We start from the raw sequence: 69,270 nt of genomic DNA on the forward strand, positions 1-69,270 counted from the left end.
TGAATTGTGAAGATCCATCCTGGCTTTAAGGCACAGGGAGAAGGGAGCAGGCAGCTGGGTCTGGGCAAGGCATGCAGTAAAGGTGTCTCCTGGAAAGCATGCCAGCTCTCCAGCAGCCACCCCCTTGGACTGGGGCTGAGCACAGCAACGGGAGCCTGAGGGATCCTGGACTGGACTGTGGTGCCTGCAGTCAGACCCCTGCTGTAGAGAGATGAACCATGAACTGAGGAGCCCATGCTGGGCTCACTTGGAGCATTTACTGTTTGCTGCTGTCAGGCCTTGGGACATCATCCCACAGGTGATTAATTACTGCTCATCTCCTTGCAGCCTGTGAGAGTGGATGTAGGGGAGACCTGCCATCTCTACATCGTGTTTGACCCAGCTTATGAACTGGATTTTAAGAGCTGGAAAGAAGAGAAGGTTCTGAAGATAGACATGGTCAGAGGCCATCCTTTTGTGGAGCATATCAGCCTTCAGGGAGAAGTGCACTTCCCAAATCTCCAAATGCAGCCCAGCTCCCTGGAGTTTGGCTGCATCAGGGTTGGCACTGAAGAAGTGCGTTTCCTGGAGATGAGCAACTGCAGCCCACTGCCCGTCCAGTACCACTGGTCATTCCAGTCCGACAGCGAGGTGACCAGGTTTAGGTATGTGCACTTTGCCCTCCCCCTCAAGCTCTTCTTGCTGGAGTCCTGTTTGTACTTGGCAAAGAACAAAGTTGTTTGCCTGGGGTCTGACAAATGACACTGAGCAGCTGTGTGCTCAGGCTGGATGCTCAGGGAATAGGTTTTCCACCAGTTTGATGCTGCATAGCCCCCAGAGTGGTTTCCTTTGGGAAGGAAAGCTGGGGTGAAAGCTGCTTTCTCAGACCTCTGTGGCCTGAGGCCATGTCCACCTTGATGAAGGGCTCCTAGTCCCAGCTTCCACAGTGCTGCTGGAGGCCTTTCTGGCCCCTCTGCTTTGGGATGGGTCCTCTCTGCAGGAGCTGCTCTCTGCTCCTTGCCTTCCTCCCTTGCATTGTGCTGGAGGATGCCCAGAAGGTCCCAAGACCAGAGAAAGAGCCACTTAGCACCAGGGCTGATGCTGAACATCTTGTTACCTTCCCTTTCCTTCTTTGCTGAGACAACTCCTTTAGTGCCAGGATGATTTCTTTCCCAGGGGTCGGCTTTCAGTGGACACCTTGGAGTCTTCACTTCTGTTTTTTGTGACACTTATTACTCATTTTGACTTTTCCACCCTGCAACATGTCCCTTATGGGTTCTGAATTGCTTGACAGCAGGGCTTGTTCATCACATCATTTCCTATCCCTGCCTTCCAGAGAGTTTCTATTTTAGAGTGAAAAATGTCATTGTCTGGGCGCCATGGTCCTGGGAAGTTGCCTCAAACCATTCATTAAAACTAAAGACAGTGGAGTACATGATTAGGGATCTCTTGGGGGTTATGATGAGAGAGCCAGAAATGAAACCCAGCCTTAGATAACAAGCTACAAAGCTGAAGACAGTGATTCTTTGGGGAGCAGGTCATTACAGGCCCTTGTCTGGGAATGGAGCATCCAGGTGGTGTTTGACTGTGGGGAGCCCTTGCAGCTCAGCAGGGTGACAGGCAGGCACGGTTTGACTGTGTCCCTCACGTGGCATTAGAAACACAAGCAGAGTTACCCTGAGCACCTGCTTCAATTAAAAGTGGGGAATATGACCTGAGTCACCTGGGAGGGTTGGAAAATGTCAACCAACTCCCCACCAGTGTCAGGGAAGCATTCCTGATGAATCCCTGGTGGAGCTGCAGAGTTTCTGGCATTGGGCACTGGGCGGGCTGTGCTGGCTCATCAGTGGCTGGCTCTGCCCCTCGGTGCCTCAGATCTCACCTTTTTGCTTGCCTTCTCTGTCTTTTCCACTCCCACTGTGCTTTTTGCATCCCCACAAGATGTAAATCCCTGTCCTCTGCAGTTCCTCAAGGGAAGCAGTTGCAGCTGCTGCAGCACCTCAGTGTCATCCCTGGGCTGCCTTTAGAACAGATCTGCTCCAGCTTGGATTGGGAAGGGCTGGATCAAGCCATTTCTCAGTTCAGCATTCCAGCAGCCACCCAGGGGCTGCATCCTGACCATGAGCTGCTCGTGCAGCTGTTCCTCCCTCCCCTGCAGATCCCTGTTCATAGTGTGAAAAGTGTATATTATATGGCTCTATGCAGATATTTACCATATGTATTTTGATGTATTGATTAGTAGTGCTGTATTAACATTTTTAATAATAGATGTACTCTTGTAATTAAAAGGTAACTTTTGTAGTTACAATAAGAACTTTGTTAGTGGGGTTTTTTTTTTAGAAAGAAATGAGGCACTCGCACCAGATAGCAGCCACAGGACACCTAAATCTTTCAGAGAAAAGAATTTATTGCCTTCTTACCAGAAGAAATGAACTTCTTCTGCCTTTAAGGCGCTGTTAGGATTAGAAAGAAGAAGTTGATGAAGACCAGACAGAGTCCTGTGTTTGAATGGAATTTATGCATCATGTATGAGGTGTATGAATATGCAACAGGCTATTGCTTTTAAGGGTTAATCCATTGTTAACGGGTGTCCGTTTTCGGGCTTGTGCTGCCCAAAAAAAGGTACCCAGACGTCTGTAACTCTTTGTATTTGTTGTCTCAAATTGTCCTAATTCAAATTGTCCAAATTATTATTACTCTAATTGTATGACTATTTTACAACCATTTTATTACTAATAAACTTTTAAAATTTTGAAAACAAGTGATTGGCGTTTTTCACAATAGTTATCTTATTTTCCAGACATGAGCTCTGCCCACCTAAATTCAAACCCCAACCACCAAAGGGGAGGAATACCAATTTGGAGTCCCCAGCATCTCGATGGAGACACTTCAAGGTGAGACAGGAGGAGGGAGCCAGAATGCTGAAAGAAGTGGATGATTTTAGCCAGTCTTTAAGAGACAAGGTCGATTTTCTTGTACATCTACTGCTTGTGTTGCCTCCCCAGCCTGCCACCACCAAGTCATGCTCGTGCTGACCTCCCTTTTTGCTGCCCTGCTGTCCTGTGCCCTGACAGTGGCCTGGGCAGCAGGGCCAGTGGCTGGACATGGGCTCTGTGGGAGGGAGAAATAGGAGAGTTTTCCTTGGAGAAGCTCACTCAGATCCTACAGACCTGTGTTGAGTGTGGGATTTTTTGCCTTCCCAATGTAAGATGAGGCTGGGATGATCCCGATCTCCATGGAGCCTCTTCCCAAGGCAGCCAGACTCCTGTTTGCAGGGCTCTGCTTTCACCCAGAGCTGCTATTGCACTGCTGGCCCTGAAGCTGTCTTACAAACTGAGACTTTGCAAAGTGGCTGTCTCTTCCTCCTAGCATTGAAAATGGCTTGTTTTTCAGGTGCAAGCAGCACAAATTCCTGAATACCCTCGCCTCCAAGTGGGGTTTGAGGGAGTCACTTGCTCCGTGGATGAACCGCAGACTTCCCTCGAAGCGCAGGAGGTAAGAGGGAATGTGTCTCACTTGCACACTGTCAGTGTGGCAAGCAGGGCTGCAGCTCCCAGTGCCACTGGTGGCCCTCAGCATTGGCCACAGAGGGGCCTCCCATCCCTGCAGGCCCATCACAAAGTGCTGCTGGAGCAGCTGGTAGTTGGAGAGGCTGTGCAGGACACCTTACTGTAGGGCTGCCCAAGGACACTTTGCAGCACCTATGGAGGGCACTGCTCTCCCTGGAACTCCTCAGGTGGCCCATAGGAAATTTTTGCAGGAGCTTTTGCTGTAGCACCTTGAGAAAGCAGCATTTAAATCAGAGAGAGGGGAAGAGCCACAGGAGTCAGATGAGCTGGGCTGGAGTCCTTTGCTCAGCTCCAAGAGCTCTCACTCTGAGTCTCCTCCTTTTCTAAAAGCAGTAAGAAATGCTTTTTAAAGGCAAGTTGTGCATCAGAGAGAATTTCTACTGCCAGGAGACATCCCAGTTCACTTTCCTGTAATGTACTAATTAATGCATTGATCTGTGAGTATGGGAGAAGATTTTCCCCATGGTCCCTCCACTGGTCAGTGGCAGGGATGCAGGATGAGATGAGGGTGATTCTGGCAGTGTTTGGGGAATAGGCCCCTCCAGGTACAGCTGCACTTTGCTCCAAGATGCTCTTCTGCATCCATTGCCATGCTCAACAGCTCAATCTCTCCTGTCTTCCATCCAGGCTTTCAGTATCCTGCCAGTGTCAGGTGTGCTGCAGCCAGGAGAGAGCCAGCAGGTCTCCTTCACCTTCTGTGGCCACCTCAACACCATCGCCGATGTCACGGCGCTGTGCCACGTGGAGGGAGGCCCCACCTACGAGGTGCTGGTGACCGGGGAGATCTCACATCTCAGCTACCTCGTGAGGCCCCAGGAGATCAACCGTGGCTTACAGGTACCACACACATCCCTGGCACAGCTCCTTGCCTTGGCACCACGGCCAGCGGGTTCCTGCCCACTCGCTCCAGGGCTCCCTGCCCTTCCCAGCCCCTTTGTTGGCTCTGGGGCTTGGAAGTCCAACCTTTGAGGGACACATCTGGCATCCAAGCTGCTGTAAAATGGCCATCTCCAACCCTCTCCACAATGCTGGGAATGCCTCTTTTTCAGGGTACCTAACACTGCCTCCTGGGGCAGGCAGGGGCCCAGTGGGGATGCTCTGAGGGGTGTGTCCCAGAGACATCCCTCTGCTGGTCCACTCCTAAAGCCTGACCTCCAAGGAGATGCTCTTGTCTAAAGCTCTTGCTTAATCCACACAATGATCAAGGAAAGAAGTTGGGCTTCCAGTCACTACAGTTGGAGAGACTGTCCCAGAATAATCCCCACTTCACTCTCTTCCAGTCAAAAGCCCACAGATATTCCCAGCTGCTGGCTCTGTCTGTGTTGCCCTGGGTGACTCCCATGTTGCATCCATGTTGCTTGCCAGTACTTGCATGCAGGTGCCTTTTCTCCTGGAATGCCTCAGTGCTGTCTCTGTTTCTCCTGGCTGTTGGTGACCCCTCAGAGGGCAGAGGAGGGCCTGTGTCCCCTGGTTCATTTATTGCTGGCCCTCACGTGGTTGTTACCACAGCTCTGTGTGCTGCCAGAGCTCCCTGGTGCTGTGCAGGTGCCCTGTGCCTGGGCATTCCCCGGGTTCCCAAGTGCCCCTATCTCCTCCCTGGTCCCTGCTCCCATGATGTGTCGGCTTTCAAACCCAGGAGGGAGAAAGGAGATTCTCAGCAGCAGGCCCACGTCTGTAACTTCCCTCTCCTGTGCCTTCTTTCCAGCTGTTTAATGAAATTCGTCGCAGCAATGTCACCCTGGTGAACACTGGCAAGATTGAATTCAACTGGGTGCTAAACCCTAGCCCTGCAGACCAGCATCTGCCTGGTGTGTTTCTGGTCAACCCCACCACTGTAAGTAGCACAAGTGACTGAGCCCAGCCCTGTGTCAGGTGGCCCAGGAGAGTGTGAAAGGAAAAAAGAAAGGGGGGAGGTGGGAAAGGGGAAAAAAATCAGAGGGGAAAAGCCCAAACCCAGCCATGAGAGAGACAGGGCTGTAAGCAATTTCTGCTGGGGCCAGAGAAGGTCAAACAAGTGCTCTCCTGACAGACTCCCCCAGGGCCTTGGCTGGTGGGTGGCTCTGCTGTCAGAGGCGACACCGGCGGGAGGCACAGGTGTGTGGGTCACTGTCCTGTCCTGCTGTAAGGGGAGCAGAGGAGAATTCTTTTTGATAGATTTCTCAGATGAAAATAAGGCACAAACGCAGCAAGTGTTGTATCTGAAAACTGTTTGTTGATAAAGAAAGGGCATGGTCCCGACCAGAGGGGGGACAGAAAAGAGAGAAAATGAGAAATGGAGAGAGCAACGGAGTACAGGGACAAAGCGTCACCGCTAGAGCCCTGAGGCGCTGTGTCAGCTCCTGCTCAGCAGATGGAGCGTGTGCTGCCAATCGTACCGGAGTGCGTGCCCGCCGCGGCGTGAGGGGCTGGATCGGCCGGCAGCGGGGCCGGGCTGGATCGGCCGGCATCGGGGCCCAGGCTGGATCGGCCGGCATCGGGGCCCGGCTCCATGGGCCGGCAGCGGGGCCGGGCTGGATCGGCCGGCATCGGGGCCCAGGCTGGATCGGCCGGCATCGGGGCCCGGCTCCATCGGCCGGCATCGGGGCCCGGGCTGGATCGGCCGGAGCGGGGCCGGGCTGGATCGGCCGGCAGCGGGGCCGGGCTCGATCGGCCGGCAGCGGGGCCCGGGCTGGATCGGCCGGCAGCGGGGCCCGGCTCCATGGGCCGGCAGCGGGGCCCGGCTCCATCGGCCGGCACCGGGCCCGGCTCCATCGGCCGGCAGCAGGGCTGGCTGTCCCACGGGCTGCGGCCGGGCCGGGCTCAGCAGCCGCGGTTTGTCCCGGTCGGGACACGGCGGCTGCTCCCTCGGGGAAGCAGAGGAGCACTGGGTTGCCGTGGCGAGCGGGGAAGCGGCAACAGCAGCGTAGACAGACAGGGAAGAAGCGGCTCTGCAGGGAGCCGGACCCTCCGGGTGCTCCCAGCCCAACAAAATAACTAAATCGGCAGGGAAAAACTGTCAGTGTTAACTGCTATTATATGCTGAGATTTCTCCCATAACTCAGCCCGTCTAGGACTTTTTTGCTCAGACGGGCAAAATTTTCCCGGGCTTCGGGGTCTGTCTGTCTTTCTCCAAGGGGGAAATCTCTTGCAGCCCCCCAGACACAGAGCCTGTCTGCATTTCCTCCTAACAACCTCCTTTACATATGGGATGTGTTAAGGCTCCCAGCACGTCTACAGCCCCTCTAGTAACTTTTCACCCCATGTCAGAAAGTGGATTTATAACATATGTTGAGGCATAACTAAAATTTTAATTGGTTGCTCACAGTCACTCTGGGAACCCCGATGGCTGAGATCTCAGGCAGTGCTGGCACTGGAGCGTTTCTGAGGGTCACCTTACCCAGGCTGTGTGATCACACATCCCTTAGTAGGCTTGCTGCTCCCTGCCTCCTCCAGCTTTGTTGCTGTGCAGCGCCTTTGTGGGGCAGTGAGGGGGCCAGGGAGCAGCGGGGCTGGAAGAGCAGGGATAAAAATCTGCAGCATCCCACCACTGTCCAAGCTTCTCAGTCCTGTCTGGATGTCTTTGAGCCAAAGCAGCCCTCCTGCAGTGGGAAGAGGAAGCCGATTGGCTTTCCCATTTCTTCCTGCCTGTCTCCTACAAGGGATGAGAGGAGCTGCTGGCCCTGCTCAGTGCAGGGATTTCCCTTCCACAGTGGCAGCAGAAGAGCCTTTTTTTGATGATGCGGGCTCTTGCTGGCAGAGGGCAAACCCCTTCAGCAGCAGAGCTGTGCTCACATCAGGCAGTGCTAGGGCTGCAGTCTTATGAGCCCCGAGGAGAACACACTGCACCCCAGGATCAGAGGCTCAAACTTTTGGTCACAAGGAAGGTAGAAGGTGTGAGTAACAAAGCCTGCTCCTCAGTTAAAATTTAAAGAAAATTTAATAAGAGACAACAGGGGACCAAGTCAATAAAGTAGAAGTAACAGCGCTGGGTGCTTGACTTGGGTACTTAGCCACAACCAGAGGCACACACCAGTCAACACAGCAACAGCCCTTGTATACTCCGGGTATTGCATCAGCCTAATGCATATTTACAAATGGTTATACATTCTCAAACATTTTAACATAGTTCCTCCTCTGTCCCGCCTTTTTGGAGTATGTGCAGTTGTCCTAGTCCTGGTCATTTGTAACTTTTCAACACATTCAACAGGTTTCCATTCCTTCATTGGTTAAATGTTAATATTGCAACAACTCTTCACCAACATTAGTAACACAACACAACATTCTCATTAAAAGAACTCTAAACTTTAGCAAAACTTCTTTTACAAAAGTCATCATTATAAAACATATAGTATTTACTCTAACAATTGTGAAAGCCAATACTGTAATATATTTATCATGAAGGTGATGTGGTCTGATGGTTTCTTCTAGATGAGAACCTGTCCCCCGAGCCATCCCCCATCAAACACTCTGATGCATTCCCTCCCTCTTCTCCCGTCCCTGCAGGGTTCCCTTGCACCTGGCAAGAAGCGACTGCTGAAATTTTCTTACATGCCAGGATTACCAGGAGCCTTCAGCAGGACTTACCAGCTTAAAGTGGGTGACCTGGAACCAGAAAATATCTGCCTGAAAGGAGAAGCGTCCTTTCCCATGATCAGTCTGGACCTGCCCTGGAACATCAGAGGTGGGCACTGCCTGTCTGCCCCCAGGAAGGGCCCCTCTGGTTTTGTTCCCTACCGTGTGCCCATAGGGCAGCTCATGGCAACCTCCACCGAGCCTGGAGGGTTGCAGGACTCCCAGATCAAGTCAAGCCCCCTGGTTGCTTCATGAGTCTTGAGCAGAGGATCCCATGTGGACTTTGTCCCAGGAACCAACCTGCAGAGCCTGCCAGCTCATCTGGCAGGGTCCTGAAGGACGATGGCTAGAGAGAAAGGCTTGGGAAAGCTGTAAGAGAGGCTGGCAGGGCTTCTGGCAGGGTTGGATCTGTGTGACATTGCAGGGGATGAGATTCAGAGAGGAGCAGCAGCATCCACTTTCCATAGATGGCTTGAGGGATTTCTTTCTGGAAGAAACCAGTGTTGGGAGGCGGGGACTTCCCAGCTTAAATGGGACTGGCACTTTGCTCACCCTTCTCTTTGTGGATGCTTTCTTCCTTCAGGAAATGAAAAATATGAGAAGATACTGAAACAGCTCATAAAACCCCTGCAACAAGACAATCAGAGGAATAAATCAGTTGTTCTGAAGAAGACTCAGAGCCTGAAGACCAAGACTTTGAAGTCTCAGACCCTGAAAACTCAGTCCACTAACAGTCAGACCTTGAAGACTCAGAACCCAAAGACTCGGGACCTGCAGCCCAGCGTGCTTGCCTCTGGCACTGTAGTAAGAACAGCTGCAGCCCCGTTTGGCACAGGCCACCCTCTCCATGTCACCTGAGCCCCTTGCAGCCCACAGCAGCTTCCTGGTGCCCTGATGACACTTGGGACCTCCCTGCCCACTGACAACCTTGTGTCACCTCAGCATTGCCCCTAGGGCTGCCACGCTGGTCATGGTCTCCTCTGGGGCTGCAGCAGCTTCCTGGCTGCCCCAGGGAGAGATGCTGAAGGCCATGCTCCAGGGATGGAGTTGATGGTGCTTTGAAGGAGATGCAGGTCATTGCTGGGGAGTTCATTGTTCCCAACCCTTGCCCTGCCAGATTTACAGACCTTAACAGCAGCTGCCAGATTGTGTTCTGGGGCTGTGCTGGAGGTGCTCATCTCCACGAGGCACCAGCTTGGTGCCAGTTCCCTTTCGAGACAGCTTCTGTCCAAGCTGCCTTGGTACAGGCTGGGGGCAGGCAAGTATCTGGAGCTCTGGAAGGTTCCTGGCTTGTCTGTCTGCCTGGCCAGATCAGCTTTGCTAACAGTGTCTGGGCAGGCAAAGATGCTGGAGTTACTTCCCTGGAGATGAGGTCCTGGCTAAGAGAGCAGGAGGTGTCACAGGCACTGAGCAGCCAGACAGGAGGACCCCACACCCCCTCCCAACAAGAGTGGGCTGGGATCCTTTCTCAGGTGCAAGCTGGGCTTTGGGAAGGACCTTTGCTAACCAGCCACTGTCTTCCCTTTCTTCAGTCAGACACTCAGCTGCAGATAAAGATGATCAGGATGCTGATAGAGAAGGCTGCTTTGGAGCTGCAGCAAAGGCTCACATCCCATCCCCTGAAGAGCAGGTTCCCTGACAAGGAGCTGTGCCAGAGTCTTGTCAAGTGAGTAGGGACGCCCACCCCATGTCCAGGTGCCCCTGGGTGGGAACACCCAGCCATGTCCCCTTCTCCTGAGAGCTCCCTGTGTCTGCAGAGCTGGGAACAGCCTGGACTCCAGAAAGGCTCTGGTCCTGGTGGCTGTGACACGCTGCATGTGAGCAGCGGAGTGTCCTCCCTTCCCCAGCACCACGCTGAGCTTTGCACTGCTCAGCTCCCCACAGGTGTGGGGTTCTGTCCCTAGAGCTGGGGGACCCAGTGCAGACCTTCTAGCCCTTCCAGACAGCATAGATTCTGTCCCTGCTGCCTAGCTCTGAAAGAGACAACTCCCAGCTGAGGTCTTGCTTCCAACTAACAGCTGGGCAGCTGTGACACTGAACAAAAGGAGAAGGGAACTGCACGTGTCAGCAAACCCTTTAAAACCTAACATCAGATGATTTGGATCCTGGTGGGGTGGCAGGGCTTATCTAGGTGACTTGGCCTGTCCCTTTGCACCATCATGATGCAGCACAAGCACGGGAGCTTCAATTCAGGAAGGAGATGCTCTGCAGAGCAGCTCATGTGGTCTGGTTGCAGAGCAATGAAGATTTCCTGTGCAGGCAAACCTTATTCCTAGAGTCCAAAGCAATTTCAGGCTCAGGCTGTACACCAGGCTAGGCAGTTCCACTGAGAGCAGTGGAGGCCCAGTGGACTCACCTAGACTGGCTTTTCATGGCAGATGAGCTGTGGCCAGTGTCCATTTTAAACTAATTTTATTTTCAGGTACCATTAGTAGCTGATCAAACCTAGGACCTGCACTCCTCCTGACTTCACAGAGTTATTGCCAGGTGGTGAAGCTATAGGTTTCATGGGCTTGAGCTGAGTTTTGACAGCAGTGAATAGAGAAATAGCCACTTTATTTGTATTCTCCATCCACTTGGATGTGTAGCCAGGCTGTGGTTTAAGGACTGTCCTTATTCCTTGCAGAGTTGAGCTGCCCCAGTATGTCCTGGACATGGGCCCTGTCCTTAAGGGTTACACTGAGTCACACTCTCTGAAGATCACCAATCCTGGGCAGATCCATGTGTCCTTCCAGGTTGATGTATCTGTCCTGCAGGACACAGGTAAGCAGTGCTGGAGACACTTCCTGTGCCCTTGAAGGAGGTGTCTCAGACAAATTAGCTTAAGCCCCTGAACCTGGGGAGGTTTCTGAGCTTTTTCTTCTCAGTGCCCCTGCTGGGAGCTGTAGAGGCAGAACTCTCCTGGCCAGCCATGCCCAGGGACCTGGCCTGCCTGTGACTGCCCTAACGCTTCAGTGCAGGGGCCAATGGTGACCATCACCCTGGTCACCTCAGCATCTTCCACCCTCGGCTCCCACAAGCAGCAAGTTTCTTTGGACACTCTGTGGGCTTGTTTTGCCAACCAGTGGGGTCTGCTGTATTTTGGAAGTGCTTTGTTTGGAGTTCACACAGGTTCCCAGCACCTGTATTCAGCCTTTACTGAGGAAGCAGCCTGTGAGATCCTCTGGTGGATCAAAAGAGGTTTCCAAAAGAGGCCTTGAGGCAAGGCTGCCCTTCCATCACACAGTGGCTCACTGTGTCTGAAGGGTGTTCAGGTGCAATCTTAAGATTTTGTCCAGGTCACAGCACAGCATGGGGCTTTTGCCACACCTCTCAGCCAGGACACCTGTAAGGCCTAAATGCTTGTACACATTTTGTGTTTTGTGTGTATCTCAGCGGCTTTGTGTTCATCTGTTCAAGGTTTCAGCGTGGGCCTGGACCAGGTGATTTGCCTGCCCCCCAACAACAGCGTGGACTTCGACGTGCACTTTGAAAGTGCCCACAAGCCATATGGTGACGTGGAAGTGGTGCTGCCCATAGAGGTACCACAGCTCTTGGGGCAGGCAGCAGGCTGGGCAGAGCAGCAGATGTCACCTGCACTGTCACATTGCTCTGCTGAATTCTCTGTCCTTCTCCAGGTGACAAAAGGCCCTATGTACAGCATCCGCATCCGTGCCACTGTGTTGGAACTGTCACTCACCCTCTCCAAGAACAGATTGCAGTTCTCTGACATCGTTGCTGGGGACTGCCAGGTTGAGACCATCCAACTCTACAACCAGTTCCCAGAATCCTGCAAATGGTTCATTGCTTCCAACAAGCCTGCTCTGAGGGTAAAGCACAGGCGACATTGAACACAGAACTTGGTTGGGTTTTCTTTGTGACTCTTGCCCTTTCTGCTCTGTGGCTGCTTGAGCACTTGGGTCTACAGTGTGTTTGAGGAAACTTCTGAGGGTCTAGATCAAGGCTGGTTTGCCTTAACCTGTTCCATTAGCTGATGCTTTGCTTTGCTGCCATCTTCACCCATTCCTCCTCCTCCTCTGAGGACACTAGTTCCCTATCTGCCTGCCCTGTCTACAGGGCTTCCCTCCAGCTCTGGGCTTTGGGGCCACACTTGGTTTGGCTGTGGGTGCTCTCAGCACCGTGTCAGTGTCTCAGAACACGAGGAGACCTCACATTATTGATTTCTGTGCCCAGAATAGTCACGTCAAATTCATGACACCCGCCATATGTCAGAAGCTGCAGGCACTGGTGGATGAGCCCTGTCCCTTTCACGTGACGCCCTCCAATGGAATCCTTTGTGCAGGAAGGTGGCAGAATCTGCAAATCCAGTTTGCACCTGAGGAGGAGGTGAGATTGGCGGGTGTCAGCCCAGGAGGCCTGTCAGGGCTATCTGGAAATGAGGGCCTGGTACAGAGAGTGTGGTAGGAGCTCTGCCTTCACAGGGAGCTTTCTGCAAACCCCGTACTCAGCGTGGCTCAGTTCACCCCACAGAGCACTCCCGTGAGATGTGCTTTGAAATGCCCACAGGGAGCTTGCACAGAGAGCACCAGGGCTCTGAGGCTGCCTCTTGGCACATGGGGGGGTGTGCCCAACTCCCCTCAGCCTGCCCTTTGCCTGGCTGTATTTGCAGCTGTGACACTCAGTGCAGAGCAGCTGCCCACTCACAGAGGATAATCCTGGAATGGCCCATCCTGCTGCAGGACTGCCAGACCAAACAGCCACCACCCACCTTCCTGGGCACGGCAGGACAGTCACCTGTAGTGGGGTGCTGCCAGCAGTCCCTGGGGCTCTGGCCTGCCTGCACATTCCTGTGCAGCTGGGGATTCAGCTCAAAGGACAAAGCATTCCCAAAAGTGGTTTGCCTGTGGCTGCTGGGTCTTGGAAAATGGCAGTGTGTACCAGCATGGACACAAGTGCTTCTGTGCCCACACACACTCCCAGGGATCTTTTAATTGCTCAAGAAATGTAACCATCTTGTGTCTGGCTTGGACCAGAGCCAAACACTAAGCAGAGAAGATGACCCTTATTTCTGGCCAGCAAGAGCTCATTTGCCTCTCTCCTGGAGCTGGTGTTTGCCTGATGCAGCAGTGCCAGGACTGTGTCTGGACACTGTAACCCTGAGGGCCTTTCCCATGAGCACTGCACTCCTGCATGACTAGGTGAAAATGTCTGACAGGCCATTGTACATCCATCTGATACCCAGTTACAGTGCACACCAGCATTCATCCCAGTTACTCAGACCCAGACTACTACAGATGCTCTAGTCCCTAGCATAAGTAAATATCTGGTTTCCATTCACCTTGGAGGGACTGATAACACCAAGCATTGCTGTATTTGGGGTCCTGTCATCTGAGACTTCGTGGATGAGTTTTCTGCACTTTCCTCTTTTCAGAGGTCTTACAAGAATGAGCTGGAGCTTATCATTTGTGGGAGCAGCAATCGCTTAAAGCTGCACCTCTCAGGACAAGGTCTGGAGCCACGGTTGGAGTTCAGGCCCCCAGCACTAAAGATGGGAGGGATGCCGGTGGACAGCGATGGGGTGGAGGCCACAGTGGTGGTGAAGAACCCATGCAACTTCCCCACTGAGTCTTACTTAATGGATTTTCATGAGCATCTCCTTGAGAAGGAGAAGGTGAGAAGTCTGGTCTCCATTCAGCATTCCCAGGCTTGTGCCAGGGGGATGGAGGCAATCCCCAGGGCAAAGCCAGCTCTGCTGACATGCTGTGGGAGGACCTAAACTAAATAGTTTGTGTTGTTGGGAGGAAGGGAGGAGACAGAAAATGGGTTTGTTGAATCTTTGTGATGAAAGGCAAGAAAAGGAATCTTGTGTATGGCTTCTCTTCCCTCCACACACAGATCCTGCGGTCTGAGTACCAGAAGAGATTTTTTCTGCCTCCACGTGCTGCAGCTGCGACACTGTTCCGAGAGGTGCTGCAGAATCATGGAGCACAGTGGAGGCCAAAGGCTCAAGAGGCAGAGCTCAAGGCCAGGGCTGAGGCTGAGGCCAAGGCCATGGGCAAGGCAGCAGCAGGTCAGAAAAACAGTGAGGGTTTGGTGGTGTCTGTTTTGCCTGTGGTCACAGCAGGGACTCCAGCCCATACACCCTGAACTCTCTGTCACCTTGCTCTCCAGGGAAAGCCCGTGCTTTTAGCAGCTGCCTGTTCCCCAGCTTGGTGGAGGAACTCTTGGCTGAAGGGCTGTGGCATCCTCTTCCAATCCTGAGTGCAGCCAAAGCAAGCTCCTATCTGCCTGCCATAGACTGGGGAAATAATCAGGATATTTCCTTGTGTCCCTTAGCCACAAAGACTAGGGCTGGATGAGTTCCTCAGCCAATAGGACCAGGCCTAATATCACTGGCTCTTTTATATTTGCACCTTCCTAGCAGCAAAAGAACAATCTCATCTTGCTTTCACCGAGTCTCCTTTCCTGGGATCTGAGGGGATGGGGACTTTACTGCTCAGCCATAGTTTGGGGGATTTTCTGAATTGTGGAGCAGGGATATGAGCTCCCCAATATCTCCTGGGATGATAGGCTGCATCAGGAAAAGCTGTGAATCCTTGCAGCTGCCCCAGAGCACCCAGCTCTGCTTGCAGTCACTCATGGTTTCTCCTCTGGTTTGTGCTAAAGATCTGCAATGGGAAAAAGCTCTGCCGAGGAACACAGAACGTATCTTGCAAAGAGATGAGGATGAGTATTATGCCCTCCTTGAGAAGAAGAAAGCAGAAATGGATAAAATAATACTGGGAAGCAAGCACATACGGAGGAAAAAGTGAGTAAGCCTTCCATGGGTTACTGCTCTTCCATGGGTTATCATCCCTGGAGGGCTTCCCTGCTCCAAGGACTCTGAGCTCAGAGGTGCTGCAGAGCAAAGGCCAGAAGCAGCACAGGGATGGCCACTCTGAGCTCCCTGGCTCCCAAGAGAGGAAGGACCTTCTTCTGTTGAGACAGAAGATCTTCTTCTCTATTTGAGTGGTGAGCCCTCCTGCCTTAGATGCTGCCTGCAGGGAGCTGGGCTCTGGGCTTGCCTTGGCACTGCCTCTAGAGGTGTCTTTAGGTCCATGGTGTTGAGTTGCACCTTCTTCATCATGTCCCTTCACCAAAACAGTGGGACTGTGGTATGGGCAGGTGTGGGGCACAGAGCAAACCTTGCTTTGGGTCCTGGTCCTGCCACAGCATTGCAAGTCCTTGCAATGCTGATCTGCCAGGGTGCTCCTTATGGTGGGACAGCACACATGAAAGCTCATGTCCTTTAGGCTCCCCTTCAGCTGCAGCAGTAGGCAAGCCCAGGAGAAGCTCTGCTCCAGCAAGGCAGCCCAGCTCAGGACACATAGGCAAAGTGTGGAGCTGAGAGTGGAGGCTGGTTAAAGCAAGGCTGTGCATCAGGACTTCCTTCAGCCCAGGCTGAATTTGATTTCATGGAGAGGAGACAGATGAGGCTGCTTCAGATGGTTTTCATGGCAGACAGCACTGGTTTGCTTGGTCACAGCTGGGTTCCAGCAGCAAATCTGGCTGACAAGAGCCTGTCTTGCAGGAGAGGAGTTCCTGCAGCCTTTGCTTTCTGACTGATAGGATTATTGTCATTAAGGAGCAGGCTGTACCCTGAGGGGTGCTGAGTGAGCTGAGTAAGAATTGTAGGAGAGATAAGCAGATGTTAGCCATCTGTGCTCTGCTTTAAACTGGGAAATTAAGAGACAAAGAGCGTTTTCAGGCATCAGCACAGAGAGCTGGTGGATCAGCCTTTGGCAGGGGCTGGAGGGGTCTGGCTGTGCCTTAAGAGGGAGCTTGCACAGCCAAGACCTTATGATGGCATGGTTCAGGTTTGGCTGGTCCTGGAAGTCCCCTTCCACCAATGCCCTCACTTGGGATGTTCCCAGCCTCTGTGGGTTGAGGAAAATTTACGGAAATGGTCTGGTGGTTCTGCCTGGCCTCAGGGTCAAGGAATGAAGTGCAGGGCAGCCAGGACTGGTGAGCTCAAGTTTCTGGTGGTGACTCTCAGCGATGTTTTCTGTTTTGTTTGCTGAAGTTTGCTGAAGCGGCTGATTCAAATGCGTCAGCGGGAGGCAAAAGCCTTAGAGGAGGAGGAGAGGCAGAAGGAGGAAGAAAGGCAGAAGGAGGAAGAGAGGCGGAAGGAGGACAAGAAGGGTGTCTCTGTGGGTATCCAACCTCCAAAACCAGAGAAGGGGGAAACCAAACCCCCAGAGAAGGAGGAAACCAAATCACCAGAGGGGAAGGAAACCAAGGCCCCAGAGAAGGAAAACAAAGCCCCAGAGAAGAAAAACAAACCTCCAGAAAAGAAGGAAACCAAAATACCAGAGAAGAAAAACAAACCTCCAGAAAAGAAGGAAACCAAAATACCAGAGAAGAAGGAAACCAAAATTCCAAAGAAGGAAACCAAAATCCCAGAGAAGGAGGAAAGCAAAATCCTAAAGAAGGAAACCAAACCCCCAGAGAAGAAAAACAAACGTCCAGAAAAGGAACCCAAATCCCCAGAGTGGAAGGAATCCAAAATCCCAGTGAAGGAAACCAAAGCTCCAAAGAAGGGGGAAGTAAAAGCCCCAGAGAAGGGGGAACCCCCCAAAGCCCAAAAGACAGGTGAAACCAAGACCTCAAAGAAGGGTGAAAGCAAAGCCCGAGAGAAGGGGGGAACCAAAGCCCCAAAGAAGGGGGGAACCAAAGTCCCAAATATGGGGGGAACCAAAATCTCAGAGGACACAGCTGAGATAGAGAACTTGCTCCTGAGGATTCAGACGTATGAGTCATTGCAGCAGAATTTCTCCTACTGGAACAGGGTTCAGGGTACCCTGCGGTCACCTGTTATCCAAAAGAGAAACAAGTCCCAGTATGCAGCTCAAAACAAAGGTCAGAAGACCAATAAGCCTCAGGAGAAGGTGAAGAAGCCTGAACAAAAAATGTAGAGACCAAAGGAATCTTTAATCGTCTCAGCTGGAGGTGCACAGTTGCAGAGGGGGCAGTCAGATGATGATGTTCCACAATGACTGGGTATCATCTGTGTTGACAGGGAGGTTACCACTTCTGGGGACTCAGTTTCTTCACGCAGGGAAAGACCATTCTTTATTCACTCTACTTAGTTTATACAGTTTCAGACTTTGTGTGCAACTTTAATTAGTTAATAGATTTCTTTTTTATTACTCTATTGATTAATAAAATATATTTTAATTGTACATCAAATCTCTCTGTTGTATTGTTTAACTGTTCTCTTCACTGATTCTCATGAGACAAATCCCTTGTTGTTGCAGGTGCATTTGTTTTTCACCCTCAGAATAGATTGTTAACAAACTTTCATTCTCAAAATAGCTTCATATGGGAACTTGTAACTGCTTAGCTGCACTTAGAAGAGATGAAAGGCCAAACTTTCTCTGGAGAAAGAGGTTCTTGTTTATTAAAATAGCTACAAGGAATGGAGTGCCCAGGATAAGCCCAGGTACCCACACAGCAAGCCGAAAACAACAGTCTGCTAACCCCAAGTGCACTGGGTTCTCCCCACCAAACAAGTATCCAAAAAGAAGAAGAACCCCAACCCAACCAAACTTCCCCCATTTATAGCCCCCTTCGAGTCCAGGATCGGTCCATTTTGGATATGCATGATGATTGGTCCATTTCCAGGCTTCGCACTGAGCTTTAACGCCGTTCATTCTGGACCAATTGTTTCTGCAGGGCTTCAAATGATTGGTCAGATCTTTCATCCAGTCCCTCACTTTGCCCCGCCAGACCACCCTTGCACCAAACCCTGGACCCTTCTAGAACATTCCAACAAGCCCCCCCCCTCTTAACATAATACAATTAATATAACATAATTAATACAATATAATTGAACTGTACCCTAATTTAACTTAAATTTTACCTATAACGAGAACAAGGCCTGATTTCATAAGGCCTTTCTTTTATAATTCTTCTGTCTATGACATCTCCCACTTTCCGTTCATTTAAAAAAGGCTTCTATGTTCTGATGTTGAAACAGCACATTCTTTTGAGGCTATTATCTCATGAAGGTTATCACTGGTTATCTATTAGATATGGGATAAGATACATAAAAGACCAATTACAATCAACAAAACTTAGCAAATTCTATCAAGTCATTTACACAGGGCTCCACAGCATGAGAAAAGAAAAGAATAATGTCCAATGTCTCTTAGGGAAATGGAAATAAAAAACTATTGTTTTAAAATCCAGTTACTTGAGAACTATGAGGAAGTCCATAAGCATAAGATACATAAGCAGCTAGAGAACAAAAGGAGGATCCTGAAATGACACATCTTGTAGATAATTACACCAAAAGATGGTAAAGCATATGAAAAGCTGGCTATAAAAACAGTAATACAAACATTTATGTAGTTATGACAGCAAAAATGTATCAAAGGAAAACAGTGAACAGCTCACTAGTAAAATTGATGATACCTCAGATTAAATAACACTCAAACCGGATATAAATAAATTTGGACAGTGATAGAGCTTAACAAGATGAACTTAATAAAACTCCACCCTAGAAGGATTTCAAATTAATAAACATAATTTTATTATCACCTTAGTAGAACAAAAAGCACACTCAAGAGAACTCAAAGTTAATTACTATTAATATTGAACATAACTGGAACCATAAAAAACTGGAATAGAACGTGGTTCAAACTTAGGAATACTGAAACTTAACAGAAATAAAGTCGACCAAAATTAACTTTATAAATCTTAGCCTTATACAATTTAACAGTATGTAACTGAGCATTACAATATTGGGCCTTATTTTAACAGAATTAAAATCAACATCCTTAAAAGTTACAGATATGACGTGATGTAACATAGTCTAAGGTTATTAATACAAAAAGACAACTAAAACGTGAATAATCCATAAATGAAAAAACAGCATGATGGTGTACTGGAGGGATTAAAGTTGTAACAAGCATATTAGAATTCTAAGTAAATCAGTTATGAGAAAAACTCATGGGAACTCCAAATTCCATGGAAACAGAAATTCAGTAAGACTTTTTAAAGTGCAGGGTTACTGAAAAATAAATATAATGTGCAATTTAGCATATTGCTGAACAACCCAACAGCTTTTTGTGACTGTATCTGGCATCATTTTATATGGCAAATTTGTTAGCATTCTTGTTAAAAATATCAGACCATGTTAAAATTCGATAGGTAAGAAGGCGTTGCATTTACTACTTTTCAATCTCTCCAGTAACTGTAAAACTATATAAAACAATCAGAATTTAGTCAGAAAACGAAATAAACTTTAAAAAACGTTTTCAAGGCACACAAACACAGTAGGTAAGGCTCCATCAAGCAGAAGTAATCAAGCAGCTCTGCGCCAGAGCAGGGGTCTATGGTGCTCACAGGGAAGAGGGAAAGCACTGCAAAAAGGGAAACTATGGGGAGAAGAGAGGACATTTAAACTACAATGACATAACTACACATCAATAAAGCTTCTCTTAATATTCACACAACAGTCATCCCTTAATTGTGAGGGCCAATCCTCTCATTATCCATGGATCCCAGCAGGGCCCTGTGGCCGTGAATCCAGCCTGCCCTGGGCTCGCCTGGCTTGGCCACCACAGCCCCCCCGGGGCCGCTGCACCTCTGCTCCCCCAAAACACCTACGGGGAAAAGAGCAGGGGAAAAGCAGCAATATGAAACAAACTCTAAAACCAGCACACAAAAGATAAACACAGAAAAGGCACAAGCTGCATTTTATTTCATCTTCTGCCAACAAAGTCACTGACTGAGAGTTGCATTTCCAAGGCAAAGATCTGCCTTTTGAGAAACTTCAAAAACATAGAAATATCTTTTTTACTAGATGCGTACAAGGCCAGGCATCATTGGAGGCACAGCTTTTGTCACAACTCTGCTTCCTTTTTAACTGAAAAAGAATTAAGCAGTGTGGTCATAAGTCTGGCATCTCAGCCAGAATGGCCAGGTATTAGAGGGAAGAAGTCAGCCTATAAAATCTGATTATTTTTCCTCTTCCATTGGTCTGTCAATAATGTTAATCGGAATGTATCTCTACATGTTAACATGAAGGTGTTTGTATTTACATAAGCAGTAATATATCTATAAAGACTTTTGTATTCTCTTCAAGGACAAGAAAATTTGAACGAATAATCCTTTCCTAATAGAGAGGTCCAGTTTAACTTTTCACTGATGATGTTAAACCCAAGGGTGGTTCATGTAATGCTGTCTTTACACGTCGCTGTCTTCATGCACAACAGCCCATCTTTATTCTTCACAGCTCGCATTTATATGGTTTTCTAAAGGCATTGTCTTTCATTTTAATTGGTTGGTAATTTACTGCAGTTCGGTTCATTGGTTAGTAGTTGCTAAAGTACATCTTAGTGAAAACCTTTCCTCCCATTAACGTCTCCTGGATAGAAGATGTGGGTAGAAGTCTTTCTTCTCACAGGTGCAAATTCCTTTCTCACAGGAACTTGTCAGGCTAGCTGTTAGCTGTACTTAGCTGAAGCAGCAGGCCCGAGCCATAATTTTACAAGGGTAACAAGGCTTTTATTTTATATGGCTTTACAATATTGTATGTAACAATGTTGTATGCAACTTTGACATATGATTATTTCAATCTTAAAGAATAATCTTAAATTTCTTTTAGGTGAATTTTGACCTTTGTAATTTTTGTGTATGATAGATTTAGAGTTAAAATCTGTTTTGAATCATTCCTTCATAGAATCATAGAATCATAGAATCATCAAGGTTGGGAAAGCTCCCTGAGACCATGGAGTCCCAGCTGTGCCCGATGCCCACCTTGTCCCCAGCCCAGAGCCCTGAGTGCCACCTCCAGCCCTTCCTGGGCCACCTGCAGGGATGGGCACTCCAAAGCTCCCTGGGCAGCCCCTGCCAAGGCCTGAGCAGCCTTTCCATGGGCAAATTCCTGCTGGTGCCCACCCTGAGCCCAGCCTGAGGCCGTTCCCTCTGCTCCTGTCCCTGTTCCTGGGAGCACAGCCCGACCCTCCGGCTGTCCCCTCCTGGCAGGGAGTTGTGCAGAGCCACAAGGGCCCCCTGAGCCTCCTTTGCTCCAGGCTGAGCCCCTTCCCAGCTCCCTCAGCCCCTGCTGGGGCTCCAGCCAGGGTAGCATCCTAGTGCTATACAAAGAGCAGGGTATAGACCTGCCAAAGGTGTCTTTATCACCACATTTTAAACTTTCATAAATACAGAAAGACTCTGCAGAAAGCACTAAAGTCAAGTCAGCAGCCAAAGTGCCAATGTCCTGCGCACAGCAGCGCGGCCCGGCCCGGCCCCAGGCTCGGTGCCGCGGTTGCCCGGTAACCGCGCCCGGGCCCTCAGCGTCTGTGACGGCGCCGCGGCCTCAGCGCCCGCAGCCGCCCTGATGCTCATTCGCACCCGGTGCGCTCAGCCTGCGGCACTCGGCCACTGCCAGCGGAGTTGTTCGCGGAACAGTGCTGTCTGTGAGCGACAACACGCAAAACATTGCTCTGCGAGGGACTCCTAAACTTGCAGAACCTTGGTTTCTGCCAGAGAGTCCTGAATTTCGTTTGAAGGTAAAGATTGACTCAAGTTGTACTTTCTGGTTTTGTCACATCTGTGCTCTGAAAGAGAATGCCAAAGGGAAATAAAGGATGGGATAATGCCAGTCTTCAGTGCGGTGGCATGTACAGCTGAGGGGATGAACAATACATGGTCTGCTGATGGTGCTTTTTTCTCACTGAGGAAATGCAACATTTCCTAAATATACTAGTCTATACATTTTTTCCTATAGTATGTATTTAAACTACTTATAGGTGAATGAGTTATGTTCAAGTTTCAGTGGGTTGTTATGAATCTGGTTATTAAAATTATTAAGGAGATGCCCCTGGATTAAGGTGCAAAACGAGACCATGTGCCAAAGTCAATAGTTTGGATTTTATGGAACAGTAAATGTGAGGAAGAGAGAGGGAGAAAGAAATAGAAAAGGGGGGGGGGGGGGGGGAAGGGAGCTGGGAAGGAGGGAATAGAGTGACAGAGACAGATTTAGTAGAAAATATCACCATTCCATGGATCCCATCCCATTCAGTCCTCTTCTGGTCTTCTTTGTGGTGAGGTCTCACAAAATCTGAGACTCCAATGGATTAATGCAGATTTGGCAAGGTGGGACTGCCCAGGTACCTCCCTGGGATGGGGCAAGTTTGGCTCTGTCTCTTATACTACTCTCAAATAATATAAAATCTTTAGCACCAGTATGTCCTTTGAGTCTGCCATGAATTGGGTTGTGGATTTTCAGATCTGTTGTGTTTCTCTGCATGCCATGCAGTCATCTGGTGCAAGGCCTCAGGAATGGCTCTGGGGGCACTTTGGAGGTCTTTGCTGGGTTATGACACCCCCTCAGCTGCCCCTCATGGGAATGTCCCCTGGATGTGGCCTTCTGGGGCTGGGGGGTTTTAGAGCTGAGCCAGTTTGTCTGAGGGAGGATGGGTGTCCACTGCCCCTTACCAGAGGTTGTGTTTCACCCCCAAAATTTCCTCCTTCCCCCTCTGTTGATGGGAAGTTTGTGTGCAAACCTGGCCTCAGCAGACGAGTCTGTGGCTATGACTCCCCCAGCCTGAAGGCAGAGAGAGCTGATTTTCAGGACAGCTGCTGGATTTGACTTTAGTGGGGATATATTTTTCTCCCTCAGCCTTGTTCACTTCTCCCCAGACCTGAGCTAACAGGACAATAGTGTCACATTTATTTTGCCTCAAGTTCCCTTAGGCAGCTTAACTCCCAGTGCCAAGTTCCAGTCAGGAGGCATTTTCAGGGAAGGGTGCATTTGGGGGGGTCTCAGCTTCTTTATTCAATTCTGTCACAATGGGCAAAAAGTCCTTTATAGCAATATTTAAGGCATTAGCCATAACATTCTAGTCTCTCACAAGTCCTGTGAGGAGCAGCTGAGAGAGCAGAGGTCATTTAGCCTAAAGAAGAGAAAGTCCATTCAAGATGTTTTTAAATAATATTTAAGCTACAGTTTTGTTTGTTCTAAGCATTATTAATGTTCAGCATTTTAGCTCCAGGTTTCAGTACAATCAATCTTTAAATTGCCAAGGTACCCATATAGTTGCAATAAAGTCCAACTTGAGGCCTAACAACACTAGCTACTTCTGCCTAATGAGCACTTAGCTGCTTTCAAATCATATAAAACCTTTAGCACCAGTACATCCCTTGAGTCTGCCATGAATTGGGTTCTGGATTTTCAGAGTTCCCTTGTTGTTCCTTCCAGTTCTGTTGAGGCGTTGTCACTCCTCTGTGACATCATCCCTTCTCAATGGCTTCTGGAGTGCCAAAGACACCAACACCTCGTATTTTGCTCAGGGAAAGACTGAAGGCTGATTCTGTGAGTAGCCCCTGGGGCTGTGTTAAGGCTGGAAACTGCCCTGCTGTCCCTGCTCTCCCTGCCCCTGTTGTCCAGCAATGCTCTGAAGCTGCAGAGCCCCTCCCCAGCCCTTTGTGCCGTGCTCCTGTTGCTGGGGCTGTCCTGGTGCAGTAGGGAACACTGTGGGATGTGTCAGGGACAGCCCAGCGCCTTGCCTGGCTGTGCCAGCAGAGCCAAGTGAAACCAATGTACAGCTGAAGCCCTGAGCATGGGCTTCTTTCATTCCCCTTTGCCACAGCCATTCCTTCTGTCAGGCTGGGCACTCACCTGTGCTGCTCTGACCATCCTGCCCTTGGGCACCTGGGCACGTGAGGGGGAAAGCTCAAACTCTGCCCAAAGCCTTGAGAGCCACGGCTGGTCCCAGCTGGAAGAGCTCCCAAGGCAGCTGTTCTCTCCCAGCTCCTGGGTGGGCACAGATGCAGCCCTGCAGGCAGCGCTGGATGGAGCCAGGGCCACAAAGGTCCCTTGCTGTCTGCAGCTCACTTGGCTGAAGATGCCCCACTGCTGAGGCTCTGCCAAGGAGATCCCTCTGTTTTCTTCTGTCCAGGGCTCTGTCAGCCCAGACAGAGAAAACCAATGCTAATTGACAGAGTGAGCTAAAACTTGGACACATTCCTGTGCACCTCACTCTTGGTACAGCTTTTCTTGCTTGCTTCCCTTGGACTCAGCCAGCAGTGCTATCTCCTGGCTGTGAGTTTTGAGTGTTGTGCAGAGATGGAGTTTGGGCAGTTCTGAGAGCTCCTCCCCACTCTCTGAAAGGTCACTGCCTCAATCCAGGGAAAAGTAAGAGGAAACAAATGCCCAAAGGGCAGAAATCCCCAACCATGTCCCATCAAATCACAGAGAGACTCATGGGACACAGCCATGTGGCTGGAGTATGTGTATTCCACTCTGTATTATTAACTCATTGGTGCTAAGTATTTCCGCAGGAAACTTCCAGGGCTTCCAGAACTGTGCTAGTGGCTGTGATCACAAATCATTCATCAGTAGTAAGTGAACAAGAAAAGCCTCCATGAGCAAGAGCATTTCTGAGACTCTTGCTGTTTTTTTGCCTTCCAGCTGACTCCCTCTGCCTTCCAGAAGGAGATGTCTCTCAGCACCAAGCAGAGGCTGGCCAGAGCTAAGAAGCTGAGTCTGCCTCAGGTTGTCCAGCCTCAAGACAAGCCTGGGACCTCCCATCACAAGGTAGCCTTTCCCTGCCCTTGCTGTTTGATGTGATAATTGAGGAGGATGCCAGAAGAGCAGCTTGGCTTGAGCCTGCTCAGCCTGGTCCAGGAGCTTTTGGTCAGCCCAGGGCAGAGGTGGAGGAGCCACTGTTTGCCCAGTGTGGGCTGGGCAGATGTGCTCACCCGGAGTCTGCACTTCACTGGGGATCAGAGCAGAATCTTCCTCCCAGCAGCTGAACCTGTCTCTGCTCTCTCTGGCCTCTCCCTGCAGTTCTCAGCAGCTGTCCCAGAGCAGCGCTCGTTTCAGCCTTGCCCACCAGAGGTGGTGTTTCAGAACTACAGCCCCGGTGAGGTCTGTGAAGTGCCGCTGGTTCTGAGGAACAGGGACAAGGTGAGTGCTGGGACTGGAGGTTTAACACTGTGCTGGAAGAGGAGAGCAGAGAAGGGTGGTTAAGGATGGCACCAGGGCATGTCCACCTGTGCCATCACAAGTGGCAAAACCATCATTCCATGTCTGTCCTGCAGGTTCCTCACTTGGTGAAGGTCACCTTGAAGAGCTCACCTTATTTCCAGCTGGTGGGCCCCAATGACGCGTGCCGCAAGGTGCCACCGGGCCTCTACACCACTGTCCGCATCCTCTTCACCCCTGGGCAGAAAAAGGTCAGTCTCGAGGGCCCAAGAGGTTGCTGTTTTCAGTGGAAACTGGACCTGAAAGGCTGGATTCAGGGCATCTGGCCTGACTTTTGAGGACTTGTTCTGGTTTCAGAGGATCTAGAACTGAGAGATACTCTTTGCCCATGCTAAAGATGGAGATAAAGGCTCTGTGCTGAGACAGTTTCTTTTGCCACAGGATTATTTCCACCAGCTCCTCTGCACCACTGAAAGTGAAGAGTTCATTGTACCAGTTTGGGCCATTGGTGCTCGAGCCATCCTGGACTTTCCTGACCAGCTGGACTTCTCCACCTGTCCGGTCAAGTACAGCACCCAGAAGACTCTGCTGGTTCACAATGTTGGAAACCGGCCTGCTTGTTACGAGCTCAGCACCCAGAGGTGAGGCAGCTCATCTGTCCTTGTGCAAAGGATATCTGTCACCTTAGGGTGATGGTAGAGTTGGGAAAGAGCAGCAAAAGGAACCAGAGCATCAGAGCTGCTGCCCTGCAGCCCTGGCTGGAAGTGAGCAGGATGGATGGCAACGTGTTTTGCTTTCAGTGTTCTTAGCAGGATGCAGCCTTTGAGCTTTCTCTGTCTCAGATTTCCTGGAGGGTGCTGGAACATGTTGGTAGCTGGCTTGCACCCTCCTGAGCACAAGCAGCTTCTGAAATGCTTACTCACAACTGTCAGCCAAATAGACCCATTCTCTGGGAGGCCACAGGCACATGGCTTTCCAGTGGTCCCTGCATCAGATGCCCAACATGAGCTGTGCTGTGGGCAGCCTGTGCTGTTCCTGCCAGTCTCAGAAGACAATCACTGTTTCTCCTGTTGGCTGAACTGGAGAGGGTAATGCATTTTTGACACCGTACCTGCAAGGAAACCAGTTCAGTTGGCTGGTGGTGTGTTGAGGGTTGTGTGATCCCAGAGGTCTTGGTGTAGGAGCTGAGGTCAGGAATGCAGCACAGACCTGCTGTCTAACCTCAGGCAGCTGAGTGGCTTTGATTTTTTTTTTCTCTGGCAAAACAGAGGTCAAAAGGCAAATTGACTTTTCTGCTGTGAAACAGGAGGGTCCAAGAGGAGTTTCCACCAAAGCCTGTCAGAGCTATTGGCAGCTCCAATCCAGGCTCCTCAGATGCTGCTCAAACAGGCTGCTGCTTTGGACTGGGCAAACGTGTAGGCAGGAACTTGTAAATCCATGCACGGTTTTTCTCTGGGATTTCCAGATCTTGTTTTGTCACCACCAAAATAAATCCTCAATAACGTCTGGTATCCCTTTACAATGTGCTTGCCAGCAGTTCTGTTGAGTGCTACAGAGCATGTTGGATCCTGCTTGATAGGGATTTAAAGAGTTTCTGAACTTCAGGAATTAAATCTTGAAGTAGATGAAATAGAGCCTAGATGCAGTGACAGAGGGAAAGATGGAGCTTGTGAGCTGCTGACTCTGGACAGAATTTTTCAGCACAGAGCTGGAGCTGCTGTAACCTAACAGACTGAATTTATTAGAACAGTTAATGCTGTTAGACGTCAGCATTAACTGACCATCACTTGAAAGTAATAGATGTTAAGATGAGATCATATTTGGGTTTCTTCCTGCAGTAAGTGTTAGTGGACACATGAGGCAATTCAATTAGCAGTAATTTTTCTGTCTTCCTTGGTGAGGGAGGCAGCTTTTAATGAGATCAATTCTCCCAAAATCAAATCATTTAATAATGGCATTTAAGACACCAGTGGACAAAAGAACGTTTGGCTGAAGCAGATAACTGTACCATGGGACTTGAAACAGATTGCAGCCTCCTTGCATACAGCATCTACCAAAAGTGCAGGTGAATGGTGCTTTGAGAGACTTGGTCACAAAATTGCCAGCTTTGCTCACTGGTCAGCTCTGTTTCTAAATTATGTTAGGAGTACTTGGTCCTTGGTATCCATGGCCATAACTTTTGCCCAGCTCTGTCAGTAAGGGGAGCTGATATCTGATGAGAGTAAGCAAGATGCAAATGACCCTTGAGCCTCATTGCAGAGAGCTGGATACAGAGTATGGGGGAGATGAGGTCATTTCATCCCACAGGATCTTGTGAGGACTGGATCTCCTCACACTAGAGTCAGTGGCTGTTTCTGACCCTGTCTGTTCTGTCTTCTGCTGACTGTGGTTGGTTTGCTCTTTGCTTGCACAAGTGAGCAGAACTGGACTGCAAAAGGGTTAACGTCCCCAAATCTCCACCAAGAGTCCTACTGTCTCTGTGTTGCAGCCCTTTCTCTGTCACTCCGGCCATGGGAACTCTGGATGTTGGTGATGCCGTGGAGGTGGCAGTGGAATTTCAGCCACTGAAGACTGGTGACCATTCCAGGTCCCTTGTTGTGCACTATGACACAGGTGAGTGCTGGGCAGTGCACAGGGCACTCTGTGCATCCCTCAGAGCAGAGCCTGTTCTAAGCAGAAAGGCTGGTGTGGCCGTGGGTTTCAAGAGGGAGATGATGATACTTTTCATAGGGTTCATTTTCTAGTCATCTGGTTTGTAGTCATGTAGTTTGTCATCTTGATCCTTGTAGAGCTCCATGTAAATGCCATTTCTAGAGAGCATGTCTGGTATTTGTTGTTTGCATCTCGCCTGGGTAACGCTCACCTGCAACAGGAATGGTGAGCTTGAAGTCTGAGCCCAGATGCATCCCAGGAGCTGGCTGGGAATAATGAAGCTTTGAAAGCTCTGGAAATGAGGGAGCCTTGGTAGGGGTCTGTTCTAGAGGGTGAAATGCTGGCAGGTTGTCAGGACAGCGTCATGCTGTGCACATGCAGCTCTCAGCTTGTGATCCATGGACTGATCCATGGAACTGCTCGTTCAGCTAAAAGCTGTGACACTTTCTTCTGCTGCCTGTGGTGTGCTCTGTTCCTTGTGCTTCCATCAGCCAGTGAGGTGAGAAAAGACTCCCCTCTGCTTTGTTCCAGGTGAAGACACCCACACAAGCCTTCATGCCAGAGCTGTGGATGCCCACATCGAGCTGGACAGGAATACTGTGACCCTGGAGAAGACGTACATCACCATGTCAAACAGCGCAACTGTGGTCATCCACAACCGCAGCGACATCACAGCCCGCTTCCAGTGGAAGGCTGTGGATACTGAGGAACAGGAGGAGCAGCTGAGGCTGAGGTGGGTTTGAAAGATCCATTTCAGAGACATTCCTTGCCCAAGGGTAAAACTAACATATGGCTTCAGGAGGTACTGGTGCTTTTAAATGGCTTTGGGTAAGTAAACCAGCCCATCTCTCCTGCCTCCCCCAAGCAGTTGTGTATCAGGAAAAGCTGCCTGAGGTGGCTGGTGGATTCTCCCTCAGCTGTGGCAGAGGCTTTGAGCCAGAAGGCTCTGTTGAGGGCTGCTGGCTTTGGAAAGCTCTCCTGAGCTTGCAAGTGTGGAGGGAACAAGTGACCCTCTGATCCATTTGGGACCCCATGGCTCAGGGTCAGCCCTTTGCTGTGGAGCTGCTCCTGCACTTCCACTTCTCTCTGCAAAGACGTGGCTTATTAAACAACCTGCTGGGTTTGTCTTTCCTATGCCTGCAGGCAGTATCACAGGATATACCAGCAGCAAAGGCACAAGTTGTATAGTTTTCTGAAGGAGCGTGAAGTGGGCATCACTTGCCGAGAACGCCTTGCTCTTCTCAACCACACCTTCCAGAGTGAGATAGCAAAGATCAGAGGAGATCCCATGCTGTTAGATGATGACATTTTCTCCCTTGAGCCAAAGGTAAATGATGGCTGAGAACCTCCCTTCCTGCTTCTCTCCTTCCTCTTGCTCCTCATCCCTGAGTAAGGTCACTTGACTGATCCCTGCCTCAGCTGGCTTTGTGTGCCAAGAGAGAAGTCATTGGGATTCTGGTGAGGTCAGAGAGCTGGTTGCAAAAAGCATTTCTGCCCTGTGGGCTCCTGGCAGGCAGCAGGAGCCTGACTAAAGCTTCCAAACTCTGTTCTCAGTGTTATTGATGAGTGTTACTCACTCCTTGCTTGTCACTGATGCTCTAGATAACAGCTTACAGGACTGTGGTTGAAAACAAGAATTGTGGTGTCTGAAGATAAAGGTTTTGCTGTGTCCTTCTGCTTTAGGAGGGTGAGATCATGCCGAAGTGCTCGGCTGAGATCAGCGTGTTCTTCACGCCCCAGGCAGCCCAGGTCTATGAGCGAACAGTTTACTGTGACATCTCAGGTATGGCTCCTTCCCCTGCCCCTCTCTGCAGTGAAGGCAGCTGCAAACACTCCCCCAGATCACTGGGCTCCTGTGCCATGGCTGGGGAGGGTCTGTGCTCAGCAGGGCACTGCTGGCACATGCCCACTGTCCCTGCAGCTTCCAGGGCATCTCCTCTATTTTGATTTTTTCCCCTCTCAGCTGTTCTGAATGCTGCCTGTATTTAGTCTGCTTCTCCTCCCTTGGGGAAAACACTCTGAGGTGCACTCAGAAGGAGGAAGAACAAAATTTCTGGCATTTCCTAAAGTTCCACACTCAACATAAGGGTAGAAGAAAGGATGGTGTCTATGCATGTATGGATGCATCTCCTGAGGGAAGGGAAGGGTCCATATCTGCTCCTGGGACATCAGGAGCTGGTCCCATGCAGCACAGAGTCAGGGACTAGCACTAAGGCAGTCTGGAAAATGCAGGAGAGCAGAAGGAATTCCTGTACTGAAATAGAAATCTCTCCCCAGGCCGTGAGAACAGGCTGCCCCTGCTCCTCATGGGGGAAGGCCTCGGGCCCCGGGTCCATTTCCACTTTGAGGAACTGAACATTGGGGAGGTTTTTGTCAGAGTAACCCACAGATATGAGGTAAGCAGCAGGGTTGGGGTGGGTCCTGCTGGCTCCTAGGGTAGCAGTGAGCCTTGTGGACCTGTAGAATTCCTGGCAACTTGGGTAGTTGTGATGCTAGTCAATTTTGGGGGGATTTCTTGGAATCTGGATCTTTTGGATGGAGTCAGAAAGGTGTGTCTGTTGTTCGTGAGACCCCAGGCCCTGCTTTTGGGCAGCCTTCTTTGGAGGTCAGCTGGGAGGCTTCCTGCAAAACCACTTGGCACATGAAACCAACACTGGGTCAAAAAGCTGCATGTTCAGAGGCTTTTGTTCCAGTCCCAGACACAAATCACCTTTGTGCTCAGGCTGTCCAAAAGCAGCTGGAACAAACTGGCTGCATTTGAGTTCAAGTCCATTGCAAACAGTTTTCAGCCATGTCCCTCCTGCATATTCGTGGGAGTCAGAGGAAAACCATCCACCCTCCTGGCTCAGCGCTGGTCAAAGCCCTTGGCAGTGCTTTCCCTTGCTGACCAGCCCCTCACCACACTTCAGCCATGATGTACCTCTGGCTCTAGAAAGAGCAAAGTGTTTCTGGGCAGGAAGCCAAGGAACTTCCTACATCTTTGCTTCTGGTTTCTCCCACTCCTGCTGTAAACAGGTTGGGCTGCAATGGAAGCTGAACGTGCCCTGCCCATGGTGGGGTTGGACACGTTTGAAATCTCTGTGGTGATGTCACTGTAATGCTGTGATGCCCAGTGCTGCTCTTAGGGCCAGGTGTGAATGAACTGGGTGATGCTGAGCAGCCCCTCTGTGCTGCAGGTCAAACTGGACTGTCTCTGCCAGTGGGAAAACCCCAGAGGGGCTCTGGTTATGTGAAGTTATCACTGCTTTGAATGAAACACCCAAAGCTATACAAAGCTGTATTTCACAGTTGTATTTTTGGCTTCTGCCATGCAGCAGCACAAGGCATCTTCTGTCTTTTACTGGTGTTAATAGTTTAATCTGAAAGTGACTCAGACTTCTGTAGGAAAGGAACATTCCTCATGTATTTCCACTTTGCTTTTCTGCTGCTGCAGGCATACCTGATCAACAAGGGGCCTATTGAGGCTCCCTTCAAACTCATCCCTCCAACCACAGCCATGGGCTCCTGCTTCACCTTCCTGCCCCAGGAGGGCATCGTGGCACCAGAGAAGCTCCAGGCCATCCGGGTCTCCTTCTGTCCCACCATCCGGGGGGAGTTTGAGGAACAATTCTGCTTCCATGTGGCTGAATCCCCTAAGCCTGTGATCTTCACTGTCAGGTGAGGAGGGCTTTGGGAGCTTGTTGGGCACATCTGTAGCTGTCTCTGGGTAATCATCTTCCATCTGCCTCATTTTGTGGTGGAGCAGAGAAAAAAGGTGTTGCCTGAGGTGGCTCTGGCTCTGGCATCCCTTTAGCGTGAGGCTGCCTGCTGCCCTGTGTGGTACCCAGGAGCTGCAATGACTCCTCCCTGCGGGGATGGCTCCTGCTTAGGCTGTTGCAGGCAGTGGGATGGATCAGCTTTGGGCAGCAGCTGCTCTGGGATGTCCCACCTGAACACCAAGCAAGGCCCGCAGGGCTTTGAGATGGACCAGCCTGGGTGATTCTGCAGCAGCAGAAGTGTTTGTAAAAACTCCTGTTCATAATCCCTGCCAGATGGGCAGCAGCAGCCTCAGCTCCCCTCTCCCAGCCATGCTGTGGGGACAAGCTGTGCTCCCAGCTCCTGTGCACAGAGGGCTCTGGTGCCTCCTTTGCACAGCCAGCAAAGGGCTGATGTGGGAGTCAGGAACTGTGCAGCAGGAACTGTGCCAAGGACTGGGGCATCTGTCAGCTGCTGAGCACTTTGCTTTGGCTGCCTCCTGCCCCCGTGGGTGCTGTGCTGAGCACAGGGTGCTGGGGTGATTTGAAACCCAGGGTGGCTCTGACAGCAGCATTTATCCACCCTCTCCCTAAGGACACCCAAACCCTTTGTGATTGCCTTTAACAGAGGCACTGCCTCCCTGCCTTTGTCCCTGCAGGGGCTCTGTGATGGGACCCACTTTCCATTTTGATGTGCCCGCCCTGCACTTCGGTGACATCGCCTTTGGTGAGTGTGCCCTGGGCTGGCACCACAGTGTCAGAGCTTGCTGTGGTGCTGAAATGGAGCCCTTGAACATAAGAGCATTCATCACTCGTGTTCCTCCACCACAGCCTCTTCAGGGTGTTCATTCCAGGGCTGCTGGTGCCTCAGGTACCCTTTTGCCATCATGAGATCCAACAGGACCAAAGGAATAAAAAGTCAGCATCACTGTTTGGCCACTTCTTGTTTCCCTTTTAGTAAGTGGCACAATAAAGAAAGGCACCAGGCAGGAATATGGTTCTGTAATAGATTCATCCTGCTTAATCTGATTTCATTCCTAAGGTTTCTTCAGCTGGGGGCAGCTCTTTTATCTTTGTTTCTTTAAACTGTGCTGCTGAATGTTGTCTGCATGTGTTACCTCAGTGGCATTTGAGAGCGTGACATCCTTTTTGTGCCTCTCCTGCCTCCCTGCTGCAGTCACTGTTGATGGGCATGGAGAAGCCCTGGGCTGTGCCTGCAGTTGGTTTTTCCTCCCCATCTGGGTTTAAATGACTCTTGGTAAGCAGGCTGGGAGATGTCTGCTCCACACATAGCTGGCCAGCCAAGCCGTAGATCCACTACAATGAGCTGTAGTTCAGATAACAAAGAAGTAAAATCCAAGCACAGTTTTATCCTACCAGCAGGATATTCACACCAGGAATCACGAGGTATTGATGCCTAAATGGGGATTTGTGTCATTTTCTTAGGTTTTCCTCACACCTTGAAGTGTTGCCTGTTTAACACCTCCCTGACACCCATGGGCTTCTCCCTCTACATTCCTGGGGATGGCTTGGGAGTGCCCAGTGTTAGCAGCACTACTCAGATAGGAAAACCCAGCAGCCAGTTGTGGAGGAAGGAAGTTCAAGTTCTGATAAAGCCACAGGAATTTACCATCAATCCCCCCAGCGGGACCGTCCGTGCCCTGGGATCCCAGGATATCAAGGTATGGGAAGAGTCCAGCTGCTGGGGCTGAGGCTTCACTGGAGTGTGGGAGGGCTTTAGCTCTGGTGCCAGCTTTGAGCATCCTGGGAGTGAGAGATCTGCACTGCTGGGAGGCCTCTGCTAGCTGGGTTACCCAGGATGTTCCTCAGGAACACTGTTTTGTTTCCAAAATCCTGCACTGAGATCAATACCATATGGTCAAGTCCTGAAGCCATTCTTGTGTTTTTGAGAACAATTTATTTGATTGCAAGTGGGCAGAGGAAGGATGAAAACAGAAAGTTGCTGTTAAAGAGAGAGATATCATTGTGGAAAGCAGTTTTCTTTTCTTCCTGGTCTTGTTTCTCATCTCCTGGGCAGCAGATGAGTTGTATTCACTGCAGGAATCTTCAGTGGGGACAGAAAATACTCTGCAGCCACAAACTGCCCAGCATGTGCTGGGCCACACTCTGCCCTCAGCTTCCTGCTATAAGGCTGGACTTGTTCCATTCAAGACAACAGACTTCTTCTGCATTTATGTCATTGTAGTCAGGTGAAAAATTAGTCCCTTTAGCAAATCTCATATTGCCAGAGGGCTTTTCTTACTCTCAAAGACTGCTGCTCTACTTATGGACCAGCAGAAGAATTAAAGGACAATTCTCCCTTTGTCTACCATGGAACAAGAGCTGGAGGACAGCACACATGGGTAATGAGAATTTTGGGAGTTAGCAAATACTTGCTGCACTTCATTTCTTTTCTGCCAGGTCACCCTGTGTCCCAACACTGTTGGGGACTACAATCTGGAGCTGGTGCTGGACGCGGAAGATGTTGGCAGGAAGGTGTTTGCACTGCCCCTCACAGCCAGGTACCAACACCTTTCCTGCACCTGCTTGTCTTTGCTCGTGCATCCAGCACCAGCACACTGCCTGGCTGCAGCTCCAAAGGAGCAGTGCTGCTTCATGAGCTGGATCTGCCCATCTAGACATGAGAACAGTGCCAGGAAAGCAGCCCTTAGTGAGATACCCCCCTGCTCACAGCCAGCCATGGCCCTAGGCCTTTTTCTAAAGGGAGAAGGAATAACATTAATTGTTGGCCTGGGCTTTGGTGCTTGAGCTGGAACAAATTTCCAAAGGCTTGCCTGCCCTTCTTCCTGCAAGTGGTGAACTTATGCTGGCTTGTGACCACCCTGCAGCAGTGGTTTGGAACACAGTGAGCAGCCTGCTGAGAGCTGGGGTCTGGGTCCCTTCAGCAGTACATGTGCAGTGGGGAAGAGGCTCCAGGCAGGAGTGGGGAGAGCAAAAGGCCTTACAAAGAGGACTGTAGTCCTTGATGTGGCAGGTCACCTCAGCTTTCACTGCTTCCCTCTGGCTCTATTGAGTCATGTTCTCAGAGCTGAGACCAAAAGTTGTTCTTGCTGCAGCAGAATTTCACCCTGCTGTGCTGCTGTGGGTGTCAGTTTAGTGCCAAGAGGGATGCAGTTCCCTGGTGCTGTTCCCTCTCCCAGGCAGAGCCATCCAGTCAGTGCCTGGGCTGCCCTTTTGTAAAGCAAGCACAAATGGGGACAGTCAGTGTAGAGATCCATGGGGGAAGGAATTGAGGGAGCTCTAGGAACTGGAAGAAGTTGATCAGCTGCACTGTGGGCCTTGTGCCCTCCACCGCTGGAAGAGATGATTCAGTTTTCAGGCAGGACAACAGTGCTGGAGGAGAAAAGGGAGTCATTATCACTGATACACTGGAGTCTTGTGTTCCTTGAGCCTTGGTGGGTACTGGTCCTCACTGGAAAGGCTCCCCCAGAGCTCAGGGACCACTGGCACTGTTACAGGAGCCCTTGCAAGTATCCTTGGGCAGAGAAGGTGCAACACTGCTAAGACAGCTCTGGACTACTGTAGGACTGCTCTACTACTCTACTCTGTTAGATTTGCAAATACCTTACACTCCCTTGTATGCTCTTGGAGGACAAAAGTTCTCCATGCTCCCAGTGTCTCTCATTCCCCTGGGGTCATTTCTTTGCCCAGGTGCATCGTTCCTACACTGCGAGTGCTCAACCCTGTCGTGGAACTGGGGCACTGCTGCTTGAAGGTGCTCTATGATGAGAAGGTGACCCTGGTGAATGACAGTGACTTCCCTGGCTGCTACTGTCTTCTCCCTCAGGTTTGGCCTTGCATCCATCTCCTCCCCTCAAATGTTACTGGGGGGGTTATTAGGGGAATAAATGGGTTTGGATAAGACCTTGCTGGTTTCTATTCAAAGCTAAAGGTTTTCTGAGAACAGGAACCTAAATACAAACTTTAGGAAGCAGTTTAACATCTTGAGGAAGGTGTTTAGAGTCTAGTCCTTGACTAGTTTTCAAGTGGCAGAGCTTCGAGGGCTGTGAAAATCTGATGCAAGGAAGCTGTCAGCAGCCAAGGGAGTGTTTGTGGATGCAGCAGCTTTTGGACCCCTGGGGATGCTGAGCACCTACACCTTGCATCTTGGTTTTTGCCTTCTTGCTTTCTCTTGAGAATTTTTACGAGCGTGTGGGAGTTGCACTTGTGGTAGAGGTTAAGGAGTTTAAAGTTTCCTCAGTTCTGAAGATGCCTTTGATTCTGTCCCTGCCAGGAACACAAGGAGGAGGCTGCTGCGTGGTACTACAGCCTTGCACCCTCTGGGATTATCGAGGCTCACAGCTCGGTGCAGATCCCAATTACACTCCAGGCCCAGTTGCTGGGAAAGTGCAGCCTCACTGCCAAGCTGGCCATGTTTGGAAGACCAGAATCCCCACTGGTGAGAGCAAGGGGACTTGTGTGCCTTGAGCAACTCCTCCCAGTGGGGTTAAACTGCACAGGGATTCTTCCAGGAGCTTGTGATTTATGGCTGGTGTGGACAAGGACAGAGGGGACTGGTGGCACAAGCAGCAGCTCATGCCTAGGAAAGAGGAAGAGTGGAAGCCTCACAGGTGGCAATCTGAGTGCCTGACCCAGCATAGAGTTACAAATCTGGGAGACGGGATAACAAGCCCAGGCTGAGACCCAAACCAGTCCCTGGGTCTCATACTCTACCATGTTATCAGATGAACACAAGTGCTGCTTCATTACAGCTGTTCAGCATCACATCCCTGAATCCTGCTAAAGCAAGCACTGTTTGCTAAAGGAATGTTTTGTGCAGAGCTGGACTGAGGCTTCTCTGAAAGCCAGGTCCCTCAGGCCTGAGAAATACCCAGCATATCTCCTCAAGAAAAGCCCAGCCAAAACCAAATGAATGCCCACACAACTTGCATCTGGAGCACAGGCTTTGCTTGTTTTTTCCACCAAGTTTGGAAATGGATAAGGCAAGCAATTTCCCGAACTAAAGCCTCCTAAAAGAGGACTCTGAAGATTCTGAAGAAGATTCTAAGGATTGTAAAGAAGATTCTAAAAGAGCTCCTAAAAGAGGCACATATCATAACAGCAAGTGACTACAAAATACAGGCCCAGTCTGCCAGACATGGATGCTCTTCATCCCTCCACAGTCTGCTTTGTGCCATGAGCACCCCACAAAGGCAGCAGTGCTGCAGGATGTGGATGTGTGTGTGTAGCAGCAACACTGAAGACAAAGCTGCTGTCTGCTTTTATTCTCCCTCCTGTGTGTCACACTGCCTGTGACACTGCTGAGCAGGACTGCTCTTGTCCCTTTTAAGAATCCTGTAGATGAAGGGCTTGTGTGTTTTTATAAGCCTTTTCCTCAGTGAGGATCTGTCCCATTGTCACACCCCAACTGAAGCTGGGTCAGGCATCCTCCAGGTGCTACTCTGCTCATCTCCAAAGGGCTCCACCCTGCCTCTGCTGCTTCTATCCCATTGTCACCTAGAAGCAAAGCCAGCTGGTGAGGCACAGCTCCTCCCTCCAGCTTCTTCCTCCAGGGAGCCTTGGGCAGTATGAGCCAGGCTGCAGCCCCCTGGGCCTCCCTTCTCCCAGAGGAATACAAGATCCCTCATCATGCAGGGCTTTAGTTCCTTATTCTTGAGGTACCAGCCATGGTACATAGTTTCTGGCTCTTCTTTGCACAGGCATGCATGTCCCAAAGGGATGTGCATTTCTGGATGCTGCTCCTTCTGACTGAAGGTAATTCTGGCAGCTGTCAATGCCATTCCCTCAAGTCAGACATCACAAAAGGTTTTACATCATAGAGGCTGGTTTCTTCTGTGGTTAAATCATACTCCAAGCCCTCCAGCGAATCTTGTTCGTGTTGTGAGTTGTATGCATTTAATTCTTGTGTAAGAGTTGGGGTATTTAGGACCAGTGAAATACAACAAGACTGAATAAATTGTCCTGGTTTCCACTGGTGTGAGCAGGTAGTTTAGCAAAGGGATCCATTTTCCTTGTCCCACCATCTGTGCCATTTCTGCAAGAACAATCCTTTTGAGTTTCAGACTATGAAGTCAGTTCAGACTTTTTTTTAAGGACAAAATACTGCTTGAATGATGCAACTACTAATTGATGCCCCTTACTCATATATATGAAGATTACACATCAGCACAAATTGAAGGCAGCTAACTTGCCTCATCTCCACTCTGAAGAGCCTGCCTTGCTTCTGGCTCATGCTGCTTTCACCAGTGCAGCTTTTTGAATTGTAAAGAACTTAGTGTTCAAGGATGGCTGTGCAGCAGCAAAAGTTGGGAAGGTGCTTTGGGCCAAGGTGGAGCATTTGAATGAAGCAGGCAGGAGGTAAAGGAAAGAGCCATGTGGAAGAGGTGTGAAGAAGCAAGCAGGGCAAACAGAAGTGCTTTGTCCTCTGATGATGGGGGCTTGTGGCTTTCAGGTGGGATCTCTGCAGACCCCACACTTGCTCCAGGCCTTCTGTTTCAGTCTGCACCACTGACAACTTCCAAAGGCCATCATTGGCCCCAATCTAGGAATGCTCTTAGAGCTGGCTGTTTTTTTTAAAACTGCCTTTGTTGCATCTTTTTTTTGACCTTTCCTACCTTCTTCCTGGAACAGGAAATCCGTTTAGAGTGCGTTGGCCAGGGCCCCGTTGTCTATGTCCATCCCAGGGAGATAAACTTCGGCTCTATCCCAGTCCTAGAGGATTGTTCCAAAACTCTCCACCTCGCCAATCAGTGTGAGATTCCTGCAACCTTCCAGGTGGAGCTGGTAAGTGTTTGTGGGGCTGTTTTCCAGGGACAGGTGCTGGTTACCAGCAGCCCTTGACTTGTTTTTTGTATGTAGTGTTTCTGTATTGTTCTGTGTGAGTGGAAGAAAGATATTCCATCCAAGTGCAAGCAAGAGGAGCCAGGATCTCAGGCATGCCTCTGTGAAATAGTTTGCAAAGAGACTGGAGCAGAAATGAGTCTGGATCATGTTTGCAAGTTCTCTCTTTATTTTATGGAAAATACTGAGCTGTGCAAGTCATGTTTTTGGAGCTCTGAGATCAAGAGAAGCCTGTGGCCCTTTGCTCCTAAGAGGGCATGGATTTCCCCATGGACTCCCCATTCCATCTGCATTTGTTTGTGCCAGACTTGTGTTAATGGCAGAAAGCAGGGTGTGAGATCTGCCCTCAAACTGCTCACGAGGAGGCAAGTTTCACAACTCCTGTGGGTCAAACCAGTGGTGCTGTTGCAAACAAATGCACCTGTGAGGGTTGTGCACCCCCAGAGCCTGTGGTCTCTGTAGCACTGCAGAATGGCTCTGGAGATCACCTGCAGAGAAGGTTGTTTCATTCCTGGAGGTTACACAGGGGGACAAGCTGCAGGGCTGGAGCTGCAGCTGCTCCTCTGGCAGGAGGAGCAGCCAGGAAGGGTACGTGGCTTGGGGCTGAGTGGGATGTGCTCCCTGCTGGAGGGGGCATCTGTGGAAGGCTTGAAAAAAGCTTTGAAAAGAGATTTGATTTTCTGTGTATTGGATGAGTTCAACTTCTGGAGCTGGTTAAAGCCAATCCTGATCAAGTGGACTTGTTTGTATTTGTGGATAAATCATCAGGTGTTGTGCGAGAGTTCAGGCTCAGCCTCCTGGGCCAAGGAGGAGGGGCGTGAATTTTCCTCTTGCTGCTTTTCCAGCTGTTTAGGAGTTAAACATTATCTGAAAGTGGAGGACTGGCAGGGCAGTTTTTCCTGACTCCACAATGGAGTTCTGCTTTCAGCCTCTGCAGGGAGCAGTGCACCTTGGCTGGGTGCTCATGGTGTGTAAAGGTTGGGTTTCACATGCTCCTGCCAGGGCCAGACCTGCAGAGCTGTGTCTGTACAGCTGTGCTGGTGCAAGGCCTTTCCCCCTCCTTTGGGCACCTTCCAGCTCCCTTGCTCAGTCCATGAAGTCCATGAGAAAGCAGATGACAAGAGCTCTTGGGAAGAGTGGGCCATGCCCACAGAGCACATGTTGTCCAGTTTTCTTTCTGCTTCCTGCTTTCCTGCTCTGCTAGAAGCACTTAGAGGTGACTTTTCCAAAGCAGAGGGCCCTGGGGCACCTCCCTACAGCTGATGATTGGTGGGGAGTGAGGGCTTCAGTCCTTTAGGGGTGTTGAGAAGCACTGATGGCCCCTTGGGAAAGGAGATTTGGGATTTTGCTCAGCTGGCTTTGCAGAGTGATTCTACAGGCTCTCAGCAGTGTCCTCCAGCTGTGTGGCTGCTGGGCTGGGATTTGAGCAGTCCTGCCTTCCTCCAGCCATGAGCCTTTGTGCACACCCAGCTCCGCTGCCAGGAAGCCAGCAGGGAGTAAACAGCTTTCCTTGGCAAGCATTCCAAAGAGAGCCAGCAGGGGGAATTACCTTCTCCTGAGGAGGAGTTTCCTTGGGTTGAGCAAAACAGGGCTAATGACCTGAGTATGTTAAAGGAAGGTAAAATACAGGTTGTATAAGCTCTTGGGGAGTTGCTGTGCTGGACACCATAGCTTACATTTAGGGAAATTAAACGTTTATGGTTTTTATACTCATCTCTTTAGCCTTCCCGTTTTCTGCACCTCACAGCAGAGCAGGGTCCATGGCTTCCATCTAACTTTGTGTTTGGCTTTTCCTACAGGCTGTGGAACGTTCCTGCTGGAGGATTGAGCCCAGCAAAGGAGTGGTCCCCCCACGTTCTGAGGTGTCCGTGGCTATCGTAGCTAACCTGAATGACACAGTGAAATTCCAGGAGAAGGTGAAGGTGTTAATTGAGAACAACCCTGTGACCATCATCTCTCTCCAGGCTGTGGGCATTGGCACCACAGTTGTCACGGACAAACCTCTCGTTCCAAAGCTCGACTTGAAGTCCTGCTTCAGGTAGGAGACTCTAGAAACTTCCACATCTCCTGTGTGTTCAGCAAGGAACAATTTTTCCATAGCCCTTCAGGCTAGATCTTCAGTACTCAAGGTCCCAGCTCTGTTTCCATGAAACCACAGGAATTATTTAGAAATATGTCAAATATCAAGATATCCTGGAAAGCCACAGAAATGGAAAAGCTGGAAGATCTGGCAGGACTGAAGCTTTGAGCCTGGGCAGCCTTTTGGGCAGAGGTTTTATTGCAGAGTGCGCAGTCAGGGAATGCCATCAGGGTGAAGCTGAAGCTGAGTGATGCCAGGGAAATAGCAGCTCCCGTGACATTTTCCATCTCTCTTCTCTTGCAGCTTTAGTCGCTGCTTTTACCACTTCCAGCTGACGAACAGAGGCCGCCGCACGCAGCGGCTCTACTGGAGCACGGAAGGGTTCCGCACCTTCCGCCGCAGCGCTCGGGCCCCGGCCCCCGCGGGCACCCAGGGCAAAGGGGCTCCCCCCATGCCCAGGCCTGGCAGCCCCGTGTTCAAGCTGTGCCCAGTGCAGGTGGACCTGAGGCCGGGCCAGACTGTGGACATGGTGCTGGAAGGCTGCTCCAGCACTGTCCAGGTGAGGCCCTGCCCAGGGCTGAGCCTTCCCATCAGATCCCCCCCACTGCAGCTTCTTCTGCAGCCCCTTGACACTGGCCTGGCACAAGGAGCAAGTGACTTCAAGAAACTGTTTCAAGGCCAGTTGCTTTCCTTCCTGGCCACCATCAGTTGTAAAGGCTCTTTTGTGTTTCCCTAGCTACCATAAACCCAACTTGCTGATCCCAAAATACAGACTGAAGGAAGTACTGCTCCTTTAGGCAAACAGGGCTTACCTGTGTCATGTGCTGAGGCAGAAAGGGAGAGCAGAGAAAAGAAGTTGCACTTAGGCTAGAAGCCCAGGCAGGAAGCAAATTAAACTACTGTCAAGTGCTTTTTCTGAGGGAAAAACCCTTTACCCAGGCAGTAAAACAAATGCCCTGGGAATAGCAGGAGCATCTGGGAGCAGCATTGCTTTTCCTCTGAAGACAAACCTGGGCACAGGGCTGCTCTAGTTATCAGTCCTGGAGGGGGAAAACATAGTGTGCTAGCTCTAATGATCAGTGCAATGTCCATCCAGGCAGGAAACTGTTCACAGGGATCATCAGAATTGACAATTTGACTTTGGTCAACTTTTCTATCACTGCTTGCCCCAGTCTCTCAGCCAGCCCTGGTGTCCCAGGGACAGCCAGGTTCTGCAGCACCCCTGGAGAGCAACTCAGAGGGGGAGATTTTAGCAGAGTCTGGGAGTGTTCTCCTACCTGGACTGTTCTTTCCAGGGGAAATGAAACTCTGCAGAGAAGCTGCCAGCTAAGTCTGGTATGCATTCCCTGGCTCCAGGACCCCTGGGCAGAGATATTTAGAATAAATAGATGGCAGCACAGAAAGAAAAGAGAGCTGTTGAGGAGAGCAGAGACTAATTTCAGTCCCTAATAACAAGTGGCAGGAATGGGGCCCATGGGTGGGTGGCAAGGCAGTGTGGGGTGTAGGGCCTGCCAGCACACACTGGGACACAAGGGAATTTTGTGTGCAGGAGGTGAAGGAGCGGCTGCTGTGCCACGCTGTGGTGGGGAAAGAGACAGCAAAGAAACAGATCCTGCAAACGGATGTCATCTGCAACTTCATCTGCCCTGCAGTGCAAATGTCCCCCAGAGCCATCGCTTTCCGTGTGGAAAAGGTAAAGTCACCCCATTGCATCCTGGCATTAAAAGGTGTAACTCTTAAATTGGCTGGAAGTAAATAGAAATATATGCACTTTTGGGGCTGAAAAATGTGAAATGCATTGGAAAGGGAAGGAGGTCTATGGCACTTGAGGTTGTGTTCCCTTGTCTCCTGTTTCTGTAGAAACCCAGTGATGTCCTGAAACTGCAGTACCAGCCGCTGACATTAAAAAACACCAGCTCCCTGCCATTCAGCGTGGTGCTGGACTTGGAGCAGCCCTTCCTGGTCTGCAATGTGAACCAGAAGCCCCTCCCTGCAAATTGCAAGGTGAGCCTCTGTGGGCTCGTGCAGTGGGGTTTGAGGAGGAGGGATGTGGTGCTGCACTTCTGCTGGGAGCTCCTCAAGTTGAGAAGCTCATTCTGTAGTGTCAGCAGTGGATTGGCCTGAACTGAATCAGCAGAGCTGCTGAAGGAATCAAAATCTTATCTGAATTGGTAACATGCATGCTGGCTCTAAAACATGAGGAGAGGGGAGCGGGAAAGCAGATTGAGGCAAGGCATGCAGTAAAGGTGTCTCCTGGAAAGCATGCCAGCTCTCCAGCAGCCACCCCCTTGGACTGGGGCTGAGCACAGCAACGGGAGCCTGAGGGATCCTGGACTGGACTGTGGTGCCTGCAGTCAGACCCCTGCTGTAGAGAGATGAACCATGAACTGAGGAGCCCATGCTGGAGTCACTTGGAGCATTTACTGTTTGCTGCTGTCAGGCCTTGGGACATCATCCCACAGGTGATTAATTACTGCTCATCTCCTTGCAGCCTTTGACAGTGGGTGTAGGGAAGGAACTTCATCTCTGCATCCGCTTTAACCCAGCTTATAAGAACAATCTGATCAGCTGGGTGATAAAGAAGGTTCTCAGGGTGAGCTTCATGGAGCATCCTCATGTGGAGAAGATCCCTCTTCGGGGGGAAGTCTACTTCCCAAATCTCCACCTCCCCACCAAGGCCGTGGACTTTGGCTGCATCATAAATGACACTGAACAAGAGTTGAATATGGAGATGACCAACTGCAGCCCACTCCCTGTCAACTACCACTGGTCATTCCTGACAGACAGCCAGGTGAACACCATCAGGTATGAGCATCATCACCCCCGTGCTGCTCCCAGCATGGAGCTGCTCCAGCCTGGCTCTGAGTGGCTGTCACTGAGCTCAGCACACCAGCACCCAGCCAGGGGCTGCAGCGCAGTGAGGAGCTGCTCTTGCAGGCACCTCTCTCCCCCACTACAGGCCCACCATCACAGTTATGTTATTTTCCAGGTTCATCCCTTCACCACCTAAATTCAAGCCACGGTTTTCAAAGAAGAGGAGAGTGTTTCTACGGAGATACTCCAGGACTGTAAGCGTGGAGGAGCCGACTGAAACCCCAGAAACAAGGCAGGATTTTGTCCAGGAGGATTCTGCCCTGGAGGATTCTGCCCTGGAGGATCCTGCCCTGGAGGATTCTGCCCTGGAGGGTCCTGCCCTGGAGGATTCTGTCCTGGAGGATTCTGCCCTGGAGGATTCCGCCCTGGAGGATCCTGCTCAGGAAGGTCCTGCCCAGGAGGATGCTGCCCTGGAGGATCCTGCTCAGGAGGATCCTGCTCAAGAGGACTCCTACCAGGAGGATTCTGCTCAGGAGGACTCTGACCAGGAGCCAGAAGATGCAGAACATTCCCTGAAATCAGAGGTGGATTTTCTTGTGCACCTACCACTTGCTTTGCCTCCTCTCAACTTGCCACCAAAAAGTCATACTCATGCCAACCTCCCTTTTTGCTGCCCTTCTGTCCTGTGCCCTGAAAGTAGCAGTTGGACATGGGGGTCTGGGGAGGTGGAAATAGGAAAGTTTTGCTCCGAGAAGCTCACTCAGATCCTACAGACCTATGATGACTTTGGGATTTTTTGGCTTAATTTCTTTACAATGTAAAATGAGGTCTTTATCTGCATCATGATGAGAGGGCTTCCAGCTTCCCATGTATGTCAGTCCATGAAGAGTCCTGATCTCCACGTAGCCCCTTCCAAACCCAGCTAGGGCACTCACATCTGTGCCTTCACCCAAAAGCTGGTATTGCAGTGACAGCTCCAGAGCTGGCTTTTGTAAAGCAAGACTTTGCAAAGTCACTGTCTCTTCCTCCAAACAAGGAAAAAGGCCTTTGATCTGTCTGGTGAACATTAGTACTTTGGAGTGGGAAGTGGCCCCTTGTTGTGCATCAGGGGGAACAGAGGCTGCTCATGGGGCAATTAAAAAAAAAGATGTAAGGAAGCAGAAGAGTTTCTCAAAAGCCCAGTGTTGGCATTAAGTTTTTGGAGAAGGGTTGTACCTGCTCACACACAAATACCAGTTGTTTCTACACTGCACAGTTTTTCTGAATCAGGAGAAACAAAGCCCTATATGAACAGTGTGGCTGAATGTTTTCAAATAGAAGCAAAAATTATCTCTATTTCCTGGTTGTTGCCATGTATGCACAAGCAAACCAGGGAAATTCAAGTGGCCATCCTGGAATCCTGGAATGGTTTGGCTTGGAAGGGACTTTCAGAGACTATGTAGTTCCAGCCCTCCCTGCCTGAGTGCTGGGGGCACCCAGTTCCCTCAGGCAAGTTTGATGTACCAAGTGCAGATGGAGCCCAGGTCTCATCTGTGGCTGGCCTTGGACCCACACTCGACTGATGGCCTGGACATTGTCACCCTTGGTTTGTGCCCAGGCCCCTTTCCAGCTGCTCCTGGTGTGGGAGGTGCTGGAGCCTGCAGCAGAGTGATCTTGCTCACAGCAGCCAGCTCACTGCAGCCTGTGGTGCTTTTTCCAGGGGCTGTCATCCACTCCTGGGGCGTCTCAGAGGCCAGTGAGGATGAGGGGACTGAGCTGGTTCTCAGAGATGGAGCACCCCAAGCTGGGAATGCAGGAGGTAAGTGGGAATTTGTCTCACATCCATGTTTCCAGTGTGGGAGGTGGTTCTGTAGCCCCAGTGCCACTGGTGGCCCTCAGCAGTGCTCACAGAGGGGCCTCACATCCCTCCCAGTCCATCACAAAGCTCTGCTGAAGCCAGTGGTTGCTGGAGAGGCCATGTGGGATGTTTTGTAGGGCTGCCCCAGGATGCTCCCTGTGCAGCCCCTGTGGAGGGCATTGCTCCCATTTACCTCATCAGGTGGTTTTCAGGACATTTTTGTAGGAACTTTGGCTGTAGCAGCCTGAGAGAACAGCACATAAAGTCAGAGAGAGGGAGAAAGGCCTCAGAAGTCAGATGAGCCTTCCCCCAGCTCCAAGGGCTCCCACCTCCAAGTCTCCTGGTTTTCTGAAGACAGTGAGAAGTGTTTCCAAAGACAAGTTCTGCAGCAGAGAGAATTTCTTGCTGCCAGGAGACATTCTGGTTGACTTTAATGTAGTCTATACTCATGGATAAATGATTATGGGAGAAGATTTTCCCCATGGTCTCTCCACTGGTCAGTGGCATGGACACAGGATGAGATTAGGGTGATTCTGGCTGTGTTTGGGGAATAGGCCCCTCCGGCTGTGACTCTGCTTTATTTCAGGACACAGCTGCTCTTCTGCATCCATTTCCACTCTCACCATCTCCATCTGCCCTCCCTGCAGGTTTTTGATGTGCGGCCGCTGTGGGGTGAGCTGCAGCCAGGAGAGAGCGAGCAGGTCACCTTCACCTTCTTTGGGCACGCCAACGTGGTGGCGCGTGTCCGGGCGCTGTGCCACGTGCAGGGAGGCCCCAGCTACGAGGTGGTGCTGACCGGGGAGGCCTCGTGCCCCAGCTACCAGCTGGACCTGCAGGAGATTGACTGGGGGCTGCAGGTACCACAGGCTGCTCCTGCCTTGGCTGGCGTCGTGGCCACCTCCATCCCAGGCTCTGTCCCCCTCTCGGCTCCTCTGCTGGCTCTGGGGCTGGGAACACAACCTGTGAGAGACAGTCCAGCATCCCAGCTGGTTTGAAATGGCCATCCCCACCCCTCCCTCCCTTGCCCTGGCTGAGGGACAGGACACTGTCCTCTCCAAGGCACCTGACCCTGCCTCCTGGGGAGCACAAGGCTCCCAGGGAAGATGTCCAGAGGGACCTGTCCCTGGGATACCCCCCCACTGATCTGCTCCTAAAGCTTGAGCTCCAAGGAGATGCTCTTGTCAAATGCTCTGGCTTGATCCACAAAATCGTCCAGGGAGGAACTTGGGCTTTCAGTCACTTCAGTACCTGAAAACAATGTCCCACAATAATCCCCACTTTACTTCTTTTCACTTTAAAGTCCACAGATACTTCCAGTTGCTGGCACTGCCTGTGTTGTCCTGTGTGTCTCTCTTGTCACCTGTCTGTTTCTTGCCAATATTTGCATGCAGCTGCCTTTTCTTCTGGAATGCCTCTCAGAAATGCACTGACTTTTAGATACAATTCAATGGGGACAAAGTTGTCAAAGCAAAACAAAACTGTTCATTAGTAACAATTCAGCCGAGCTGGGTGTGTGTCTCCCTGTCCCCGGAGAGGAGCAAACACACCCTCCAACAAAAAGGCAATCTTTGTATCCCCTCTGTACCTAGCTGGGACAGTCCCTGGCCCCTTTCCCCTTGGAGGGGCACTCAGGAACTTTCATTCTCTCTGACCACCAACTTTTCTGTCCCCTCCCCTCTCATCCTCCTTCCTTTTGGTCATGTCTTCAACCCTGTCCCTCTGCCAGCTCACAGCAACACCCAACAAACCAACCTGAACAAATCCAAACTGCAAACAGCAACATGCAGAACCAACAACTTCCATTCTTTAGCTCCATAAGCTTTTGGCTTCATCTCACACATCTCAGTGCCACCTCCTCTGTTTCTCCTGGCTGTTGGTGGCCCCTCAGAGTGCAGAGGACCTGGTCCCCTGGTTCATTTATTGCTGGCCTTTCCGAGGCTTTAACACCTCTCTGTAGTTGTGGGGTTGCACTGTGGCTGTGTGCTTCCAGTGCCATGAAAGAGGCAGGAGGTTGCCAGCATCAGGCCTGTGTCTGTAACTTCTCCCTGCTCTGTCCTCTCTGCAGAGGTTTAACAAAGTCCTCAAAGCACAGGTGACCCTGCGGAACACCGGCGTCATGGAATTCACCTTCGTGGTGCCAAACTGCAGCACTGGCACTGCAGCAAAGCCTCTGCCTGGAGTGCCCGTGGTCGTGCCCACCACAGTGAGTAGCACAAGTCATTGCCTCTGGCCCTCTGTCAGGCAGCCCAGGAGAGAATTAAAGGAAAAAAGGGGGGAAAAGAGGGAAAAAAATGGGGGAAACCCCCCAGCCATGCTGGGGCTGCAGCCCTGCGAAGGCTCAGGAGCACACACTGCACCCCAGGGGTGGAGATGCCAGCTTTTGGGCACAAGGAAGGTAGAAAGTGATGTGGTCTGATGGTTACTTCTGGATGAGAACCTGTCCCCTCAGCCTGTCTGTCCCCTGAGCCATCCCACAGCAAAGCTCTGATGCAGTCCCTTCCTCCTCTCCTGTCCCTGCAGGGTTCCCTTGCACCTGGCCAGAAGCAAGTGTTGAAGGTCTATTATTTGCCAGGAAAGCTGGGAGCCTTCCACAAGACTTTCCAGGTCCAAGTGGCTCATCTGGAACCGGCAGAAATCACCCTGAAGGGAAAGGGGACCTTCCCTGGGGTTACCAAGTACCGGCCCAGGAAGCTGAAAGGTGAGCACTGTCTGCTGGCTCCCAGGAAGATCCCCTGGTTTCCCCCTGCCATCACACATCAGGCAGCTCATACCCATCTCCACAAGCCTGGAAGTTGCAGAGCTGCCAGACCAACACTTTGGCCTCTCTGGTTGCCTCCTGAGTTTTGAGCAGTTGAGTCCATTTAGGCTTTTTCCCAGGATCCTTTTCCCAGGATCTTGCCAGCACATTGCTGTAGGCCTGGAAAGATGATGGCCAGGCAGAAAAGCTTGGGAAAGCTGTGAGAGAGGCTGGAAGGGCTTTTGGCAGGGTTGGATGTGCGTGGCATTGCAGGGGATGAGATGATGCCCTGTGAGTGAGAATGAACATGAGGATTCAGAGAGGAGCAGCAGCATCCATTGTTTCTGGGACAGGCCAGTGTTGGGGAAGTGGGACTTCTCAGCTTCAATGGGATTGGCAATGTGCCTTGCCTTCTATTTATGGATAATTCTTTCCTTCAGAAGAGGAGGAGATACTGCAAGAGGAAGAAAAAAACCCAGAGGAAGAAGAAAAGGAAAAGGATGAATCATCTGTGACCATCTGTGATGATGGAGTCACTGATGGGTCACTGATTGTCACACCTGAACAACAGGCTAGTGTCCAACATCTCCCCAGGCCCCTTCAGCTGAGGGCTCCCCCAGCAGCACACTGGGTCTGGTGGAACAGGTGGGAGGGTTATTCCCACTTGGGAAGTTGGAGGAGTAGCAGCTGTGCTCCCTCCCAGAGCTGCCTTTGCTTGTGGCCAGCCCATCCTCCACACTTGGAGCTCTCAGATAGGTACTGCCACAATCAGATTGCAACATTTCTGGGCCACTTGCTGAATTTGGAGAGCTTGTGGTGTGTTCTCTTTTGTGACTGAGAGAAATATGTGTATTCAAGGGTTTCTACCTAGAAAGTGAGCAGAATATTCAGAGTCAGTGAAGGGCCAAGCACCAGCAAACTCTTCTTCATTTGCTGTGTAAATGGCAAGAAGGGCAACTGAACTGGTGAACTTTGTGATCTCCAAATGGCCTTATTCATGATAGCCCTCATTTACTTTTTTTATTGGTGTATGATTCCATAAAGTATTTCTCTCCTGTTCTGGAATACAGAGGTTAAGCAGAAAAAAATACTATTTAAAAAAAAGGCAATTTCTATACCTGTATGATGGGAATGATGTGGTTTCTTCTTCAGTGATACTGCCAACCTTGAGATTTCAGCTGAGGATAAAGAAACTGAATCATCCAAATATTCTTCAGAAGACAAACCTTGAGAAGACCAAGGGAAACTGGGAAGCTCTTTGAAGAACCTACAGAGCCATAAGAACCTCGAGGATTGGCATTGGCACATCTTGTTTACCAATAAAGGAGGGAAAGGAATCTCTTAGGGAAGAAATCTGTGAAAGCTGAGCCCTGCCCAGGCATGGTGCAAACTCCATGAGATCCTGCACTGTCTTCCTCTTCTCCCAGTAAAGCTCTTCAGGACAGAGAACTGGATCCTTTCCACCTCTGGGAAGCACCTGGAGCTTTTATAGCCACCCTTAACCACTACTTGAAGTCCCACCTGTCCCTTGCCACTGGAATTGGAGAGCTAATGCTCTAAACCCCTGTCATGAAGGCAGTGACACCCTTAGGATGGTCATGGATGACAGTCTGAGAGCAGCCACGTTACCTTGGGGTACTTTGGCCCAGATAACCCTGGGGATTGTGGCAGGCTCAGAGAGAGCACTCTTGGTCAGGTGTGAGATGTGTGGCACTGATCGTGTGGGTCATTATGACTGAACTTATTGCCAATACAGTATCTACATATTGTCAGTGCAGTATAAAATATAAGCAGGTCTAATATAACATGAGCAGCTTAGGCTAGAAACCTGCAGGTTTACAGACTGGAACTGCAGAACTCACAGGGACAAAGCAACAAAGCACCTGTGGAGCTGCTTCAGGATTTTATCTCTGGACAGGACTGGATCTTAGCTGGATCTGCAGCCAGAGGCACCAGGAAGCTGCTGGGGCATGCAAGGAGCTCAGGTGGCACAGGGGAGGGTGGCAGGAGCCTTTCAGCCCTTGCTCCTTGCCAGATGCAAGGGAACCCTGCAGGGCTCCCCTGATGCTCTTCCTCTGCCTTCTGGATGCTTCCCCATCCAAAATGGGATTTCAAACTCCAGAAGAGCAGCCTCTGTGAGGTGCACTCCCAAAGGCAAAGGTGTTCTAAAGTGAAAATCACTGCTCTAACTTGTGCCACTTTGCTGCTGAGTTTAACAAGAGGAGCATCCCCAGCAGCACCCCTTTTTGCAGCTCTCTGGCTCCCAACTAACTGCACAGGTGCCAGCTGTGCCAAGCAATGGGGATTCTAGCTGTGATCACACACTGGCCAGATTGTGCTATCATGGTAACTGATTTTGAGAGGAATGGCAGATTTGTCTTTACAAACAAGCTGTGGGTCTGCTGGTAGATAAAACCAGCACTAGGAGATAAACAATGGGAAGGATTCCACTGATTGATGAATGGAAAAAGATATTTGCTTTTACAAATAAACTTTAGGTTTGCTGCTAAATTAAATTGGACATTGAAAGATGAAAGAAAACAATGGGGAAGAAACCCCCCCCCCCCCTAAATTCCATAAGAATTAAAAATTAAAAGGGAGGGTTATACCTTAGAGGAAAATCTTTGGTATCAGGCATACTGGGGAGTCTGAAGCTCTCAAGTACCTCAGCCAAGGGGGAAAGAGAGAAGGGAAATGTGGCTGGAAATTGGGATAAAAAGGAGGCTGTGTCCTCCAAAAATTGGAGAGACCCTGGGGAATGCCCCATGGCCTCTCCCTTTATTCAAATAAAGTAAAAGGACTCCTCTGGCTCCTTTTTGGACATAAACCTCTGATGTTTGTGGATTAATTTTCCTAACAACTTCTTGACTCAAATTTATACTGCTTTATCTTGTCTTCAGGTTTCAGTGTGTTTGGCGTGGAGCATTCAGTCATTAACTGTTCAGAGGCTCTTGCTGTGCAGTGTTGGTCTCTGACGATTCTTCAGGGGCTGTTTTGTACGTTCTGAACCCCTCTCTGTTGTTGTTTATTTGGTGGGTTGTCCTCATGAATCCTCACCTCCACTTTTCTGTCCTGCAGAAGGCTCCTGCCAGCAGCTGAGTGAGATTTGATAACAAGATGGTGAGGGACAAACTTCAGTCCTGTTGTCTGTATCCTGAGTTTTCCATAGCCTATGGAATTGCCTTGTGAGAAATGTTAAATTAACCAAAATTCACTGCACATATTGACCTGCCCTCTTCCCTCCACAAACCCAAACAAAACAAAAAAAGATTGTGAAAGCACCTGAAACCTTTTGTACTTTTATTGTGCATTCTGTAAGTGCTCAAAGACACCCCACAAGACTGTATGGATCATGTTGTCCATGCATGGCACATGTAAGAGGCAGACAGATCCCTGAAAGCTTTCCTAGGCTAACTCAGACACAATTTCCATCAAATAGTATTATCTCATTACAGACAAAACAAAGCACAGAAAGTATCTCTGATCACACAGAACAAAGGCACTGAAACTGAGAAAGAACTGAAACAGACCTTTTCAAGTCTGTTTCATAAAAAAATATTGTGTGCTTCTCACAGCTCTTAGATTAAAAATTGTATTAATCTAATTAGAGATCGTCATCTTAAAGTTCCCAATTCCGATGAAATTCAAGTGTAGCTTTCAAAAAGTAGGTACAAAGGAAATGAACCAACCTCCTTTTTCCTCTTTCAAAATAAATTCATGACCAGACCATGTTGTCACAGATTACTCTTCTTCCTTTCATGTATAGATGCATACAAATTAGTGAAGTAATTCTCAGAGGATGAAAATAAGTTGTCAAGATCATAATCCACTTCAAAGGTAGGTCTCTCTCCAAAAATTACAAGAGCAAGAAATACAGCAAAGTGTGCAGTCAGTCCCCATATCTTGAATGACTTTCTGTGTTCCTGGTCATGGTATGTAAAGCAGTGTACTCGAGTTGAGTACCCTTGAGGAGGTTTTATAAGAGAAGGTCTTGTAATCTAAGGGCTTGACAAAGTACTCCAAAGGCACAACAAAAACCTCGCTCACTTCATCTGGGTTAGGAGTGACCTGGAATGTTTCCTCTATAAATCCTACGACTGGTGTCACCAAGTTATTCATCTAAAAAGAGACAGAAAAAAACAAACAATAAATAAGTAAATTTAAAAAAATCAACAAAACCCTCATACACTTATGTTTGTACCGAGTAAAAATGTTCATTACTTAAAAAAAACATTTCATTGTTACAAAATGAGTACAAGAAGCCTATGAACTGTTTTCAACTGCAATGCAATTTAGTCCCCCTAATGGCAATCTATGTAATTTGACTTGAAGAATTTGAAGTCATATTTTTGTATTGTCAAAAATGACTTTACAAATACTCTGTTCATCCTGTATAATCACAGAGCAGTTAAAAAGGCTTGCCAGTTTGCTACAGAAGTACAAAAGCATGCATGCTTTCCCATGGCTCTTCCTTACTGACGTTTTTAATTCTGATTTTAATCCAAATTTTCCCTATCATAGATCATATTTCTGTATTGTTTTCCCAGGATATAGGAATTTTCCAGAATATGGAACTATTTTTCTATAGGTACAGAAATATTATTGCAATGTATTTAGCCATAAAATGTAACACTTTTTGAAACACATCATTTATGGACATTTTAATTCTAAATGTAATCCCTGCTTCCATGGGAAGGCAAAATCACTGAAATCATAGTTTGCATCAACAGAACACCAAAATTCTTTAGGATACATTGCTAGTTCGGTTTGTTCACACTAACAAAGACCACTGTCCTGTAGAAAGGAGGAAGAGCAAAACAGTGATTGTGGTATTTGATTCAAGTCTGGAAAGATTTCGTCCAAGTCAGAAGCACCTGGAATGTATACACTGAGCAGACAGAGTGTCATCTGACATGTACAATGCTCATGGTCCAAAACCCTCACCATCTCTCCTACTGACTGAAGTAATTGGCTGGAAAACAGGGAAAATATGATCCTTTTTACACACTGCTATGGAGCTATGTGGCTTTAAGGTTATCTGTACAAAAATGTAGAATAATTTAAGAAGTTAAATAAAGCTTTTTGCAATAAAATTTCAAAAGTAGTTGTTTCCATTTTTAATGGGGAGAGGATATTGCTATCAGATAGAAGAACAGGAGGCATAGTGATAAAGTGCTACCTGGTAAACAAAAATAATCTTCAGAAACAGAAATGCCTCTGTTCTATGGGAAAACTGACCCTATGTAATACTGAACACTGCTATTGAAATTGAGAACCTGTTAATTTACAAATGGTGACCTACACTCCAAAGACACCTCTGGGAGTCTCCCTGCTAGAGGAAGATGATGCACACAATCCAGGTGCACATCCCCTCTCTGTCTGCACAGCCCTGGAGTCAGCAGACACCAGACAGGGCAGCTGTGAGGCTACAGCAGCCACCCTGCCTGGGAGAGTGAGCCCTGCACAGCTCCAGGGATGGGGACTGTACAGCCTGTCAGCAACATCTGCTCTGCTTCTGGGCTGACCTCATGGTGAAGAGAATTTCTTTCTTGCATCTCATCACAATGTCCATGCCGCTGCTGTGTCCATTGCCTCAAGAAGAGTTCTGGTATCGTCCCCTCTCTGACACGCCAGGAGAAGAAAGCAGCCAAATCCCCTGGCAGCCTTCAAGCTGAGCAAGCCCCCCTCTCTCAGCCTGGCTGCTCATCCATCACCCGCTCGCTGTGACTGCTCTCATGGCTCTCTGCTGAGCTCTCACAGGGCAGCGCTGGCTGTGGGGTGCCCCAGAGCTGCTCTCACAAACACCAAACCCTGGGCAAGAACCCTTTCCCTGGCCTCTGCTGGACACACGGGCTGGGCACACGAAGAAGTGGCGCCTCTTGACAGTTCCAGGCTTGAAAAGGTCACTGCCAACCACACAAGTGAAAACCACCCAAACTTATTCTGTACTGATAGGCTGACTTACTTTATCAATTCCAGGCATCAGCCTACAGATGACTTCCACCTTCTCTGGCTGAAGACCCACTTCTTCTTTAGCTTCTCGGAGAGCAGTGTCAATGTCATCTCTATCAGTGTCTTCCCTTTTACCTCCTGGAAAACACACGTCCCCTGGTGATCTTCTCAGCTAGAATGTAAAGGAGTAAAGTACTGTTAAATAGAACAAGGTTTATGTTTCTCATTGGATCCACACTGATACGTGTTGGTATTGCAGCATCCCTTTGTGTTTATCTTTCCAGTCAAAGAAGCTGGAAATGGTGGTTTAGGATTCCGCAGACCAGAAGAAACATGCCTTAGCAAGAGTAGCCAGCTAAGAAAATGCTGAGGTAGCTATCTCCTGCTAATCCATAAATCCTCACTATCAAAAAATACCCTGTACCTGTACACCATTGTGTAATTCATACCGGAACTTCTGCTTTAGTATGCCAAAGTTCACATTTTGCATCATCTTGTTTATGTAAATGACTGACAGATTAATCCAGACAGACAACTTGTAGAGCAAGATCAAAATACTCTAAGAGCAAAAACCTTTGAAAGACACAATTAAATAACATACCCATGAGAGAGGAAATAACATTTTGCTTCAGCCCAAAAAGATTACAGAGCAAAAGAATGGAAATGGTTGGAAAATGGTTAAAATGTGTTTTGTTTAATCTGTTGGGTGTTGTTGAGAACTGGAAGAGGGGCAGGGTTGAAGACATAACCAGAACAGGGAGAAGGGTGAGAAGAGAAAGGACAGAAAAGTTGGCAGTCGGCAGAGCCTGAGTTCCTGAGTAGGCACTCAATGGGACGAGCCCCAACTGCAAAAGAGGATAAAAGATTGCCATTTTGTCAGTGTGTGTGTGTGTGTGTTTCTGCCTTTGGGGAGGGAGACACACACCCGACTCAGCTGACTCATTGCAAATTAAATTATTTAGTTATTGCTTCAAAGACTGTGTCCCCTCCTGACTGTATCAAAAAGTGAGTTATTTCTAAGACAGCTTTAAATACATTCCAGTAGTAGGCTTGTGCATCAAGGATCAGTAACAAACACATTTACATTTAACAGCTATGTAACTGTGATTGTTTTTTAAGTAAGACCCAGCAACAGAAAAAAGTAATTCCTGAGCACAGGCAGTTGATGTGACACAAGGACGGAAAACAAGAGTTGTAGAAGAAAACAAAATGCTGGAGAAAGAGTTCTGTCACCCTTGGGTTGTTGTCTTTTGTATAGTAAAGGGAGAGAAGAGTAATATTAACCGCAGACTGAAAAACCTCATTTAACAAAGCTGCGCTCCACGGTCAGTTTCCTTATTTAAGTAAGCAACCATTGCCGGCTGTGCAAATGTTAATTTCCCGTCACGGGTTTCCGGGATCCCGGCGTGTTCCTGGCACGCAAACACCAGAATCACATCAGTGTAAAAACACCCGGCCGTGCCCTTGGGCACAAGGTCGGGAACAGGGGGCACTGGGTGGCGCAGCTGCCGGGATCGCGCCCCGACGGTCCCCGGAGCCCCCGGTACCTGCAGCGAGCGGACGGTGAGCAGCAGGTGCAGCCGCCCCGCTCGCACCATCAGCGGCAGCAGCACGGCGGCTCTGGGCAGCGGCAGGCCGGAGAACCTGTCCCCGATATCGAACTGCCTCAGGCGGTGCCGGGCCCTCTCCATGGCGCCGTGCCCAGGAGCGGGCAGAGCGGAGCTCGGGCACCCTCGGGCCGTGCCCCGCTCATGCCCCGGGCCGGGACCGGGACAGGCACCGGGAGCGGGGCCCGGCTCCTCCCGCTCCGCCGCCATCTCCGGCACCGCCCCCGGCCCGGCCCCGACGCGGCCCCACCACTCGGCGCTCGATCGCTCCTGTGACAAATGCGTGCTTTTCATGATTGGCTGTTCGCAAATGTTAAAATGGATATTACATGTGTTGTGTTAGAAAGTAATGCTGTGTTACTTCTCTTAAATATAGTTTTAAGTGCTAAAAAATGTTAGAATAGAAACTATGCTATGGAGGATACTTTTTTTTTTTTTTTTAAGAAAGGACTCTCAGCGATACAGCAGCCACAGGACACCTAAATCTTTCACAGAAAAAGAAATTATTGCCCCATTATCACAAGAAACGAACTTCTTCCTGCCTCAAAGGCGCTGTTAGGATTCAGAGGAAGAAGGTGGCACTGACCAGACAGAATCCTGTGTTTGAATGGAATTTATGCATCATGTATGAAATATATGAATATGCAACAGGCTATTATTGCTTTTAAGGGTTAATCCTTTGTTAACGGGTGTCCTTTTTCGAGCTTGTGCTTCCCAGAAAAAGGTACCCAGTCCATAACTCTTTGTCTCTATTGTCTCATATTGTCCTAATTCAAAGTGTCCAAATTATTATTACTCTAATTGTATTACTATTTTTATAACCATTGTATTACTATTAAACTTTTAAAATTTTAAAAACAAATTATTGGCGTTTTCCACAGTTCCCTTTTTCCCTTTCCCCCTCCGGGCTGTCCCTGTGCCGGGAGCTGCGGGGCCGCGCTGCCCCAGATGTGCGGAGGCTCCGTGGATTCCATCCAGTCCCGCCTGAACTCCGGCACTGGAGCAGCTCCCAGTGGGAGAAGGACCGTGAAAGGGCTGCATTTGTGACCAGTCACAGAACCATAGTTGGGAGAGGAGGAACCACAGGAGGTCCCTTCCACAGAATGTGGATGGGACCTTAATGATCACCTTATTCCACCTCCATGGTGTTGGAAATGCACGGACCTTTAGATGCAATTCAGTGGGGACAAATGGTGGAAGCAAAAGAATACTCTATTAGTAATGAGCCAGGTGTGTGCTGCCCTTGCCTGACAGACCAAGACTGCCCCCCCTGAGGAAATGGCTTCTTTTTGTAGCCTTTCCTGGTCGGGGCTGTCCCTATCCCCTTTGCCATTGGATGGGTACTCAGGAACTTCCATTCTCTCCCGACTGCCAACTTTTCACAGAATCACAGAATGAATTAGATTGGAAAAGACCTTTAAGGTCATCTACTTCAACCCATGACCTAACACCTCCTCATCAACTAAACCATGGCACTGAGTGCCACATCTATTCTTTTTTTAAACATGTCCAGGGTTGGCAACGCCACCACCTCCCTGGGCAGGCGATTCCAGTGTGCCGTCACTCTTTCAGTGAAGAATTTTTTTTCTAACATCTAATCTAAACTTCCCCTGGCACAGCTTAAGACTGTGCCCTCTCCTTCTGTCACTTGTTGCCTGGGAGCAGACCGGGCCCCACCTGACCACAACCACCTTTCAGGGAGTTGTAGACAGTGGTAAAGTCTCCTGAGTCTCCTTTTCTCCAGGCTGAGCACCCCCAGCTCCCTCAGGGGTTCCTCACAGGGTTTGTGTTCCCAGCCCCTCTCCATCCTCGTTGCCCCCTCTGGACATGCTCAAACATCCCAAGATCCTTCCCAGACTGAGGGCCCAGACTGGACACAGCACTCGAGGTGTGGCCTCAGCAGTGCTGAGCACAGGGGAAGGATGATCTCCCTGCTCCTGCTGGCCACACCATTCCTGATCCAGGCCAGGAGCCACTGGCTTCTTGGCCACCAGGACACACAGCTGGCTCATGCTCAGTTGGCTGCTGACCAGTGCCCAAGGTCCCTTTGTGCCTGGCCGCTGCCCAGCCACTCTGTCCCCAGCCTGTAGCGCTGCAGGGGGTGTTGTGGCCAAGGTGCAGCACTCGGCAGTTGGACTTGTTAAACTTCATGTTGTTGGACTTGGCCCATCTATCCAGCCTGTTCAGGTCCCTCTGCAGAGCCCTCCTACCCTCCAATAAGTTGACACATGCTCCCACCTTGCTGTTATCTGCAAATTTACGGTCCCCTCCCCTCTCATCCTACTTCTGTTTAGGTCTCCAACTCCGCCCCCCTCCCAGCTCACAAACACTCAACAAACCAACCAGAACAAATCCAAACAACACCACATAGAACCAACACCTTTCATTCTTTAACCTAAGAACCTTCTGGCTTCAGCAAAATCTCACCTCATCTCTCACAATCCACCCTTTCCTTTTATTATCCTTTTATTGCTGAACCCCTTGATTTAATTACCCTGTCTGGTCAGCACTAACTGGCTCCTTTTGTGAAGCAGTTATAAATAAGATTAGTCTTTTCTGAGGTCAGTGTTAAATTCAGTCTATTTAAAAGTTCCTGATTTGTCAGTTCTGGTTGCTGTCCATAGTTCTCCTCCAACTCAAGCAAAGCAGGATGTAGATACGCTTGTGTGCAGTGTCTGCCATCAGCAGTTCCATCTGTGCTTGCTGGGATGATGCAAACCTCAGATGGTGACTGTAGCACCAAAGGTTGCCTTCCTCGGTATCCATACCTGTTTCCTGAGCTCTGTGCACTAGAACAGCACACTGCAGGGATGTAGAGGTGAAGCATAGAAGCCATGACCCTCCATCCAGCAATTTGCAGAGGCTTAGAACATAATCTCCTATTCCTCTTTTGTCAAAGTCTGGTTTGCCTTATATTCCCACTGCTCAACGCCCAAGGGGTTGCAGCCCACAGAGGAGCAAAAGGCTCTCAGGTGGCAAATACAGAGGTCAGTCCAGTCTTGCCCTTGACTGTTCACTATTAAATCATCTTTTGAAGATTAACTTTTAAGGGTCACTTCCTTGTACCACTGCACAAGTTTGGGGAGGAGCTTCCATTGGCCCTTTGACTTGAGAGGCGTGAGAGCTTTTCTGCAGTCCTGGTAATTGTTTCAGTTGTTAAAAGTACCTGAAAGGGACCTTCCCATGCTGCTGTTAAGGCATCATCATTCCAAGTTTATTAGAACCCAATCTCCTGGTTTTACCTGGTGTATGTGAAAGTCTAGAGGTGATGTTTGGGGTTACAACTCTTTTCTTCTAAGATCCATGAGAGAGAGTGCAATTGCCTGCAAATAATTTCTGAGAGCTGAGTCATTAGTTTCAGCCATTGGCAACCCCTCCTCCCTTCCCAGATAAGGTAACCCAAGTAACATTTCACTGGGAGAAACTCCTCTGCCCTTTCTTGGAGCAGTTCTGATCTCTAATAATGCTAATCTGCTTTCAACCATTAATTTGGTAATATGGTTCTTAAGGATAGCATTCATTCTCTGCACACATCCAGAGCCTTGAGGGTGCCACGGGGTATGAAATCTCCAATTTATGTCTAATTCAACACATATAGAATGTAAAATTTCTCAAGTGTGTTCCCTTATCTGAGTCTATTCTTTCACTATGCCATATCTGGGAATGGTGTGTTCTAATAGCATCTTAGCCACTTTGGAGGCAGTTGCAGGTGAGGTGGGAAAGGCTTCTACCCCGTGGGTGAGGTGATCAACTATTACAAGAAGGTATTTCCACCTCTGTATTCTGGGGAACTCAGTGTAATTTATTTGCATATTTTGAAAGGATCTAAGGGCTAGGGCTCTTCCCTCACCAGGGTGTTTTCTCATCACTTTCTTATTTACCTTTTAACAAATTGAGCATTGTTCAGTCTCTGTTTGATTCCTGTATAGACTCCCTCACAGCAATAAGTTCTTCCGAATTGATCACACAGTGCTTGAGCTCGCCAGCGTATTCCTTGGTGTAGCTTAATTAAAATTTCTTCAGTAATTGCTTTATTCATTAGCTGCCTCCCTTCCCTGCCCAGCTGTGACCAGAACTACAGCAAAGGGGAAGTGCCTGCAGCGAAGGGAAGGCCGTGGTTGGGTATCTGGTTCTGTTTGTTGTTGCTACCAGTGTTGTTTTTGTTTGCCTTACACGCTAGTAAAGAACTGTTACTCCTTTTCCCATATCTTTGCCTGAAAGCCCCTTAATTTCAGTTACAATAATTTGGAGGGAAGGGGGTCACATTTTCCATTCCAGAGAGGTCCTGCAGACACCTGTCTTTCCAACCAAGACAAGCTGACAACTAACGATTTATTGCCAGTTTTTTAATCAACAATTAAACAACAGTTAGTGAATTAACTTAGGTAACTAAAAGATAAGCTAGAGGCGTTCACTGGAAGGGTAGCTGCGGAGGTCTCTGGTGAAGGGTGGGAGACCACCAGCAGCAGAAGGCACGGTGCTGCTGGCTCCTGTGGAGGCTCCAGCTGACACAAACGCTCTCACTCAGGGGGCAGTTTCCAGTGCACCTTCTTCTTGGGCTTCGGGCTCTCCTCTGCCTGCCGTAACGCCGGGCGTTTGGGTTTACCAAACCTCATCTTCTTCTTGTCCCGGGCCCTGCCTCTCAAAATCAGCCGCACCTTCTTCTGACTTGGCCTCAGCTTAGGAATCCTAGGAAGAAGGGGACTGGTGTTAGCCAGAGGAACATTTCCAGCCAACTGCTTTTCTGCCTCCTTGCAAAGCACACAGTGTTGCATCCTCTCTCTGTGCAAGCAGTGAGCAGCACATTAAATAACTGCACTCACTGCACAGAGGTGCAAGGGCAGGACCATGACCTGTTAAGTGCCTGGGAACCACCTACAGCACACAGGGTTCCATGTAGAGAAGCAGGCCTTGCTTGTCCCCAAAGGAACCAGAGCTAGGGACTGGCTGGTGCCCAGATCTCTCATTCCAGATTTTGCAACCTTCCGGGAGCGTGATGTTTCATACGGTGTCTTTTCCCAGTGCCTCCCTTCCAAGGCCAGATGATCTGGCCTTCCACAGATCTTTCTGTGCTCCTGTGGGTGTTTCTGCTGCCTCTCTGGGGCTGCCTGACTCCATGCCCACCTCCCCATCCCAGTCAGAGGGACTGAAGGGAGGGTGTTAGGGGGGATGAACCAGGCTGTGCTTGGTGATGCCCAGCAATAGGACAAGAGGCAATGGCAGCACCTGAACAGGAAATTCCACCTGAACTTGAGGAAGAACTTCTTTCCTGTGTAGGTGACAGCTTGCCCAGAGAGAGTGTGGAGTGTCCCTCACTGGAATTATTCCAGAGCCCTCTGGACACAACCCTGTGCTCAGCGACGACCCCACCTGAGCAGGGAAGTGGGACCAGATGACCTACTGTGGTCCCTTCCACTCTGTCCCACCCTGTGATTCAGTGACACCCATCGGTAGCGTTAGTTGGTGGAGACGTTTCCCACCTGCACACCATGATGGTCTTAAACTTGCCCACAGCCTTCGGGGCGAAGCGCACGTGGAAGGTCTGCATCTGGCCAGGAGCGAGGGTGCCGCGGTAGGGGTCGATGGAGAACAGTGCCGCCGGTGTTTCATCGGTCAGATCTGGGAAGATTTCCATGGAGGAACTGCTATGCTGCAGAGAGACGTGCTTTGTCTTTTTCTTCTTCTTGGAAGGGGCTGGCTGCTCGGGCTGCTGCTGCTGCTGCTGCCACCACTTGGAATGCTGCTGCTTCTTGTCAGGCCACCGCCGCACTTTAGGAGGACGGGCCAGCCGCCGCCAGTAACGACGCAGCAGCTTTCTGCGATGCTTTATAATTTTAGAAGAGAGGAGCCGACCTGCAAGGGAGCAAGAGAACACCTTTCAAAGACCTGTGTTCCCAGCAACTCCGCCTCCTGCTGCACGTAGGTGGAAGAGAGCTGGGATGCACTTGGAGCATCTCTGGCCAAGTCCTTTATTCTAGCAGGAAATAGTGTCTGGGAGCAGGGTCTCTGCCTGCAGCACACATTCCTGTGCCAAAGCAGGAGAGTTGCTTTTAGACAGTGACTTTGCATTTGCCCTGGAGTGAGGAACTGCACACAGACAGTGGCTCCAGGGCAGGTCACTTGTTACATCACTGCTTTTCCCAGTCTCAGACTTCTCAAAGAGATGACCTGATGTCCCCCTTCCCAGTCCTGACCCAGCACGTGGCTCTCCCCAGAGCCTGGCTCAGCTCCTTTGCAGAGCAGAAGGGGCAGAGCAAGAACAGAAAAGGCTGAAAGGCAGAGAGGGACAAGGAGAAAACTCTCCAGCTGCGGCTGGGAAGATGCTGATGAAAGTGGACGTGTGGACAAGGATGAAAAAGCAATTCATGTTTTGGGGTGAAATGCCCTTACGCATCAGAGCGACCGAGTATCCCTTCTTCACTGGTTTACTAGCTGTAGGTTCCTCCCAGTAGTATTCCAGAGGTACCTTCCCTGTGTTGTGAATTCTGAAACTGAAAAGCAAGAAGGAGGAATAAAAAAAAAATGTCCAATAAATATAAAGCAATTAGTACAGTAACATTGTCTTAGGAACTCCTGGTATCACTTTCTGCTGAGGAGCACCTTCTTCCCCAGGCAACCCTGCCGCTCAGACTGCTGTCCTGGGTGGCCCTAAACAGTATTTCCAAGTCTGGATCTTTGAGAGGAAAGGGCCAACATGGTGCCCAGGACATGGAAGCTAAGGGGCTTACTCTGGACTTTAGGTCTTGGTTTGACTGCAAACTTATTCCTGAGCAGATGAGGACAGGTGACATGCAGTGAGAGCAAACCCATGGCTGCTCTCAGCAGAAAGGTCTGGCAGCACTGAGGCTCTCCTGACCACCATCTCCTGCTTGGCCTTGTGTGCACGACAATGGGCCTGTGCTGGTTGGGGCTGGGGCAGAGTTGTGGCAAGCAGGCACTGGGCCAGCCCTGGGCAAAGGCAGCTCCTGCTCCCAGGAGGAGCAGTGCCTGGCCTCCAGCACTCACGTGGCTGTCCTTGTGTGGAAGGGCAAGGTGTTCTTGAACTGAACCATGATGGTGTTCGTCTTCAGCTGGGTGTAGGCCACAGCAGCACTGAGGCGCACCTCGGCCTCCTGGGTGCTACCCTCCACCTCAGTGTGATCCGTTTCTGGGACTGGCTCGACCACCTGCAAACACAGGAGGGAGGAGTCACTGAGCAGAGCCCAGAAGGTCAGGCCTGGAAGGGAATCTTCTGGCCTCCAAGGTCAGCCTCACAGCGGGACTAGAAAGGACCATTCACTTTTACTTCCCTGGAAAGATGACAAAATTGGGACTGCTCTGCTACAGTAGTTGTTTCTACCCACTGATCCAAGCAGTCACTACCACAGCTGTTAATATCCCCACGGAGACTATAGCTGTGTTCCAGTCCCTGTACTTCAACCTTGTAGAGGGACTGACTCTCTTCCTGTCCCCTATAAATCCAGCAGGTCTCAAAATTTGGTTTAAGTTCCCCTGCTGGAGCTCTGTAGATGAAGAACCCCAAGACTGAAGAGTTCTAGAAAGCACCTTTTCCTTATCTTAGGAGAAAGTGCTTTCCAGATTGCTTGTGTGGAGCAACAGCCACACTGCTGGGAGCTGGGGATGGGCATTTTGGGATGTGAGAGATCTCACTAGGAAAGTCTCCAACTGCAGATGTTCTGATAGAAAAGAGGATGGTTTAGAAGCCTTAAAATGGTCCAGAAACTCAGAATGAACCTTCGCCCAAGATGAGTTTGCGTGGCAATAATGAAAATAAAACCCGGAGTCTCTGGAGATGATCCTTCTCTGACTCCTCCATACTGTCACACAGTGCCTGAGCTACTCCATGATGAGATATCCCACACAATACAGAGACTACAACCAAATTCTCTGGTATCCATGCAGACAAAACTTGGACTTCACCAGCATATGCAGGAGAAGTGGATTTCTCTCTGCTTCAAAAGAAGAGACAGAGTGCAGCAGACTTAAGTCCTTGTTGGTGAAAAGGCACCAAATGAGATGAAGACATTTCTAACACCATAAAATGGGATAAAATCATAAAACATTGCCCCCCTTCAACATGGGCTGCAACACTTGTGCTTGTGGCACAGACTGATGGTTTGTGTAGCTAAAGGTCTCTGGTCCAAAGGCTTCCCCTCTTGTGTGAGTGCATCCAGTCACTGTGCATCCACCTCTCCCCTGGACTGCACTGCTGGTGAACCCCACAGCTGTCTGATGTCAGAGGAAGCAGGAGCTGCACAGCCAGCAGTGATGGTGTTATGGTGGTTCTTTTTGTAAAAGCTGGGTTGGCTTTTTTTGCCATTTTGCTTCTTACCTTCTGCATTTTATAGAATTTGTCTCCTGGGTCTTTCCTGGGGGTACTCTTCCACGTGACAATGCACTGTTGGTCATCCCAGTCCGGAACCTTCCTTGGTGGCAGCTGAAACTCGATCTTGGTCACCTTACATTTCACAAGGTGCCTCCTGTAGGTGACTGGGACATTTGATTTGAAGGACACTCTGATCTTCTTGGAACGGCGAGGACGGAGGTGTCCCACCTAGGGGGAATCAGGGAGTCAAGACCAAACTTGAAGCACTGCCAAGGGCAGGACTGCCAGCAAAAGGAACTGATGTGGTAAGCAGCTGTGCCAGGAATCTGCACCTCAGAGTGGATTTATGCAAAGTCTGATAGACAAAAGTGTGAACAGAAGGTGCCACCTGCCATAACATGAAGCCTTTGCTGCAAGGCTGGCAGCCTTGGCCCAGCCAAGCCAGGGACTGCATCTCCTACATGGCACTGGAACAGGCTATCAGTGGCATGTGAGGACTCCCTGCCAGCTCCCGGGAACACCAGGGCAGGGCCTGAGCAGTGGGGAAAGGCAGAGCAGTCCACGCTCACCTTGGGGGAGATGTGGAATGGGCCGTCTGCCTCCCACTCAAAGCGCAGGAACTGGTGCCGGGTGCGGTTCCTGATGGCGAAGGTCCTGCGGCAGCACTTCCCGACAGGACAGTGCCCAAAGTCCATGTGATTCACTCTGATAGCTGTAAAGGAGGAGAGCAAGGGATCTCAGCATGCAGGGAGCTCCACACACCCCCTCACGTGCACAGACACCTGCACGTTCAGTGCTTCCTTGCTCCAAGCCTTCCTCCCTCTGGAGGGAGTTCCCCATCCCACCACTTCCAGGGAAACACCCTGACACATCCTTAAGCCAGCAACGGGCAGCACAGCACACACTGCTCTGCATGCATGGCTGCCACGCCCACAGGCCACCAAGTCCCGTGGGTGACAGCCCAGGCCTGGCTAGAGGGGAGGACACACATGATCAGACAATTGTCCTCCTCCTTGCTCCACCTTGGCAGCCTCTCCTCTCTTACCATCAATGATGTCTTTATTCAGGCTGCTCTTAGCATCCCTTTCCTCTGTGTCTTCCTTTAGTCCTCTGAAGATGAATCTGTCTCTGTGGCCTTCACCCACCAGCTCTACTAGGATCTTGTTAGAGCAGGCGTCCGCCACCAACAGATGAATCTCCCCTTCCAGACGTTGAGCCAGGGTGGGTTTGAAAATGACATCAAACTCTGCTGATTCCCCGTGATGCAGAAGGAAGAAAGGCTTTGTGGGCTTGCTCCCTGCACAGCAATGGAAATCAGAGTTAGGTGATACAGCTGTACAGAGGAAATATTTCCATAGGAGATATGAGGAATAAGAGGTTGAAGCCAGCTGCCTTCTAAGCACAGGTTCTACCCCCAGTAGTTCCAGACCTTCTTCCTATGTTCACAAGACACCTTGTGCCTATGCCACCTCCAGACACATCACCACTTAAGCAGCTTAACCTCAGGCTGATGCCCAGCCCTCATTCCATCTGCTTCCAGCCAGCTCCAGCCATATGCAAAGCTGAGCCAAAGAGTGCTTTTGGCTTCTGCTGGCTGGCTGTGTGCTCAAGGGCTGTGTCTGTTCAGGTTGGTACCTTCCTACATGCAGCAAATACCTCAGAGGGTCCACTGTGGTAGTGACAGTCCCCCACAACTCAATGCCCCACATCTAGAACAGAAGAACTTCCTACAACTTGCTAGGAGGAAACCCTGCAAAAAGGCCCCAAGAAAAGCTTGGGGGACAGAGAGCCCAGGGAACAAAACTGTGCCTAACATCTGGCTGCTGCTCGGAGAAGCCAAGAGCAGGCTTGGCTGAGTTTTCCCTCTTTGCATGATCACATTTCACAGGTAATGAATTTACCATTTATGAGGGAGTCCTCATCTTCAGTGCGGAATACCTCGAGTGTGGAGGCCCTGCCCTTCAAGAAGAATGCTCCGTACTCGTGCTCCAGGCGTAACATAAACTGAGAAAAGGGAAACCAGAGCACAATGATGCTGGTGTGAGTACAGGGTGGCACAGGGACTGACACCACAGTGCTGCTGGTCCCACATGGCAGCCCAGCACCTCTCCCACTACTAACAGCACTTAGCACAAAAGTGAAGTCAAACCAGACAAGAAAAAAGGGCGTTCAGAGGCATCTGGGTAGAACTGACAGAGAACCAAACAGGACAGAAAGTAATGAGCAGAATGTAATTAAACCACATCTAAGTCTACTTCAAATGTAGTAAACTGGGATCAAATACAATCTAATGGAACTGGAAAATCACACATGTCCATGAGAACAAAAGGTGACCTGAGAGACGGGGGGAAATACTCCACAACCTTTCTTGTGTTCAACTTAAAGAAGAAAGACTGGATGGAAAATTTCCAAGAATTCCCTTCTTGGAGAACAGATGTCAGTCACTTGCTTCAAAAGAATTTCTGACACCTCTTCCCAGGTCTGCCGTGTTTTCTGGGACCCTTCCCCTGTGCCACAAGCGCTCGTTCCCACACCAGACCATTCCTTGAGCAGGTCCTCCCCACCTTGAGAGGTATGATGCCATCGTTCCGGACGACCAGGGGCAGCTTCTGGGATGTCCCCACGCGGTGCCTCTTGAAGCGCAGCACGGCCGTTCCCCTCTTGCTGCGAGCGCTGGGGCACACGACCGTCAGCTGCGCCTCGTGCGCCTTCCCACTGATGGTGAAGGTCACGGTTTGGGGTTTAATTTTCACAGGGCTGCAGAAGAGGCACAGAAACAATTTCGGCTGGCACTAACGCATTTCTCACTAGGCAGGCAAAGCAGCAAGGGCCACAGCGTTTTCCCTGCCTGGTGCTCCTGTACCCCACAACACGGCCCCCCACCAGCTTCCTCCCCAATCCATTCAGGGCCATTCACAAGAGGAATCTGCTCCAAAGAGCCAGAGCCTTCCACAATAACAGTTAAAAATAATTTCATTTAATTGAATCATGCAGTACAGCAGGTAAATAATGAGGCACCAGATGAGACATGGCAAATCCCCTGGCTGCACTGAGATGAACTTATGCAACAAGCAAAAGCACAGCATGAAGGCAGTACAAAAGCAAGAAGGCAAAAACACATCATCATCACCATCAGTAAATATCATTTCCATGAACAGTAAAAAAGCAGTTGCTTATTAGCAATTAGACTTCTCTTGTTCCAATTCAGCCACTAAAGGGTTGAGGAAGAGCAGGCCAAAGCCTCAGTACACAGGTCCCAGAGCAGAGGAACCAGACTCCTCTTTCATACCAGCTCCAATCACCCACATAAAACAGCTTAATGAATGCCAGGGAATCACAGAGGATCACCTAATTTTGCAGAAACAAAGAGGAAAGTGTGACTGCTGACTTGCTGGTACAGAAACTGCTTCATCCAAGCCTTTGTCCTTGGAACCCCCAGCTCAGCTGCAGCACATCTCAGTAACTTCCAGTTGGCTACCTAATATTTGCCTGTCTTCTTAGTTCCTCATACAGGCTAAACCATCAGCCTCATTTTTCTGCTCTATCTAAGAGTTACTGCCTCCCAGATCATCTCAAGCCAAGTACTCTGCCTGAGGCTACTGAAAGCATTAGAGCTAACAAGAGGTCTGTGCCTTTCCAGGGGAGAGGCAGCTATCAGTGAGGCCTCCCGAATATTTCACAGGGTCAGTTACCCTTTGGGGATGACAAGGGAAGCCTTGAAGGTGCAGTTGTAGTTCTGCTCATCTGGCGGGGTGAAGGTCACTGTAGCAACAGCATAGGATGAGCCAGGAATGGACATCTTGACTGGATCCAACTTGAAAACGTTGTTGATAGGGATCTGTTCCTTGGGGGAATCCAGAGAGCAGTGTTAGGAGAAAACACCTTTCAAGACGACACAGTTTTATACATAAATGCATTACTGAGAACAGCCCCAGACATTGTGTCTTCCTTCCTCCTTCCCTGGGCAGGCTCCCGTCCTCCCAGGGAATGCTGACCTTGTGCTAAAGCATTGTGTGTTTGGAGTGCTGGCAGCTGCCCCAGCCTATATGGGAGATGGGCACTGCATGGAAGATCCTGCAACTAACCCAGAACTGGCCTTCAAAGAGAAGGAAAAGCCAGGGAGCCTGAGGAAATGCTCTGCTTTGAGCCCTGGCATGTCAGCTCATAAGAGCCCCTCTCTGCGTGTGCTTCCAGGAGAGGTTCAGAAGGATTCACTTCTCCCTCTGAAGACCCAGAGGTGTGAGCCAAAACCTTGCCCGAGACATGCAGAATTCCACACAACTGTTCCCTGCCTCTGCTGGTCTCCCCTGCAGTTTGACCTGCACTGATCAAGACTAGTCTGGGCCACAGGAAGCAATGCACCTGGAGAACAAAAGAGGCTCTCACCCGGCCCTTAGAGGGCAACCACCACCTTGGCCTCCTGCTCTTACCTCTCCAGGCAGGGGTTTGATGGAAAGGACCACATCACACGGCAGGCTGCTTGCACTGTAGATACTGAAATGAGCTTCTGCCTCTTGGCCAACCAGAACCTTGTTGAAGATGAACCTGTTCTCATCTCTGACGAACAGGCCCGTGCCTTTCACCGACTGCATCTTGCGGTCGAGGTTGGTGCTGCTGCAGATCGGGTACTCCTCGAAGATTAACAGCACATCCTCAGCAAGTCCTGGGGACACACCAGAGGGATGAGCATGGAGAAGCCTCCCTGATGAGTTTATCTGGACCCTGCTGGCCTCTCAGAAGGCTTGATAAGCCCTTTCTGCCCGGGTGACTGCTAAGCCCAGCATTGGCTGAGGCAACTGGCTGTGAGGATGGAGCCCAGTCCACCTCAGTCTTAGAGAGCATTGCTTTCCTTTTATCCTTCCATGCATCCCTCTCAGCCTGGGAGGCGTGAGTCCACTGGTGGACTTGAAGAGGGCTGGAACCTCTGAGGATTTTAAGGTGGGACACCAGGGCTAGCATGCCTCTCTATCCAAGCAGCAAGTTGAGGTGTAGCATTGTGTTTTTTAATTGTAATGCATTTCTAGCAGTCAGTTTTGTAATCTTTCTTAATTTGTACTGTCATAGCATATTTTATTCTTGATGGATTGTTCCTTTCTGCCCTGTGTTATTGGGTTTGCCCTGGCTGCCCATCTCTCCAAAGATCTGCCCCTCTGTTCCCTCTTCCTCCTCCTATTGAATGTCTATCCCTCCCCAAGCCTGCCTCTTTCTCTAGACACTTCCCTATCAATCTTGCATCCTTTGAAACCCCACTGATTTGTTTAAATTATTCTCCTCCCCTGCAGCCCCTTATTGGTTTAAACACTGTATTCCCCGCCTTGTGTTCCACCCCCAATTTCTCCCTATTGGTCTAAGATTGTATGCTCCCCTGAGACCTCCTCCCCCTTATCATCTGATGTACGCATTTGAGTTTGCCCTTTCTGTCACTGAACCTGCGGGAGTCAACTTCTTTGGGAACCATACAGAGGGCCTCTCCTTGATCCTTTTTCCTACCCTGGCACAGTCTGCAGTCCATGGCAGCCGTAGAGCGGCCGTGCCCTGCAGCTGCAGCCCGGATTGGGCAGCTTTCTGGGGCAGCCCACCCGTGCTGTCGGTGCCGGGCGCTGGTTGGAATAATCCGGCACTGTGGCACTGAGGTGCTGCTCAGCAGCAGGTGTGACCAAGGGCACTGTGGCCAGTAGGTACCTGGGAGGCA

General features: G+C 49.9%; 3 protein-coding genes across 3 annotated transcripts; 2 read left to right on the plus strand and 1 right to left on the minus strand.

The window, feature by feature from the left end:
* The first annotated feature begins 6,246 nt into the window (after positions 1–6,246).
* Positions 6,247–42,429, plus strand: LOC128951049 (hydrocephalus-inducing protein homolog). The gene is made up of 31 exons (XM_054296205.1): positions 6,247–6,369; positions 8,031–8,208; positions 8,683–8,903; positions 9,632–9,765; positions 9,857–9,916; positions 10,726–10,862; positions 11,499–11,620; positions 11,717–11,908; positions 13,471–13,710; positions 13,935–14,109; positions 23,348–23,403; positions 24,502–24,627; positions 24,880–24,999; positions 25,134–25,268; positions 25,459–25,658; positions 27,506–27,630; positions 28,201–28,402; positions 28,813–28,996; positions 29,353–29,452; positions 29,947–30,065; positions 31,103–31,326; positions 32,063–32,130; positions 32,850–33,085; positions 33,825–33,925; positions 35,076–35,211; positions 35,659–35,823; positions 38,016–38,168; positions 40,025–40,263; positions 40,609–40,864; positions 41,855–41,998; positions 42,166–42,429. The coding sequence occupies exons 1-31, from the start codon at positions 6,247–6,249 to the stop codon at positions 42,427–42,429; spliced, it is 4,935 nt and encodes a 1,644-aa protein (XP_054152180.1).
* A 2,431-nt stretch (positions 42,430–44,860) lies between these two features.
* On the plus strand, positions 44,861–49,185 carry LOC128951050 (hydrocephalus-inducing protein homolog). Its single transcript, XM_054296206.1, has 5 exons — positions 44,861–44,917; positions 45,604–45,813; positions 47,022–47,159; positions 47,477–47,654; positions 49,121–49,185. Exons 1-5 carry the CDS (start codon positions 44,861–44,863, stop codon positions 49,183–49,185), a joined length of 648 nt encoding a protein of 215 aa, XP_054152181.1.
* Positions 49,186–51,094: 1,909 nt separating this feature from the next.
* LOC128932770 (peroxisomal coenzyme A diphosphatase NUDT7-like) lies at positions 51,095–55,462 on the minus strand. Its single transcript, XM_054269470.1, is given in 4 exon segments — positions 51,095–51,658; positions 51,660–51,812; positions 53,659–53,817; positions 55,193–55,462. Coding segments are annotated over 4 exon segments (813 nt in total). The 3' UTR covers positions 51,095–51,427.
* Positions 55,463–69,270: the final 13,808 nt, after the last annotated feature.

This window comes from Melozone crissalis, unplaced genomic scaffold (assembly GCF_028551555.1).
Source record: "Melozone crissalis strain CALT ecotype California unplaced genomic scaffold, PUWL_Pcris_2 ptg000007l_1, whole genome shotgun sequence".
Lineage (NCBI taxonomy): Eukaryota > Metazoa > Chordata > Aves > Passeriformes > Passerellidae > Melozone > Melozone crissalis.

What these genes read in the sequence shown, in the direction of transcription:
- LOC128951050 (XM_054296206.1), top strand. Translation starts at nt 44,861, where the DNA reads ATGAGGGGACTGAGCTGGTTCTCAGAGATGGAGCACCCCAAGCTGGGA. An exon ending in CCAAGCTGGGAATGCAGGAG is followed by an intron (nt 44,918 to 45,603) that starts GTAAGTGGGAAT and finishes CCCTCCCTGCAG; the next exon opens with GTTTTTGATGTGCGGCCGCT. An exon ending in AGATTGACTGGGGGCTGCAG is followed by an intron (nt 45,814 to 47,021) that starts GTACCACAGGCT and finishes TCCTCTCTGCAG; the next exon opens with AGGTTTAACAAAGTCCTCAA.
- LOC128951049 (XM_054296205.1), top strand. Translation starts at nt 6,247, where the DNA reads ATGGGCCGGCAGCGGGGCCCGGCTCCATCGGCCGGCACCGGGCCCGGC. An exon ending in CATGGGCAAGGCAGCAGCAG is followed by an intron (nt 14,110 to 23,347) that starts GTCAGAAAAACA and finishes TGGCTTCTGGAG; the next exon opens with TGCCAAAGACACCAACACCT. An exon ending in TTCTGAGGAACAGGGACAAG is followed by an intron (nt 25,000 to 25,133) that starts GTGAGTGCTGGG and finishes TCTGTCCTGCAG; the next exon opens with GTTCCTCACTTGGTGAAGGT.